General features: G+C 41.9%; 3 protein-coding genes and 1 long non-coding RNA gene across 5 annotated transcripts in view; 1 reads left to right on the forward strand and 3 right to left on the reverse strand.

Moving 5' to 3' along the window:
* Positions 1-6,522, reverse strand: part of LOC137665378 (uncharacterized) — a 9,742-nt gene extending 3,220 nt beyond the window's left edge. The window contains exons 1-2 of the long non-coding RNA XR_011048494.1: positions 6,412-6,522; positions 4,544-4,749 (exon numbers count right to left, since the gene is read on the reverse strand). This is a non-coding gene — a long non-coding RNA (uncharacterized lncRNA). The remainder of the gene's footprint in view (positions 1-4,543; positions 4,750-6,411) is intronic.
* Positions 6,523-16,948: 10,426 nt separating this feature from the next.
* Positions 16,949-46,110, forward strand: KLF3 (KLF transcription factor 3). Of its 2 annotated transcripts, XM_068404114.1 has the most exons (8): positions 16,949-17,177; positions 21,267-21,305; positions 27,641-27,825; positions 28,086-28,182; positions 35,022-35,517; positions 35,970-36,120; positions 40,755-40,915; positions 42,082-46,110. In XM_068404114.1, exons 4-8 carry the CDS (start codon positions 28,126-28,128, stop codon positions 42,261-42,263), a joined length of 1,047 nt encoding a protein of 348 aa, XP_068260215.1. In that variant the 5' UTR covers positions 16,949-17,177; positions 21,267-21,305; positions 27,641-27,825; positions 28,086-28,125; the 3' UTR covers positions 42,264-46,110. The 2 variants fall into 2 exon arrangements, with proteins under 2 accessions (XP_068260215.1, XP_068260214.1); XM_068404113.1 differs by lacking the exon at positions 27,641-27,825.
* Positions 46,111-51,641: 5,531 nt separating this feature from the next.
* Positions 51,642-54,112, reverse strand: LOC137664907 (toll-like receptor 1). The gene is given in 2 exon segments (XM_068403542.1): positions 51,642-51,679; positions 51,682-54,112. Coding segments are annotated over 2 exon segments (2,454 nt in total). The 5' UTR covers positions 54,098-54,112.
* Positions 54,113-62,101: 7,989 nt separating this feature from the next.
* On the reverse strand, positions 62,102-64,063 carry LOC137664914 (toll-like receptor 6). The gene has a single exon (XM_068403555.1). The coding sequence runs from the start codon at positions 64,061-64,063 to the stop codon at positions 62,102-62,104; it is 1,962 nt and encodes a 653-aa protein (XP_068259656.1).
* Between the last annotated feature and the right edge of the window lie 8,026 nt (positions 64,064-72,089).

Below are 72,089 nucleotides of genomic sequence, written 5' to 3' on the forward strand. Positions count from 1 at the left end.
AGAGAGCTCTCAGGCAATGTCTACTCATGTTTACTTTTTTCCTGAAAACACTCTGGGTTGGTGCAGCCACAGATGCACAGCCAGTGGTAGTCACTGCCGAAAGCACCTGCAAGTTCATAGGTCATCCAAGCCCATGCTGTGTGGGGTCCCTGCCCAGGCTTCTCGGCCGAGCACTGCCTGGTGACACATTCCTGCTGCAAACTGCCACGTGTTGAGCACAAGCACTCAGAGAAACGTGCAGTGAACCCAGAGGACTGCGTCAGGGACTAGCAGCGTTCAAGAAGCCAGGATTCAGAAATTTTTGCTCTCAGCAAGAGGACAGTTTGTTAACATGAGCTGTGGATCCTGGAGCTTTCCAAGCCCAGCTCTTTGACCTCAGCCTGTTTTCATCCAAGCCCATCTTTTCAGATGCAAGGAGTGGTCCCACCCAGGGGTTGCTTTCTGGTCCAGCTGCAACCTTGTGACCGCACATGGAAAACTGTGGCTACTGCGTACTGTAAAGAAGCCTTGCCCGCTTAGGGCCATCGCCTGCCATTCCTCCTGCAATCTCATTAAGCCTTGCTTTGCTTTGCTGACACCAACACTGCCAAACAGATCAGCTGGCAAAGGAGACTGTGTTAGTAAAGTGGCTGGCATTTTGCCTCCTGCAGCTGAGATCACTTCTGAGCACTGACTCTCTCCTGGTCCACTTGGACAGATGGCCTAAAACTCTCTCTATTCAGCTCCCCAATAATACAGTGTGCTTGCCATTGGGCTATTGCACTGGCCTTGCTCCATAGCAATGATAATATCTATAATTACTATTTTTCTTGACTTGTATCTTCTCTTTCCTAGCCAGCCACCTGAGTTGTTGAAATGCTTGGTGAGCCTGTGTTCCTGTTCCATTCCTAAAGCTCCAAGCAGCCCTGTAGCCCATTCATCTTAACTCACGGCAACAACTCGACTTTGCTGCAAGATTTTATTTAAACCATTTCTAATTCGGGTTAGAATCTTTCTTTTCCAGGCATTCCCTCGCGAAACACTCATGCCTCTCATTTGCGCAGATCTTTTCGTTTCAGAGATCAGAGATGTGAAGTGCAAACTCTGTCTTCTTTGCACAGTGTATAAAGAACCCTAAACGTAGCGTCCAGGATGGGGTTCACTTCTCTTTACCTTAGCCATCTAAAAGTCAGCCTTGCTCAATCATCTAGATTCCCTCTATAGCAGCTGGAAAGGGGGAATTTCTTTAAGAAGGAAAACAACTCCCACGCTGACACATGGGGAGGTCTCACCCTCTGGGGACGTCTCTCTCCACCAAATGCAGAGCGTGTCTAGAACACCTAATACTCAGAAAACTAAAGGTAGATGAGACTGATGATTGATGTTTTATGTCTTGACGGTATTTTGTAAACAGAAACTAATTTTTCCTGGCTCTTAAAAGCTGATTAAAACTTTCTAGCCCATTTCAGAGAAGGTAAATAGAAGCACACAGAGAATCTATGATCGGTCAAAAGACAGACTGGCAATCACTGTCAAAGTCACAGGAAGAACACAGGAGATCCTCAATCACAGTCCTGGGCTAAGACCATTAAACCATGCCTCTTTCAACAAACATCTTTCTACTTGTTGCCAGCAAACATCTCAATAGCAGTTTTACACAGGTTATTAATTGCTTGTAGTGCCTTGCCTTTGAATAGCAATAAAAAGCGGTCACGCCCAAAGGATTCTCTGGAACTGGGTGGCCAGTTCATGCCCCCTAACCCCTTCGAGCCGGCTTGAAGAAAGGAGCCAAGTGCAGCATTTGGAGCAGTTCCAAGTGATCCTTTGCTGCTCTGGATTCAGCAAATTCCAGTGGAGACACAGCTGTACCAGAAAAGGGTTTTTTCCCCAGAAAACAAGAGACATAAACAAAAGCAATCTTTTCTCTGATCATAACTGTGGAAGGCTCACCAGCTCCAAACATATTTTCTAGTGTAGAGCAGACCTCCAGCCTTCACAGGTACTCTATCAACTCCCATCCATAAAAGTCAGGCCAAGGAACCTTCAAGTTCATAGGTTATCCAAGCCACTATAAATATAGATATCTATGTGTGTATCTGTATTAATGTATGTACATATGCATATTTGGGTGTACCCAGGAGTGTTTGCATGTGCATGCACACTATTTTATAATTTTTAGGAACTATTTCTTGATATTTAAATATTTGGTCTTACTAATAGTGTATACAGCTCACCAGAAATTTGTGTGCACCTATAGGGGATCCCTAGAGGGATTTTTTTCACTTTATCAAGCCTGACCCAGCCTTCAGAGCACTGAAGAGACCCACAAGACCAGGAAGGAAGAGGCATAGCTATAAAGCCAGGGTGAATAATTAGTTGTGCAACATAGTTGTAAAATCACTGGGCAAACACCCGCTGTGTCTTTAGTCCATTGAGCTGCTGAGCTCCCCACTGGCTGGGAGGGCTCGCCGTGGAGCAGCTCAGCTGTGTCGTACAAGAGGCTGCACTGGAGTCTTGAATTCCTACTGCCAGCTTATCAGAAGCAGTCGTAAGACAAAGAGAAGGATTTGCTCTTTTTCAAACAGTTCAGCAACTGAGAGCAGAAAATAGTGGGTTTGTTTGTGGTAAAGGTGTCAGTGTATACTGCATTCACTTTGCTATTGTGCAGAAAGAGAAAACGTAAGAATGCAAAGCAATAGCATTGTAATGTCAGGTTATAAATGCTATACCCTGCTCTTCATGCCCTGTGCTTCATGCCGAGGAAAAGCTGCAGCATGCCAGAAAGGAGCTCTTTTCAATGGGCTGAAACAAAACTGAGGAAACTGGAAACCTATATTATTTACTGTATCTAAACCTCTTTCTTATGGTAAGCAACAGCCCTGGCCAGCAAGCCACAAACCAAAAGACACCTTAGTGGTCCAGGAAGTTCAGAGATCTTTGAGTTAAATATGGAGCAATGCAGGTGCAGGCTGCAGATGGGAGGTTTGGGTGTGAAAGCATGCCAAGTGCATAACAAAACTCGATTGAAGGAAGCCAATTTTAAGATCTCAGTCTGAATTCGTTGCACATAGATGGCAGGAATTCCACAGATACCCTGTCTGAGAAACAAGAGTTTTCAAGGTTCCTCAGTGTGTGAGCCACTGGCATAAAAAGGGACCTGCTTTGCTTTGCTTTGCTTTCTCACAATTACAGTTATCACTAGGCATGCCCAAGGATATCGTCTTTTAAATATGCGGGGGCAAATAACTTCTTGGTGCAACTCAGCTGAAGTGAGCAGGGAATTTAGTCTGTATTCATGGAATCAATGTTTTTTCAAGATTTGTGTCTAATTATTTTAGAATTAAGAACTGAAGATTTTGCTGAAAGCAAGGAGGCAGACCATCCGTATTTGAATTATTTTCACCTTGCTTCTTCCACTCATCTTTTGTGCATTTTGTGTTCCCCTATCCAGTGGGATATGCAAACCAATTTTAAGATTGAAAGAAATCCTGTTTTGGTGTGTTCTTATCTATCTATACAGAAACAGCAGCTCTAGTCTGTAAAATTGACAGAAGTTCAAGCAATAAATGAAATTATAAAGAAAAAAGAAACGAAAGAAATGTTGGGAGGGGGGGTATTTGAAAGAAATCAGCTTGGCCTGGAAAGACTGGGTGCTGATGGGCAGACAGAATTTACCATGCTTTCAAACCTTGAATTCTCCCCATTTCTGCAAAACAGCCCAATTAATAGCCCACCATTTGAGGGGAAGAAGATGTCACAAAGAGAATACAAAACTGATATAGCATCTTCTTAAAGCAAATGATCCTTGCTTGGCTACACAGCAACGTTCAAGCAATGCCTACCGCAAGTCTTAAACAGTGGCAATCACCCAAGAGAAATCCACCTTGCATAACACGTTCCACTGAAGGCTCAATAGTCTTTTGGTGAACCTGCTGGCTTAGAGTTTCCTTAAACAGGATCTTTAAAGACAAAAAAATCTGGACATTTTTGTCTTCATTATCTCTATTTAACATGAATTTTAAAGGGAGAAATCTATAACACCAGCTTGGTTGGATACATGGCTACATAATAATGACTTGTTTGATTCCTTAAGGTGTTTTCTCTTAGCTTTGTTGAGATCTTTACTAATATAAAAAATAAGTAAATATCTGTTTCTTACTCTATCATGCTATTTCATCTGTAAACTACGTTATAGTAACATAGGTGACTCTGCTGCATGTAAAGCTTAGAGAAAAGCAACCCTACCAAAGTAGCCCCTTGCATTTCTTTGAAACCACTGACATGAATATTGGCATTTTGGATCTGGACCATTGTTCATATAGTGCTTTTGATATATAAAGCTCTAAGGGTATGCTAACTACTCTATTACTGTTGACACATACTTAAAAGATAGATTTTATGATTTATTCTCCATGTCTTACATTTCTTTGCTTAGGTCCCAATTCTACCTAACCTTTACAGCCAGCATTTTAAATTTACACATTATTAGTTATTATACCAGAAATATTTGCAGTATATTAGGTTAGGCACATACGTAAGCCTTTGCAGATTCCAGGATACTTACTCATTCACAAAGACTGAAATTCTGTCTTCTCAAGTATGCTTTTGAAATTACTTCTAAACATTCACTCCAACTTAAGGATGTAAATGGGATTTATGCGGGAAATGGGCTGTTGCTTGCTGTTTACATCGGGGTGAATTTTGTTCAGTGGGTGTGTATGTTGATTCTGCACTCTAGAATTTCTGATCCTCCCAATTCTTCATTACTACCTGCCAAAATCATTGTTGTTAGTTTTGGGGTTTTGTACACTTGAAGTCACATTTATGACCTTTGTGGTCAAAATATTCCACATCTGATCCTTTTTCCATTCACCTTTAACTCTCTTTCCCAGCCCTGATCATAACTGCCTCAAAAAGTTTAAATGGATCGGTGATCTTTTTATTAATTGCTCATGTAACTAAAAGCTAGTTTGTTAACAGAGTAAGGCTTAGTTTATGGAGTAATGTGAAAAAAGTGTATCACTGAGGAATTCTCTAAGTCGATGGCACCTGTATAAGAAGCTCTAACTTTCTCAAGTGCTTATTTCTGAGAACTTCCAGCCCCAAAGGACCGATGTTTATCTTTGCAACAATTTTCTTTGGGAAGATTTCAGAGTTTAAAGGCTTCAGACTTAGTGGCAAATTTTGCAGGAGGTACATAGCCCTTTTTCAGAGAAACATTCATTTGCATTTTTAATTATGTAATTATTTTCCCCAAAGCAATAAAATTCAACTGCTTTTGAATATGAATGTTACTTTATCTGTCATGATTTTTAAAATATTTCCTTAAAGCTTGACCCTTAAGTTTAAGCATCTTTTCTATTTTCACTTTACATCTTAAATAACTGACACATTTTATTATCATCTCTGAAACCCAAGAAGTAAAAAATCTGATTTAAGATTTCTGTATTCTGAATTTATACTTCTTACCTACCACAAGCACACTCCAAAAAAAGATGTCATTTTGTGACAGAATATAATCCTACAAAGATATCACATTTCCTTTTCAAAAGTCAAGCATTCAAACATGGTAGAACAAAAAAAAAATGTTGTAAATTGCATCAGAACCGAGAGCCATTAGGGTTATTCAAGAAAAATACATAGTTTCTGTACAAAACTGGAGGCTCTACAAGCCCCAAACTCTAAATTTCCACCTATTCATGGAACACATGGCTGACCAGTAGCAGTTTGTCCAGGCCTTTTATTAGAAGTTTGCACAATATATTGTCCTCTCCTGATGCTCTCTGCAAAGTCTTCATAAAGAGGAGAGATGGCAACAGGCACATTGGGAACAGGCCAAAGCAAGATTTTGGATATTGTATGCCCCAAAGAGACGACAGAGCAGATTGGATGCCTGCAGAAATAAATACAGCACAAGTGCCCCTCGAAAGTCTGTTCACAGAATAAGCACAAAGAAATGTGAATGGACACCTCTTTGTGCCCAAGAATGAATACTGAGCATTCACAATTATTTTAAATAAAGCTTCAGAATTGCTACAGTAGATTTTTATGATGGTATCTCTAAATAGCTGTTCACCAAAGGTGGAATTTCTCTACTGATGTGAACCTGCTTTGGCCATGCCTCACCAGAAGGTTTTGCTGAGAGAGTTCTTTTGAGAGGTGATCACCATAGGAGTAGCTTTGCTGTTCATAAGGGATCCAAAGACCCCTGAAAAGAAGGTGCCTTCAGTGCAGACAGAGAGTAAACCTGACTGAAAAGCCATCTTCATGTTCTCCTAACCTTGGTCTTCTCAGTTCCATGTAATTCAAACATCCCAGACAGACTCTTCAGCTGGCACGGGAGCAGCGATGCTCTCCCAGCACTTTGAAGTGCAGCCATTATTAATGTCCCCATGGCTCTTGCCACACCCATCCCTAGTAAAATTCTCTTACCAAGTTTCTGAAAGCATCTTTGGAAAGTGGCCACATGGCTGTCCTCCCCCGTTCCCATTCCAGGTCAATTGTCTCCTCTCTGAAGACCTCTTCCTCTCTTCCATCTCCCTTGTATACTGTGAAAGGAGACAACACGGATAAGGATCTCATCTATGGTTTATATAGATCCAGCAACCCACGTTTTGCTGCCTGTGAGACCCAGGAGAGGTAAGATCTCATTTCTGGATAGTTTTCAGTAACTTTTTCCTGTTTTGGGAACTGTTTTATTTCTGTTTAAATGTTACTATAGATACTGGAATTCAGCCTCGCAAAGTTACATAGCCAGACTCTGCAGAGGCGAGGGCAAGGATGTCAGGAGGGACATAACATCCTCCCGTGTGAACCCGATGCAGAGGAGAATGTTTGGTGTGAGAGCACCAGGAGGGAAAGGTACCCTTCACACGTCTCTCCAGGTCTGGGAGGCTGTGTGCCTGCCCTCAGGCCCATAAGAGGCTGAATGCTGCTGAAGCATCTGGGAATGATTGGGTGAAATTAGTCATAGGACAGTCATTAAAAATATTGAAAGGGTAATAGCAGATTTTGTTCAGACGTCAAGAGACAGCAACCCGTACAAGCAAACATTCCACAGCTTGGAAACAGGAATGAAGGTACGTTGCGTTTGCCTGGACTATTCAGGACAGGCATGTGCACAGAAACCAACTCACCTTGGAAGAAGCTAACTCCAGGCCCAGAGTGCCAGAGTGGCCACGCACCCCAGCTAACTAGCCCAAAAAGCAGAGCTGGTCAGTTGTCGTGACAGTGCTGTCTCCATGCCCGAGAGCTGCGGTGGTGGCTGGCTAAGCACAGTTCAAAAGTCACCAGCTTGCTCAGAGAAAACTCTGAGCAAAGTTACCTAACCACGGCGGTATGCTCATGGCCTCAGGCATTTTTCTATTACTCACTAATATTTCTTTATCATATGGTAGGGAAAAAGAAGTTTCTAAAACAGCTTGTAAATGCTTAAAGGGATTTGGCTTCTTCACCATCATGTTCATAATTTTGGAAATTACTTAGAAAAAGTCCCCTATCCTCAAAGCCTATCAATTCTCTATTGCTCCACCAAACACAACTGAATTCCAAGTGGACACCTGCACATAAGAAGGGGAAGGATGGTTCACTGATTTCCTAATGTTTTCAAGAAAGCCAGGTTCAGCTCTTGACCCCTTAAAACATCAAAGTCTAAGTCCATATTTCCAAACCAAGACAGGCATTTGAACATTTCACACAGAATCCACTGATTCAGATACCGTAATTTTCACCCTTCCCTGCTAATACTACCTGTTTTCCATGAGTGAAATGATGATCATGCTATTTCACAGAAGTGCGGCGAAGAGAAATTCCCTTAGCAAGGATATGATGCTTATCGTCAAAGTTTGAAGAAAAAGCCAGCTGAAATGGAGATTCCCTGCATTGCAGGCATGTAAAATGCCCAACTGGTTTTTATTTAAACTAGTGTCAGTTGTCATCTCGCCTTTCTTGACAATTACTACAAATGCTGCTTTTACAACCAGTACAGATGCTGATGCTGCTGCTTCAGTGAAACAAGGAGAGAGCTCAACAAGACAGACACATCAGGCACAGTCATTTAGGACCAGAAGTAAGAATTAATTAACATCACACGGCAATATAGGTACGCAGATTTTGTGCACAGAAGCCCTGTTTCACCTTCCCTTGTTTTTTGCATATACTTGCCACCCCAGTTTTATATCTCACAACTCCTCAAATGCCCATTATACTGACACTGGAGTTTTTAACCCATGTGCAGTTTTCAATTAAACAAAGGCCATTTAGATGCTCTTCTGCGACCCAAATATTTGCAAGCTACACATGCAGTACTGTACTTGAAACAGTCTCTGACACCATTCTAAACAAGTGTACAGTTAGTCCACTTAAGTTAGCTGAGTTTTCCCAAATCATATAAAACAGGTCAGACACAGGTCCATCGCATTTCCACATTTAAAAGACAGGGTTTATGTAAACATAAAGAGGGACATTAAATGATCCAGCGCTGAGAAGGCAAGTAGGTGGTCATGACTCCAGTGCTTGTAGTGCATAGATATATATACAGACATTTCAATTTTATTTCCTCCTTCAGTCACCAGCAAGAAAATTTAAAAAAACAAACAAACAAACAAACAAAAAGCCCAGCTTGCCTTGAGAAATGCCAACAATTGGTAGGATGTACTGGCTCCCCCACTTTTTGACAATCTGGTTCCTTCAAAAGTGTCTCAAGATGCACATTGAAAAGCTGAGGATTTAAAAAGGACCTGGTCCTTTTTGAAAATATAATACTAACATGAAGTCTTGTAGATTAAGGAACAGAAATGGTGAGTCTTCCCTTAAAGCTTAGACTGGAAAATGTTTTTCTGGTGATAGTTTTATCTGATTCATGAAAAATTACGAAGGTGTTTGGCGAAACACACTGTACAAATGCTTTTCCTATTGTATTGAAAAACTATGAGCACAACTGGAAGATTTGCACATACTGTGAAATAGTTTCTTTGCTTTCACGTCATTTTAATGTCACTCAATATTTCTTAACAAAACCCTGAACAATAAACTGAGCTCTAGGCAGGATACCTATGTAGTACCCCCCCATGCCTTTGGGTGTTCTGAATGCCACATCCCCTTCTATCCCAGTACCTTTTCTTTTACAATCCCACAGACTTTGCTTGAATTCTAACGACTATCAGAGTATTTCAAAGAAATTCAGGCCACTTTAACCGATCAGTTCAGTGTGGTTCTTTGCTCAGAAATGCCAGTGTGACCTTACCATTTGCTGAATCTGTAAATAAGTAATTATTTGGCTTACTTATTAAGGTAACACACCCTAGCTAGGATGAAAAACCAGACCTACAAGATAATCCTCATCTCAAATTTCTGCTGGCTGTACCGTCTCAAAGTATTTGCCCATATTGTATTAGTGAAATCTCATCTACGCTTCATACTGTATTTGGAAGCGTGAGACACGGGTGGTCAAAGCAATAGTCATCTACCAGGTGTTTCCTCTCATTAATTTATGAGCTTAGAATCTTGTTCTGCAGATAGAAAGATGTATTTTCCTTACTACAGAACCTGTATTGCTAAGTATGTAATTAAAAGTTTCTGTCAAAGCACTTTTCATTAAAATAGGTGGATCAATAATGATATTACTAGGCATCTGTGTAGAAGACAAAGAATTACATTTCATATAAGGGTACTATATTTCACACCATAGCTGATATCACCCAGAACATTAATCTTTTTGTTTATACATTGCAATTCTAAACAACATCACTTTACAAAAGTAATTTGGAAGTATCATGAAAACAGCAGTTATGTTAAAAAAATAGACATGTTGATATAAGAAAAAAAATATATTTTTGAAAGGATGTGCAGCTGTACTTTCCCAAACACATTTTTGCTTTTAATACTTAGAATATATAGTAAAGGAAAAAATAATAAAAATTTATGGTATTGCTGGTAAAAATAGAGAACAGCACTCTGTTTTTAACCAACAGATACCATTCTTGCTGGAGTCTATAGTACTACATACAGGTATGGAAGATGGTAGCCACTGGCTATTCCTTTATTTTGTTGTTAATGTCAGCATTTTGGTAATTTTAACTTGCAATTTGTTTTCATTCAGGTTTTCTATTTAACAAGTACAACATTTTATAGTTAGTGGCTGCCATGAGCAGCCTGATTTTAAAGCACATAATGGTCCTTATCTTCCCCTAACAGTGGTACTTAATGCAGGATCACAGGGTCGGTCAGTTTGGAAGGGACCTCAGGAGGTCATTTAGTCCAATCTCCTGTTCAGAGTAGGTTCAGCTCTGAATTCAGAAGAGATTTGTCTAGGCTTGTCCAGTCAGATCCCAAAAATCTTTTGAAAAGATTTAAGAGCCTCTCTGGGCAACCTGTTCCAAAACTTCATGGCAAAAGACCGTTTTTTTCTTGTTTTGGCTGGAAGTCCCCCCTCCATTCCCTCATTTTTATGACCAGTCTCCCATTCTCACACTGTGCTCCTCAGCTTCAGCTTCACCTTCTCAGTAACCTCCCCATAGATGCTAGGGGGGCTGTTGATAGCTCCCCTCAAAGTCATTTCTTCTCCAGGCTGTCACAGCCTTTACTGAAACACTTTTTTAATATACTGATATTTTTAATATACTGATACATATTTTTAATATACAAAACATTACCTAAAGATGGCAGCTAGTCCAAAGTGGTCAGATTCTGCAAAGTTTTTTCAAACAGCAAGGGAAGGAACCAGTATCATTCCAACTTCAGTACACCTCTTCAGACAAAGGAATTAAATTCTACGCTTTGATAAGTCATTGCAGGATCTCACAAATCAGCAAAGGAACATGCTAACTTTTCAGTAAGTATTTAATGACACCAGAGTAAAAGAGATACAGCATTTTTCAGTCCTACATTAACTTTTCAAATTCTGCTAGCATACATTTTTCATGCAATATCAGCTTTGCAAGAAAAAAACAAAAAAAAAACAAAAAACCCCCAAAAAATTGTTTCCCAAAATTGCATGCTTTTGGAAGCTGTTTTTGAATATTGAGCATTATGAGTCATTTGTGAGTGTGGGAATTCCAGTAAGGCAATGGAGTTATGTCAGACCTGAATTGGACTAATTTCTGACAGTACATCCTAAACTACACAAGCAAACAAACTCCACGAACGTGAAAGGAGGAAAAAAAAAACCAAAAATGGGTGTTAGTGTCTTCTATATTTTAAGACACCACTCAATCGCCCAAATTAGACCCAAAGTTGTTCATCCATTCTAGCAGGACACCTAAAAACCTGTGATCTCTGGATATATGAGACTTCCAAATGTCAATGGGTGTCCTACTCAAGTTATATAAAGCTGAAGCCATACATAATAAAACATGACAAAATGGGGAAAGAAATGCTTTAATTAAACTAAAAAAAAAGTAACAAAGTATCTTAAGTTTTATCTATTTTCCTATCAGTCAAGCAAATAAATAATAACTGGAGGTACAGCAGCCTTAACTATAGGCTACTATAGTTAGATAGCCTTAACTATCTCCTGGAAGATCCAAGATCTATTTTTCTCCTAGGAGGAATCTGGCATTACATCCATTGAGTTGCCTGACTGAGCCAAGTCAAAGTGACTTTTACGTGATATAGACTCTATACATCTAAAACTACTTTTTGCACAGCAAAGCGAACTTTCATCTGTTAACAAGATTTTTTGAGAACAGCAAAGAGCAGAATTAGTTCTCTGGACTTCTCATTGCTTCAAGACTTTCACAGTGTATTTCGGAATGCAGAGCCAATCTTGACACAGTGACAGGAAAGTCAACAGCTACGTAAGCAGACTGGTTTACATTTTATATCCAGTGAACTGAGGTGAGCAGAGTAACTCACTTCTTATTCACGTGTTTCCCGTTGCTTTCTGTTGGGAATTCTGTTGTACTTAATACAACAATCTTTCTACGATTCAGATAATGAAATTCAAGCCCAGCAGCCTTCAGCAGCAGTTACACCTGCAACAAAAACATGCTTGCTCTCAAACATACCAACATGTAAAAAGAAAATCCACACACACACCCCCAGTCCCCAAATGTTGTCTCTGTAATTTTGACTGTTGCAGTAGACTTGCAGGCTGACCCTCGGAGGTCTGTTTTTTTATTAAAAGCAGTCATGCACGACTTCATAGTTTTAACTAGAAAGAGCAGCCATCCATCCTTTCCTTCTGTGAGGCGGCAAACACAAAAGAGCCCTGTGTTGTGGTGTTTGAAATTTGTTTCTGCACAAAATGAGAATTCGTTTCAGGGGTGAGCAACTATGGCAATTGTCTTGGTCCTCGGGCCATGGGAAGGGGCAGGTGGGGAGGAGGACCTGGGCCAGGTCAGGCAGCAGGACTCGTCACCCAGCGTGTGGGCAGGAGGAGGGAGGTCGGGCGGGGTTCACGTGTTTGCCTCTGCCCTAGGCCCCGTGCACCTCAACACCAGCTCTGCCCAAGCTCCACCAGTGGTTTCCTCTTGCCCTCACCTGCGCGACAGAGCCAGGGAGACTGGCTGCTCACCGCAGCCCTGCCCTTCCTCCAAGCAAACAATAAGGTCCCAATTATGCAAACACGCGGCTTGACTCAGGGGTTGCTCACGTGCCCAGGTGGCTACAAGATGAGAGCCCACCGTTTCAATATGGAAAGTTTCAACGCAATAAAAGCACGTCTTACCTTGTACTGAGAGGTTTTTAATACCTGCAAAAGCCTTTCCCGAGGACCAGTGAGCTGATGCTACCCACACAGCTCCCAGAACGGCACAGGAATCGTCTGCCAAAAGACGGGGCTGAGTCACAGAATTCAGAGCAGGGTATGTCTATGCCACAGTCACAACCGATGTGACTGCAATACAGTGTAAACATAGCCGGGCAAGCTTTAAATTAGCTGGCTTGGGCACCGGTAGCAGTCTAGCCATTGAGTTCAGGCCAGCCTAACCACTCAAGTATTTACCCAGCTTTTTGGGCATGTTTTCCAGCCACTCTGAGTTCCACGCTGCCACAGCTGGATTGCTACCAGCTCCTCATTTGACTCGTTTAAAACCAGCTCAGGTATGTCTCTTACTGCAACGCAGACATACCTAAGCTTCTCAAGCATTTAAACTCCTATTGAAACTCTTACTGTCTCAACTTCCACATTTGTAAAAACTTGGAATTACAACACCAGCCTGTATCGTCACTGTACTGCCGAGATTAAACATTTGGGGTGCAATAAATAAATACAATTTTAAGTGTGAAATCTATGGTTCTTCCAAGATGTGAACTGCGTTTAACAAAAATAATGACTACTGCTGGCTATGTGACGACCTCTCTGTCATTCATTCCAGAAGCAGTTCAGTGAGTACCATACGTACAAGGTGACCATCTGACCTGAAACTCTGCAGAACACAGTGAGTTTATACACAGATATCCAAATACCTCAAACATGTCTAGGCCTTACCCTGTATCTGTGGACTAAGGGAAAAGTCCACTGATCTCAGTGGGCATTTTCCCTGCATAAATACTACTCACTGACTATATAATACATTTTGTAACACAGAGCAACTTGGAGGAAATGCCAGCTTAACACTTGCATTGCTTGGGACCAGCAAACCACTCCAACTTCACTCCATAACTTGAAGTTGAATTAAGGATTGAAAAAGTACACAACATTCTTAACTACTTCTTTTATTTTTAACTGATTTTTGGGGAAGCAGAATATGGATTTTACCTTTCAAATTTATAAATTTGTGTACATTTTAAGTCACATTCATCACAGTGGTAATTTAGCTCATTGTAGCAAGGATTGATTTCACCATGGCTAGATTCGGTCCTTTAACAGACATCTGAATATATTATACCTTTTCATTTAACATTTTAATACCGATTTGTTCACACCAAAGATCTAAACATTCCCCTCCACCCACTCTATGCACCACCTCCTGTCTGCTTATACCAGAAATCTGCATATTATTTCTCCCTAACGCTTGGGAGTATGGATCCTCAAGGCCCCGTCATGTCAAATCCTCCATCTCATGGCAAGGGTTCATGCCATGTGCTATGAACCAAAGGACACCCAAGCAATATTCTTTATTCTTTCAATACCAAGGACTTGCATACCACTGCGCTCCCTTCTGTTTTGAGAGAGAAGTCATTCAGCACATCGGCATTTGAAATGCCGCAGGGATGATGGGCAGAGGAGGGATGGAGGAGGTGTTGTGCTGGAAGATGTTAAGGGCTGCCATCAGCCAGTCCTTTGATCTAGAAACACTTCTAGACCTGGTTAAAACTGCTGGGTCTGCTAACCAGATGGCAAGGAGTCTGTGTGTTCCCAGCTTCTCCCTCCTGGTTTTTCAATTTCTATTAAAATCAATGACATTCTGCTCCCTTCAGAATTTGAACATCCCTTCAAATTTTTGAATGGTTAAAGTATGAAAACGAAATACAGGAGGCAAAGAAATGCTGACAGGTGTACAAACTTGCTTGGAACTGCAAAAGCATCATTCACAACCCTCCCTCTCCTCTCGTCTGCCAATATAAATCCAAGTGACTTCATGAGAAGACAGTAAAATTACACCAGATTAAAACAGGTTCATCTGAGGCCAGAACTGGGTAATAGTTAGCAGGAAAACCCAGCGACTTTACAAGGAGCAGCATGCTTGCTACTACTAAATATTTTGGCATTTCTCACAATTTGACATCAAAACAGCCCTGCCCCTGATCTAAGGGTTCTAGTCAGCTGTGTAACCTCTGCTAGTTCCCAGAATAAAAGAATGCAAAACTGGGACATTAACTACTTTATCTTGAGCATGTTCATGCAAGAAAACTACAGCAGCTCCTTTTCACAGCCCTAATGAAACATTTTGTGTCCGCGTGTAAGTTCTAACACAACAATTCTGTTATAGGCTTATAATAAAAAAAAAGACACTTTATGAGCTACATGATAGTATTTCAACAATACCTTGTTGTAACATGATACAGTGTAATTACTTAGCAGGAGATACTACAATTTATTGTTATGTCATTGAGTCATACCCCTCAGGGTTTCAGACTGGTGTCTTTGCTTTTTAAAGCCATACAGCCTAGCAAGCTAAGTCAAGGGATGCATTAAAACATCCTGGAAATAAAGACATAGACTGAGCACGCACCTGCACAAAGCAGCGTGTTTGAAAACACTTCCCCAATCATTTCCCCTAGCCTCTTTGTTTTGCTTTTACAGCATTACTGTCTGGGCTAATATCAAAGAGAACAGAAATAACAACCCAAACATACAAAAACGGTGTGTTATGTTAGGGTCCTATTCAGGCAATTAAATATACAGACTGATCCTAGGGAGCCGGAGATGGTCAGCATCTACCACTGATTTCACCCACAAGACCAAGCATGTAATCAGGGTCCTGCAGGGTGGCCTCTCCATCCCCAAGAAGCATCACTGGCTTTTCATCCAGCCACAGTTTGCACTGCAGGATAGGGCCTTTCCGAGTGCAGCGTTTGCCTCTTGCTTGGCAACATTTTCAGGTACCGTATATCAACCAGGAGAGGACATGATTTTATATGGCATACTGTAACAACTGTAAGCACAGTACAGTGAATCAGTGGCAGCGCCTTTCCCTAACCAATGGAGTTGAGACAGTAGGACAGGACATAGTTTTTTCAAAGAGCATTGCTCTGAGTGAAGTCCCTCGTCTGGCCGGGGGTACGGAGATAAGCGGCTCTCGATCCACGGGCGGTACGTGCGGCGCACCCCGCTGAAAACTCTTTGTCTCAAGCATCAAGCACACCCGTGGGGCCAATTCAGCCTCCCCGCTGCCCCTGCGCCTCGGCAGCGCGGGGAGCCGCACGGCGCCGCGGGGCCGGGTCGCGCCGCGCCGCCTAAGCCCAGCAGCCCCCCGGGCAGGGCGGCAGCCGCCGCCGCTCCCCGCTCCTGCCCCTCCAGCTGCGAGAGGAGCCCGGATAGAGGGAGGACTGGGACACACATACAGACAGCTGCCTCGGGCCGGCGTCAGCCGGGGGGCTGAGCAGGGGCTGCGCGGGGGGCGGCTCGCCTCGGGGCCGCCGAGCCGAGCGGAGCTGGCAGCGCCTCTCCCCGTCTGCCCCTTTCCCTCCCGCGCGGAGCCTCTCCCCGGCGGGAGCGCACCCGGGCACTACGGGCTGATCGCAGCCATAAAGAAACACCCCGGCACGGGCCTCAGGCAGCCGGCAGTCCCGGCGGCCGGGGCGGGCGAGCCGCCAAGCCGGGGCGGAGGCGGGCCGACACCTCTGCCCCACGCCCGCCGGCCCGCACCGCGGCCAGCGCCGCCGGGCCTCGCCTCGGCCCGCCTCGCCCGGCCGCGGCCCGGCCCCGCCACCTCCTCGGCGCGACGGGGCGCGGCGAGGGCAGCCCTGCGGCGGCAGGGCCGGGGAAACCGCCGCCCGGCTCCGCGCTGCTCCGCTCCCTTTCCCAGCCCCCGCTGGCCAAGCCAGCTCGGCGGCAGCGCCCCAGAGCGAGCACCTCCCTTCCTTCCCCCCGGGCGCTGGGTGTTGCTGTTGTTTTGCTGCTGCCGCCGCCGCAGGTCGGCCGGGGTGGGCGCGGAGGGAGGGAGGGGAAGGGGTGCGCGCCGAGGCCGGGTGCCAGGCGCACGCCTCTGCCTGACACACGGGCGGGGAGGAGGAGGTGGACGGGCAGGTTTGTCAGCGGGGCGGCGGCGGCAGCCCCGCTCCCCTCCCCTCCCCTTCCCGGGCTGCTGGGGATAATTAGTGTCTATGCGAGTCTGTCTGCCCCCGGGAGGCAGGGCGGGCGGCGCGGAGTCAGAGCGTGCCCGCCTGTTTGTGCGCGGTGACTCGCCCCGGCCCCTCGGCGGAGCCTCCACCCCGCGGGCGGGGAACCGCCCGGCCCGCCCGGCCGCGCTCCCCTCCGTGACCCTCCCACCGCCACTCACCCCGCCGGCCCGGGGAGCCTGGCAGGGCGAGCGGCGCCGGCGTCATGTGACAGCGCGGCCCGGTGCCAGGAGCCCGGGGGGAAGGCGAGCGAGCGGGCGGGCGGAGGGCGGGAGGCAGGGCGGCGGGCGGGCAGCTCCTTCTCGCACACAGACCCGGAGCCACCGCCGAGGCGCCTCAGCCGCGGGGACGGGGGACACACCGGCCTCACGCCTCGGTGCTTCCGGAGCGCCCCCAGCCCCCGCCACCTAGCGCGACCCCCAGCACTGCGGGAGCCGACGGAGGCCCGGCGCCCTCCGCACCGCCCGCCGAGCGTAAGTGGGAGGGCGGCGGGGGGCCGGGCCGGGCCGGGCTGTGCCGGCTGCGGGATGGAGGTGCCGGAGGAGGAAAGTTTCCAGGCGCTGCGAGCGGCGCGGAGCGGCTGGGGGTGGGACGCCGCCAGCAGCCCGGGGAGCGGGAGCCGCAGCCGGGCCGGGGGCCGGCGGGGACAGGGTGTCCGGCCGGCCGCCGCTGCGGGGAGGGGGGAGCAGGGCTCCCTCCGCGGGCCTGTGAAACTTGCTGCGTGGCCGCCGGCGCGGGGAGGCGGCGGGAGCAAGGAGGGGCCGCCGCTGGCTGTCGCGCCCGCCCGGGCGGGCAGCGCACCTGTGTGGCCGGCGGCGCCGCTCGCGGCCGGGGCCGCCTCCCCCGCGGCTCCCTCCCCCGCCGGCCGCGCTCCCTGGCGGGGGGGCCTGGGGCCTCCAGCCCGCCCGCCCCTGGTGGGGGGGCCTGCGGGCCGCCCGCCCCTCGGGGCCGCCCTCTCGCGCAGCGGGGCCGCTGTCCCCGGCCTCCCGCCGCGGAGTGACAGGCGGGTCTTGGGTTAGAGACTGAAGTGTCACCGGATCGCGCACGGGATATCGTGCCGGACGACAGAGGTGAAGAATGTAGCGGGTCCCCTCGGGTCCGAGGGCGGTGGGGGAAGTACCCGGGCGGGAGCTCGGCTCTTGGCGGTCTCCCACCAGCAGCGCGGAGCTGATGGGCAGCGCCGTGTCCCCGCTTTAACTCCTTGTGAAGTCAAGGATGAGACCGGCTCTCAAAAATGTATCCCTGGTATTGTCATCTGACCTTACCACCCCTTAGCCATGATGCAGGCGAAGTTAAAACGCGTAGCGCCTGGGACAGCACCGCAGTTAAGTGTGGAGTTAGAAATAACGACCGTAATTAGCTTCCCTTTTCTGGACGCCGTATTTTTTTTTTAAAGCCGAAATGGGAATAGGCGTTATTTGCTGTGGGCCTTTGTCAGGTGAGCACCTGGCACAGCTAGGGGAGCCTTGGCAAAGGGAAGGTTCAGCAACAGGAGCCCGCACTGGGAGATCACAGCACCTAACCAGAGCTTGGGAGAAAGACCTACTTCAGAATAGCTCAAGTGGTCATTCAAGAGTTATATGAAAAAAGTATATACATTAAAGTTGCATTGTGTACTCCCCGGATGATTCGGGTACTGTACCTGCACTGTCTGCTGTGTTTTATTTGCTTCCTTGCCTTTGAGAATTCAAAGTGTCACTGTTTGTGGGGCTGAACTCTGAAAGTTTCATTGTTGGGAAAAGCTGAATTTGAGTGGCTGATAGGAGAGCTTTGAAGAGTCCACTATGTTTAAACGAATATCCATAAATGTTCATTACCTGTATTGAAAACAAAGGATTACACGGCTGACCACTAACAATTTTTCCATAGAATACTTTTAAGATACACTGTCTTGATAATCACATGAGGAGCTGCTTCTTGTGTGAGAGGAATTACATCTGAATTTGATAATCCTGCCTGACACAGAAGAGATTTGTTTCAAACTAACTTTCCTTTTGTATTTTTAAGAATATTTTGTCTAGTATAAAAATACAAAAAAACCTGAATCTGAATTGAGTGGCCTTTTTTATTTTTTCCCAAGCAGCCAAATACTTCTTTTTCCTCCTGCACACCCTGAGCCTGGAGGTAAGGGCAAGGAGAAAACAAAAAGATACTAAGTGATCTCTCCTGTCCCCGAGGAACCAAGCTCAATTTCCGCTAAGTAGCAGAGCTGCAAGGGAGCCCTTAGGTACTGTGAGGATCTGACCTAGGCAACACCTGTTCAGCCAAAAGCAAAAGCCTTCAGATAAATAACGATGTTAAATGTGAGATTAGTTGAAGGCTCAGAGATAATAGAGATGGGAGTTATACAACCACCAAATTACTTATATTTCCAGATATTCAGTATGAAGAAAGTAAGGAACTGATACCATCAGCATAAAGCCTACAACCTACACGTTGCCATGTAGATGCTGTAGTAGCCGGTTGTCACCTCATGTGCATTGTTAAATTTCAGCCATGAAACCTCACAGCAATTATTAGTGTTACTGTGGTACTTGTCCACATAATTTGCCGTAACACATTCTCACATGGGATAATATCATATGTCCCACCCATGGTATATAAATAACCGATGCAAAGTATGCAAGAGAAGAGAGAGTGTTTCAAAACACGGCTTTGAAGGAAAACAAATGTTGTTGTTTTTCTATTACATGACATCTAGGCAAGATGTGCCTCATGTCGTCAGCTTATTTCATTTATTCAGCTGTATGTTTGTGTGCTTCAAAAATAAAAGTGTTATATTCATGGAAAATCAGGTCGTGGGATGCGGTCTGAGTGCATATGAAACAGGGATGTAGAAGGCTAAGCGTGTGACGGCTTAGAAAAATACTCTTGGGTGCACTGAGTGATGTTGGTCCTCAGCTATTGAGCAGTACTGAACAAAAGTGAGACCCTGTCCAGGAGGAGACCCTGGCTTTACAAATCACTCCTGCAATGGCCTGATCCCCCTGGCTCTGTCTACAAAGAAGGTGCTTACTGTCAGGCTGGGCGCTGCCCGTTTGGTGTCATGAAGCTGTAGCTCTGTTTAGCTACTGGCATTCTGTAAATTCAGTAATAAACCAGCTGGTCATAGGGAAGGTTTCAGCGAGTCGACATGACCTGTGGTGCCTAAAAATCTCCTGCTCCCTGATGTTAAGGGAGCCTGTTTGTAAATAGGGCAGGTCCCCTGCATAAGGACAGTGTTTTTATTCACACCCAATGAACAAACACCTCCACCCACTGTTGTTGTTTTAAAAGACTCCAGCTGCTCATGAATATAGGGTCAGGGAGGGCCGCCTAAATGTTTCTCTGTGCTTTCTCCCCAGCGCAGCCAGCAGAGCTGTTTCCTGTTCTTTGTTTCAAGGCTGGGGTTTGCGTCACACATTCCAAGTGGCATATGTGGTGCTCTTTCCTGTTTCGGGCTGTTTTCTGGCAGATCGGTAGCCTCGTCCAGGCCCCTTGTCACTGCCCCTCAACTCCCAATCCCCACCCAATGAGTTATCATGTCTCTACACACTCACGATTGCTTAAGATGCCTGTGTTATGTCATAACGAGGTTTTCAAGTTAACCTTTAACGCACGCCCTCGACTCCAGTGTATTTATGGGGGTGAACTGGAGAGCTTCGCTCCCTTTGCTGAAAACTTGTACTCGACTCTCCAGAAAGTTGTGAGCCAGTTTTGTGCTCTCGCTTGCTCATCAGCAGATCTGGAAAAGCTCCATTAAAGTCACAGAGTTACACTGGTGTAAAAGAGAATTTGAGAAGAGAATCCACAGCTGTAGGCTCATACTTGTAAGAGGGTTTTGGCTTCTGACCTTACCCAACCTGAATGGCCCACTGTAAGCACTTTGTATTCCCAGATCTCAAAAGGAGTAGATACTTTCTCCTTACACTAACTGGAAGATTCCCTGTCTTCCAGATGTAATACAGAAAATGACGCACTACTAGCTAACTTTTCTTTGGAATAAATAGGTATGGCGCTCCCACATTTTGCATTTTTGAAGGCATAACAATAATTTTTTTACTCCTGCTTTTATATTTGTCCTCTCCCACCACCCTGTTGCAGGCAGGCATAGATAAACATCGAGAGGAAATTCAGAAAGAGAATATAAATCTGTTGCTTTGGATCTGACAGAAGAAGAGCTAAAGGACCCAAGCCAAAGCTCACTGAAATCAAGAGAAAGACTTGCATTAACTTCAGTGGGCTTTGAATCAGGCCGTGGATGAAAATGCAAGATTGAGTGTTTATTCTTCTCTGTCACTTATGGGCTGGAATATGCATGGTTTCTGTACATGCAGAAATACTTCAACCCTTTTGTTTTACCCCTTTTTTATTTCACTCATTTTTTAAGTAATGTTTTAGTTCCTGCTGTTGCTCTTTTGGATGCTGAAAGTTAGCTGTTTGTGATCATTGCAGGTATCTTTTAAGAAGTATCTGAAATACATGCTTTAAACTTCCTCTTTCAGGGCTTATTGTATGTGAAAAATAATTTTTACTGAATTATGTGCACATCCTTACATCAACTTGTTTTTTTGTCTGTTCAGAAGTCCGGATAACAAGAAGTATTTGGCCACACAGTTTTGGTAAGTTGTTTATTGGTTATTTTCATTTGTTACTGTCAGTTGTTTTTACTTAGTTGTTTTTCTGTTGATTTTAGAATACCGTGGATGAGTGTCTCCATTAGAACCTGATTAAATCACTTAATTCTGGTAGTGTTAGTTTGCACAGGATTGCAAACATGCTTAATCTTTTTTCCCATGACAGGGAGAAAGTGTTGCATTTAACTGCATTTAATATTGGAAACTAGTGTATAGTAAATGCAGTAAATTTTGTGGTGCGCACCTTTTTGTAGCCAGAAGTTCTACAAAATCGGGGACTGAGATTAAAATTATAATAGTTTTGTAAACCAACTTTTTAATATTAATTAACACCGCTAACAGGAGGTCTTTTAGGGTTCTTTTATGCTGTCAGCATTGAAGTTTTGTGTTTTCATTCCGAGGCTAGTTGCTTCCAATCCAGAATATGAAGTTTGGCAGAGCTGGTTTTAGGAGAGACTTAACCCTTCCTTGTTAAGCATTCACTTGATGCTGAGGCTTCCTTTGAGGGTTTTGTAGCCGTAGTGGATATCTCCCAAGGGAAGGAAGTGTAAGTGTAGATCAGCCAAATGGAAGGATAAAGCTCTAACAGGTTTTTAATAGTAAACTAAGTCAGAATGGAAAAAAAAACCCCAAACGCGTGGTCTCAGTGTGTGTTACCAACAAACTTGATCCATGAAGGCATGACAGACTTTCCATTACAGAGTCTAAGCTGCTTTGATCACTGTCTCATTTGTATCCACCACACTATCCAGCTCTTCTCCCTGTTTTTTTTTTCCCACTTCCGTAGGTACACAGAAGTTCATCGACATTTGCCCTGTATTCAAATACTCATTCAAATTAACCATTTAGGCTATTATTCATAAATGTACACTTCCTTTCTTTAGGATTAGATTTTTTTCTTCTCCTCCATACTATCACAAATGTTTAATCTCTCTGTCATATGTTTCATGAAATAGCAGAACCCTTTACGTGAGAGAACAGTATTTTCTCTCATTCTTCCCTTGTAATAAAAAGATAGGATTTATATTTCTCCTTTTAAATTATCTTCAAAATTAACCTCTTAAGAAAAAAGCAACAAAAAAACAAGTTCTGTTTGGAAGGGAAAGATTATCATACCATTCCACATACTTCACTTGTTTTCAAAAGTCTGATCTTTTATCCTTACTAGACTGTTTCTCCTTCTAAGAAGTAGCTTGAGACAGGAAGCCAGACAGCAGTCTGCCCTGATAAGGGAGAATATTGTCTAATGGAGGTGCCTCAAGAGCTTTTCTTTCTCTCTGCGTTAGGTTCAGTAAATGTAGAACTGAAGGTTGAACAGGGTTTACATGGGCTCCATTTTTTCTTGGTAGAGAAGATACTTTCTTAATGAGCACTGCAAGAACTTTTTTGCCCAAAATTTTTACAGGCAAGCCATTTCAAGGCTTGTGGCTTCAAAGACCCTGCACCAGCATTATTGTAAATTTAATGGAAATATTGATTAGTCTGCTACACAGCTGATAAATTATGATGTCAAAGCAGTTCTAGGTCAAGCAAAGTGACGTCAGCAAAGCTAGGACATACAAGCTGTTCAAAAAAACAGATTTTTTACCCTGCTTGCAGTTCTGAAAGGAGGTAGGTAAAAGATCTTCAAGTCAACAAAAAGCAAAAATAGTCTGAAATACTAAATAACAGAATCCTAGAGAAATACTCTCTTTCATCATGCCTATCGAGTAAAGCTTTCAGCAGAAAATGTTTGCCCAGGTACCATTTTCTTTTTACATGACATCCTAACTTTTTCAACAGTTATTACCATTTCCCAGTGGCAATCCAGTGAATAAACAAACACAGAAGGCTGCCGATCAGTAAAACATTTTCTTGGTGTACTAGTTCTTCGTGATTTTCCCCCTGCTGTTCTTCCTGGTCTGGCACTCCGGTCCCTTCCCCCAGCACCGTGCCTGGGCCTTTGCTCTTCCCCTGCTCTTGCTTGGTTTGACTGACTCTGACGGCTGTGCTGAGCTGGAGAGTTTCTTTGCCTGCTGCTGTTTTGGGGCCCAGTGCAGTTAGACGCTTGCTTACTTCCCATTAAAGTTAATGGAACTTCAGAAACACTTTTTTGCTGACTCAGGTCTTGATGAGCGACAGGTACAGTAAGTGCAAACGCATCTTGTTAGTAACCCTGGAAGACACTTTTTCTACCTTTTCCAGGGAATCCTGCTCTCAGAAACTTTTTTCTCTGTGAAACTCTTTCAGGGTTCCCCTGAAGAAGACTTCTCACCCAGGTTCAGAAAACCTCCCCACCCTTTGGATTTCATCAGTGGAGAGTCTTCTGATATTATGACTTCTCCTTAGTCTCAGGGAAGTTTGACTCGAGGCTCACATAAGAAGTATTATTTTCAGAGCAACAGCGTAAGTCCCAAAGGGCTTGGACTGAAGAGCTTTGGCCACATGACTTACACTGGCTGCTAGATACCAACAGTGCTGCAAGAGCTGCAGTGTCTTTGTGGAGGGCATTCATGCAGTGCGAATTTAGCAGATATCATTACATTATTCTGTAATTATACCAACAATAACAATCATACCTTGAAGCTTCTAGACAAAGCCTCACTGTACCACAGGGCAGCATTCCTTGCTTCCCCCAGGCACAAAGATTGAGAAAGCAAACCCCATGCATGCTTTCATGCAGGGTGAAGACAGGCAGAACTTATGGTCACCACGCCACTGTCTGCAACAAGAGTCAGGTCACTCGCTGCTCTTCCAGGTATTTAATGAGAGCAAAGGCTCTATGTTAGAGGGAGGCTTTGTAGTTGTTGGATGTGCACAGTCAAAACTGGCCCTGCACCCCACCCTTTCCTTTCATAACAGGTCTGCAGAGTTGGTGGACCTTGAAGGTAGATGTACAGAACTGCTGGGAGTAGCTGCAATGCGGTTGCTCTTCTCCAGCTGCTCTGCAGTGCAGATGTGTGGTCTGGGTGCATTCTTTAACCACTTTGCTCGTTTCATCCGGGGTAAATAATCCTTACGAGTCCTTATTGTCAGAATACACATTAAGTACCTTTAAGCTTTCATTTACTCTTAATTATGTCTCTGAAACAGTAAACCAGACCTGTCAGGAAGTTAATATTGATAAGTCTTCAATCCTGACAAGGCGATGAGCTCTACCGATGATGAACTTCCCTTCTGGAAGGGATACTTTGCTGCATATTGGATCATAAGGGCAGAGTTTGGGTTTTTCCTGGCTTGCTGTATTCACTGGACTTCAGATAGGAAAATACTGAGGGACCTTGCCTGGACTTTACCTTGCACCTGTCCTTATTTGCATACAAAACCCAATTGCTTCATTTGTCTTTCTGAAGTACAGGGCGTGAGCAAAATCTTATCAAAAGCCATGTCCTGTTTGGACAAGTTGGACTGACTTGGCAGAGCTCCACAGGGTGGAGTGAATGGGAGGAGGCAAGAAAGTAAAACTGGGTGGCTTGTTAGCAGAAAAAGAGAGGGAGAGCAAAAAAAAAGAGAGGGTGGAATGTTTGCCTACCGGATTGTAGTTAATTATTTAGTTTCAGATTACATGCATTTTAAATTCTTTCGACCCACATGAAAAAAAACCTTCAATGCAAAATAGTTTATCTAATAACATGAAAGACAAAGGCCCTTATTTTTTAATAGGCTTAATATGAATATATTGTTGTCTCCTCACTGTTTTTTCCAGCGTACCTCAGGAATGAGAGACAGTGTTTTGATTTTCCAGAAATTAGTTGTATTTACTAAACAATTTGTGGGCTTTCAAACAAGTACATTTTGAAATCAGTGTGTAAAGTAGAACCCATCTGGTTTTCCATTCCTCTGTAACAGAAACAGATAAGGCTGTTTACCTTCCCTATTGCCCCCTTCTCCAGTGTTTAGGAGAGATTGGGAGGTTTTGAGTTAGTAGGCATCGTTTTACAAATAGACCAGGAAAAACTACTGACTTCTTACTATAGGTAGCATGCTTTTTATGTGTGTGTGTGTGCATGCATGTATTTTGTTTGTGAATGTGGTCCAAGCAATCAATTTGGAGCATTATTTTTAAATAAAAAGAGAATTGTTTTGTGAGTTTGTTTGCAGCGTTAGGAAAGTGTCCTTCTGAGCTAATTTTAAATGCCAGGCCCAAAGCTGGTTTATATAGACTCTATAGCAGCTCTATCAGGTTCCAACAGATAAGAATCTGACCCTCCGATCTGGACCGACAGGACCAAGAGTTATATATTAATTCATTTTCCTTTCTTGAAAATTGGTTACCAGTCACTGTCAAATGGGGAAAGGAAACCTACCGCTTAAGAGTAACGTGATAAAGAAGCGCTCAATTTCTGTACTATGTTGCAGCAATATAAGTAACGTTTTCTTCTGCTGTTCTTAGATGACGGCACCTGAGAAAGATTGAGAATTACTTTTCACTTTCATTCAGGGCATTACACTTTCTGTTGTCTATGTCAGTCTAATTCCTGCACAGTAATTTAGAGCCGTCTCAGGAAACACTCAAATGTATAGCGTGACATGTGAAATGTGTATCAAGTGTCTTTCACACACTTTCTTGAAGTAAAAGGTGAAAAGAAGTAACTCTTAAACTGAAGAAAATCCAATTTTGAAACAACAAAAATGACAAAAAGAGTAGCCTCGGAGCATGACTGCTTGCTTAGAACAAACTCTTCCCTTCTCTCTGTCTCCCCCCCTCGAGACTCCTTTCTTTCTTCTCTTTTCTGTCTTTCTTTTTTCTTTCTCTCTTTCTCTCTCTTTCTTCTCTTTCCTTCCTTCCTTCACTGAAGTACAGATTGATGTGTCACTTTATCTATGCACATATAAACTAAAAATTGAAAGTTTCTGAAAACCTGAAAGCAAGTAGTTCCGAATTCTTATATATGAGGTCTGAGATGCTACATTTTTACTGTAAACATTTTTTATGTCTAGAAGTATAACTTTTTTCCTGTTTTCACAATGCATATGTATGTGTGGGAATGTGTGCGAGTGATGCATAGGTACATATATGTATTTAATGCCCAGATATGTGGATATATTTCTGGGAAGAGAGTCTTCTGAAATGATGGTTCTAGTTATGTGAAATGTTAAAAACCTGAAAAAGACAACCGTTCAAAGAAGAATAGTATAGTTAGTAACCTCCTCACAGACATACTTAAAGTATTTACAAAATTATCACAACTTTTAGCAAATAGTGCCATCTTGCACAACTTCTAAAATAAAACTACATGTTAAGTTTAAACTGGAAATTGCATTGAGCTGCTCTATTTGTTTCACTTTTTTTTGGCAATTTGGTTTTGTCAGGCCTTTGACTTTTGTAAGAAGAATTATGAAAAGACTTTAATTTACTTTTGATACTTGTTTGTTTCCATTATTCAAAATGTACACGGTTGTAATGTGTTTCCGTAAGTCTTTAAACTTTATTCATATACCTGAATAATTAATGATGGACTTGTAACAACTCATGCCATCTTTGTCTGGAAGCTCTTAACAAGTTTTTATCTGTAAACACACGTGATAGTTAATTGCAATATTGTTCATTAGTGTAGGTTTATTAGAATTATTTTAATTTGAGCAGGTACATCTTAAAATTTTCATGTAAATTTCTGGGGGAGTTTTCCAGCCACAACTACAAATCTGTTGTTGAGCCCTTAGCCTACTTCCGCAGGGTGAAGTTGTCTGCATGGTGTGGTCGGGCTGGATTCGTTTCCTTCCAGTGCCATCTACTGGTCAACATTGAATTTGTGTCATTTTTTTTGTTCTCGCATCTTAATAGAGGTCATACCAGTTCCAGGCAGGGCTGTGCACTGTAGAGTGTATGGTGAGAGCATGCTGCTTTAGCATCAGTCATATAGTGTATAACCTCAAGTGATTTATAACAGCTTGCCAATATCTGAACATCATTGCGAACAACTTCCCTTCGCTTCTCCTGGTTTTTACTCTGTGCCCTTCTGGCTTAGCCCTGAAGAGGTATCTCCTCCTTTCCTTCACAGCATCTTTCCAAGTTGATCACGGCAAATGTGTAGTATGATAGTTAAGTTATGATGTGCTTTATGCTAAATACTTTTATTTCAGGCAGTTGGAGATAAGCTAAAATTGGACAAGTGAGATTGAACACTGTAGAAAAAATAACTGAAACTGCACAGAATACAACCAGATTTTTTGAAGTGCTTTTCCTTCGCACAGTTAGTACAAATTATTGTTGAATTGACAGTAAATCTATTATCTCAGGGAAATAACTGATGAATTTTTTATGTTAAGTCATTGCAGCATGTTGAATGTACCTCTCCAAATTAGTCCTGGTTTTAATCTTTCTTTTGCATTGATTTCAGTGCCACTGTATGTGAAAGTTTCAACTTTTCTATCAGGACTCTTAGAAGAGAGATATCCTCTCCAGAATCAGTTCACTGCTAAACAAGATTATTCTGAAGTTATAACACCGATGAGAAATGCATGGTCTAAACTGTGATGTGGTTACACACTGACAGCTAATGAAAGTGACAGTTCTGTGATCTTGGTATGCTAACATGCACAATAAAAATTCAAATAAACTTTCATTAAAGTGAGCAGATGTCCCTTTATTTCAATAGCAATTGGGAAAGAATAAACTTAAAATAACTGAAATATTTAAATGAAGCCCAGTTATATATTTAAGAAGCTATGTTAGAGATGGATATATATTCACATTAGTGGGACAAAATAGTAAGTCCTTTACAGTTCAGAAAGCTGATTAGGGGGTTTCCTATGGCTTTCTAACACCTTGTTTTTCCCCTGCAGGCCAGGACATCAAAGGCATCAGAACAGGTGAATAAAAAAGATGCTAATGTTTGACCCAGTCCCTATCAAGCAAGAAGCCATGGAGCCTGTTTCAGTGGTAAGACTTGTAAAATATATTAGCCTTTGTGATGACTACAGTTTTTCCATCTGTAAATTCATACCAAGATTTCTCTAACCTTTGGACTAGCCTAGGAAAGGCTTTGAAGCTATATTTTGCTTTGAGGGCAATCAAATTCACATTCTAGGAAAACTGTTTCTGTAGTTTATTAATTTATTGAACTTAAATGACTTGCCCCATTACCTCTGCTGGTGCTCCAATCCCCAGAGCAAGAGAGAGAGAACATCCAAGTACCCCTCAGCCACCGCAGTGCAAATATGATCTCTGTAGCTCATGCTGCTGATGGAGGTGCATTGAAATTAAGTTGCCAGACTTCACAGTGAAGTGGCAAGAGCCTGTGGTTTCAATGTTACACCTTTGAACTAAATGAACAGCTTCTCACAGTCCACTTTTCTGTTTCTCTCTTGGTCTTGACAACATGTGCCTGGGGCTAACTCTGTGCTCTAAGCAGCAGAAAACTAATCCTGACAAAGAAAGTAATGGCTTTTTGCTGGGTAGGGCGGGTACATTACCTTACCATGTGAACAGATGAGAACCAGGGCAGTGGAGGAGGACTGGGGGGAAAGAGGGAAGGGGAGACTTTTCATTTCGATTGGGTTAATTTTCTGTCAACTTGGTGTATAGGGTCAGCTCAGAGAAGAGTCTGATAAGCAAGAGGAGCAGGAACATGTAGCTGGGAGGGGGATAATGGGAATTGTGATGATTTAGGCTGTCAGGGAAATACAGCCTTAGGAAGCAGTTTCATGTATACTTCACCTACTCAACTGCAGGCTGCTGCTGAATGGGAAGGTTCAAGCTTTTCTCCCTGCTTTCCAGCTTTGTCTCTCCTTTGTATGACATGAAGCAATCATGTGGCCACAGAATGACTTGGATCCTTTGGATCAGCTCACTGAATGGTCAGAATTGCTAACCCACCAAAAATACCCTTATTTTTTGGTCAGATCAGGAGGCAGATCTGACTCATTCTGTGCAGCTGCTCAATGCTAGAGGAAGGGGAGGAGGGAGGACAGAGGACGAAGGACGAGGGAGTGGGACCTCCCCTTTCAGCAGTAGCCTGCAATAAGATCAGATTAAGTGTAACATGAAACCACACCCTTAGAAAGGCTGATCAATTAAAAGGGTGAAGTCAGTGTGCATAAATTAGAGTGCATTAAATTCATGATCTGAATGGCCCTTCAGTGAAAAGTTTGCTTCCTGTTTTATTTAAAATGTAGAATAATTGGCATCAATTTAAATGCATTTGTAAGCAGTCTGATTTCTTCAGTGCTATTAATAACACTTTCTGAGAGTTAAGTTGGTATGCATTTTAAAATTACAGTTTGACTCTCATGGGGTTTATTTAGTTGAGAGCAATGATAGAAAAATAATTGATCTATCAGTGAGGGTGTAAGTATGACAAACTGCAATATTTGGGTCAACAAAGAACCTCAGTATTGGCCAGTCTGTCACCTCAATCACAATTATTGCATAACCTTATTAAGATCAGTGGTGATTATCTACGATTATCTAAGGATATCTAATGGTGTCCATCAAAGGCGTAAAATGGGCCACTCTTATAATAAAAGTCTGATTACATGAATAACAGAAAATCACTATAGGGACCCTGTGGGCTGTCTGTTGTACGCATCTGCCTTCATCTCCCAAAGAGGGTTCTGCAGGGGCTTGGGATGATGCACAAGAGACACAAGATCTTGCCCCAGACAACTGTGTGCTTCTGCAAAACGGACAGGCTGACCAGGAGAGGAGTGAGCAGTCTTCCCTGGACTGGCAGATAAAGGAAAAACTGCAGTGAGAAGAACAAGGGAACATTTCTGAGCCAAGTCCTTTCAAGACTGTAGTTCCAAATGTTTATTCTGTACCATGTGCTCCTTGCAGAGGTGTGGTACCTTCCGTGCGTTGGACCTCTGGAGTCATCTTGGGTGTTCTTATAACTCAGTGTCATCACTCTGACCAGCTGTTAGAGACTACTCAGAGCATTTTACCAAATCTGTATGCTTTCCTTTTTGTTATTTTTTGAGCGAGGTTCCCCTCATGGAGATTACTCTGGTTTCCCTCCGGCTGAGGAGTGTGTGTGTTTCAGCTTCTGTACATACACAGACTGTTTAGCCCCAAGCCCTGGAGGTCCTGCCTTCCCTAGCACTTCTTGGTCTTGCTTCAGCTCCCCAGCAAAAACTGCTTTGGAAACACCTCTAAGGGAGGAATTGTGGTATGAAGAGGACATAGGAAAAGATAGCAGCCACTGGGTGTGTTAGTTTTCTTGACCTTCTTTTGAGAAGGTGGAAGGAAAGAGGAACTGTTAGTGTGATGTTCTGGAGGTCCTGAGCATAGCATTCAGTTCACTGTGGGCTGACATAACTCAGGATTCTTAAATCAGGATTTATTTGTATTGTACCTCTCATTCTGATAGTATCATTAGAGACCAAACTAAATGAAGCCCCTTAGGAATTACTCATTGTTTTACCTGAACATACACTGTCCATGGGTATAAAGTCTGTCTTTAAAAAATCCCATTAGTTGGGATGGGAGAAGGAAACAAATTATGGTTTTGACACCACTGTATTTCAGGGTGTGTGGCTGAAAGGATTAACTATACTTCTCAGATGACTGAAGCTTGCACCCACAGTATTTCATCACTCTACCAACATCTCATGCTATTTATTGAATTGAATTATTGAACACATTTAATGGTAGTTCTTAATGAACTGGTGACAAACTCATCTGAGTCCTACCTAAATATTTGCTGCGAGGACTTTTTAAACATTAGGACAAATACCAGTTACTGTTTAGTGAAAGAAGTTGCTTTTTTATGTGTTACCATCTTTCTTTGAATTGAAATAAACAATTTTTCTTTGCCCTTCCATCAGTCCCAAAACAACTTGTTTCACCCCTTTTTAAAGATAGCTGTGTGCTACATGAGGGGTTGAGTAAGCAGTGTACTGGAGTACAAATTTCATGTGGTGAGAATGCTTTTTCGTGTATTAGCCACTATTTGGATTAAATACTGTTCATCCTCTTAACATGATACTGATTTGTCAAATCGTGTAAGTAGGTAAGCAGGTTCTTTACCTGTTTCTGTTTTTCCAAGAGGGCCAAATTCATATGGTTATGTAGTGTATAAAAGATTTGGTGAATTGCTTCAAAATCTGTTCGCCTGTACAACAAAGATGATGTTTCACTGTGGCAGTGTAACGGAATTTAGCAATCAGACTAGTGCTTGATAATGTCACCTTGTGGAAGCAGCAGTCTTCTGGGTGGTGATAGGGTGTGCTTGTGACATATTTGGCCAGTCTTTATTCTTCATAGCTTGTCAAGAAAAAAAGCATGGTGATTCTTTCTCCTTTTGGATTTATTGATTTAATTGTATGAGCCACATGGATATGACTGAAAAATGTTAGAATTTCCTTTGATTTATTTTCCAGTTTCTTTGTGGTTTCAGTGCTCTGGGTTTTATTATGGACAAGCAGCAAGGAAAGGTAAATGAATTGCTTTGTAAGGCCCAAAGAGGGAAGGTGATGATATAAAACGTAAAAAAGCTAGATAGAGACTGTAAAAGAATATGCATTGAAATACAACCGTGCATCTTTATGGTGATAGTGACATACCATTCTGCACAGGGCTGTTTAAGAATGCAGAATTTACAGGAAATGGGAATTTGTTGGGTTTTTTTCAATCCAAGTCAGACCGAACTCCTACATACACTGTTAATTCCCACAGTAGAAATCCAAGGAAAATGTATCAGCTTAAACACTTTAGGCAAACAGAGCAATGATATCTAATTTTCTGTTGTTTCACCAGAATACTTCACATAAGTTCTAGGACAGGCGAGAAAAGACTGCTCTTGCAGGCTATGCAGTACACTCCTGCTTCTGCAGTTGGAGGCATTTAGAAAACCAAACAGGGGTAGTTGGGCTTTTTTTTTGTTTGCTATTGTTAATGCTCCCTATTCACAGAAAGGGACTTCGAAGTCTTCCTTACTCTCCCATCCCATATCCCCCAAGGGGTACTGTCTGCTTCCCTGGCAAAGAAAGGGACAGTGACTTCCAAATTTGCAAGCAGTGGTTCATATCAACCTAATGGCAATGGCTGTGTCCCAGCCAGCTAGAAACCGAAGCTTTGCTATGCTAAAAGTTACAGGAGGCTTAACTTTAGGACTAGGAGATAGGCCTGAGTGTGACTTGCTGCAAACTAACAGGCTTTCAACTACACTTCAATGATAGTGAAGCAAAACTGTTTTCCACCAAATCAGTGTCTGATTGGCAGCAGATATTCTCCTTTTGATTGTTCTAGCATCCCCCTTCTCATCTTTTCCACCCTTTTTGTTCCCAACACAGATAATTTGTTGCACCACATTTTTCTATCACAACTTTGTCTGCAGTTCAGATAGAAACATAGCAATTAAAAGCTCAGAAAGAAGAAGAGTTTAGAAAACTGATTCCACTTCCCCAAACTGCCAGAAAAAATAGCTGATGTTAAATCTGTGCCAGCCTAATTACAAAAATGAAAACCTTCTATGCAAAATAATGCAAGGCGTATGGGGTAAAATACCAAGTCCCTAAAATAATCACTTTTTAAAAACATAATTCTTTTTTTCCTGATTCTTGAAAAGTATTTCTTGCTGTGTCTAAATATATTTTATTTAACTATTCCAGTTTACAGTTCTCTGCACAACATTTTAATAGTTTGATATTTTTTTCAACACAGACACCTGGTGTTACTTGAAGAGTTGAAAGAGGATAACTGTTTATATTGTAAGGTTACAGCTTGGAGGTGCTTCGTTCTTTAATAGACTCATTGACAGAAAACATTCCCTAAGATTTAAATTGCATATGTTTTTTCCTTTCTAGTATTCTTTCAATGAAAGAAATGCTTGTAGGTAGTGACCTTGTAACCATCCTTGACAAACCTGCAGCGCACTGTAAATGCTCTGATGCTTAGTGGTGGAAGGTTTCCAGTTGAAGCTGAGTAGACTTTGTGTGATAAACCAATAACAGCAATTTTAACAGAAGTACTTAATATCTCCTATGCATTTAAATTTTGTATTTTTGCCTATGACCATAACTTGATCAGATTTAGTAGGTATTAAATACTGTTAAGTATTAAACTCTATCAATATTCAGTGGCCTTCATCACTTAGAATGCTAATAATTTTGTCGTTGGGCTCTGCAGTGGTGGCAAATCTGTAGAACCTGTTTTAGCCAGCATTGCTTGCAGTAATGGCATTTTAATAGAATTCTGAGAAACCCATTACCATCAAAGATGAAAGTTTTTATAGATTGAATTTGTAACAATAGTCATAAAGAGAATAAATAAAGTTTCAGAGGTTTTAATGCAATATTTAGTGTTTGAAGATTAATCGCCATTTTTGTATGCTGGTTTATTTGAGTATTTTATGGAATAGGTGACTCAGCTTCGTTGTTTCTCATCACAGTGCTATGAATGCAGCAGGAAAATTCAATATTGTCTAAACTCACTGTTTCAAACAATAACTGAAAAGAAGAAAAATACATTTGTGTCATTTTGCAAAAATACTTTTAGTTAACGTTGACATTTAAAATCAACTAACTGTCCCTCACAGGAAAGACAGAGGTAAGAAATCAGGAAGACGTATTGATAGAAGTTCACCCCAAGAAAAAGATAATTTAAATGTCATGGAAATGATTGCATAAAAATCCAGTAGTTTTGTATTTCTGATCTGTTTCACTTTCTACCATTTTGAACATTTTTTAAATCTCACTCATCAAAGTCTTTTTGATGCCAAAGAATTCATTTTTTTAATATTAGTGGGAAACTGCTTAGCCTTAATATGAAGCTTTGCTTACCTAGAATCCAAAGATAGTATTTTATCTCAAAAAATGGACAACATCTGAGGGCTAAACAACTGTGTGGATTGCATTCTCTATGTCTATCTGCTATGTGAGAACATCACATCAGTTTCCATTTAACTTACCTGTTAGTAAACCACCTCAGTTTTCAACACTTTTTAAATGAAAAATTGATCTGGATAGTTGTTTAATAATACTATACTCTGCAATGAATGTTAATACTTGGTTTACAAAAATTATTTCACTAAAATGTGGAGATTGTCACATAGGTCAAGATTAGCTTTGGGGTTTACATGATCTTATCATGAGAACTGCTAGCTACCATTAACAGGAATAGTCTTCCAACATGCCAAATGTTTATCCTTGTACTAGTTTTCCAAAATCAGACTGGCTAGTTAGCAGCTTTATTTCTCAAAAAAAAAAAAAAAAAGTTTAGAATTTACCTTTTGCACTCTTGAGTTTCTCACCCATTACTTAAATAGTTCAGCTGTGTATTTTTTATTGCTTGTAGGGTTCAGCTACATACTGTCTTGCTTTAGTGGTGATTGTTTTCCAATTACTTAAGCAGCTGATGGGGGCCCATTACTTGCAATTCTAAGTCCAATTTAACTCCCCACTTGCTTGTCTTCATGTTCCTCAGTATACACTTATATGCTGAGCATAGCACCATGTATCTCCCAAGTCAGTTAAGTCATGTGCAGTTTAGTACATGAAAAGCAGTTTTTGAGGGAGAGTTGAGTAAATCTTGAGGATTTGTTTTCATCATCTGTTTTACATTGCTTCTGAAACAGTGAATCAGTACTTGAATAACTTCCTTTGTGTTGAAATCTTAAGCTTTATTTAATTCACTTTTATTTAGAAAGTACATTAAAGTGCTTTCTTGAAACTTTTTCATTTTGCCACAGTTTTATTAGCCGCCTTTCCTTTTCAGCAGTAATTGTGTGTGTTATGATTTATTATTTGATTTTCTTTATTTTTTTCCACTCCTTCTGACAGACATACCCGTCCAATTACATGGACCAAATGAAGCCAAACAAATACAGCGTCATTTATTCTACACCGAGTATGTTGCACAATAAATTCTACTCAAACCCCGAAGGACTATCAAATGGAATCCAGATGGAGCCAGTAGACCTTACGGTGAACAAACGGAGCTCACCACCTTCAAGTGGAAGTTCTCCTTCCCCCCTAAAATTTCAGACTGTGCATAGGAGAACTTCACCTGGATTGACTCTGTCCTCACCCAGCTCACCTCTCAGTAAATTCACACCATCACCCCCAGGAGTACAGCCTATTTCCATGCCAATAACAATCCCACCTGTAATGGCTGCTGCTCTTTCACGCCATGGACTGAGAAGCCCTGGAATACTCCCAGTTATCCAGCCTGTTGTGGTCCAGCCAGTTCCTTTTATGTATGCTCCCCATCTTCAGCAGCCCATCATGGTGTCCACCGTTCTTGCAGATGAGATGGAAACTCCAAGTAGCATGCAAGGTTGGTGTTGTCAGAGTTTCTTTTCTATGCCCTCTCATCCTGGGAAAATAACTGTATATCTAGGCACCTCTTCATGTGTTTTTCACATTTTAGGAAATGGAACATAATCCCTATTCTTCTAAAATATGCGGGCATAGAATTTACTGTGTAAACACTTTACCAAGGTCATATTCTGTTCTGATTTATACCTGCATAAAGCTGTTTATCTGCTGAGATTTGGACTGATAAAAATGTTGGACTGATGAAAATTAATAGAATTGTTTTGAATCATAGTTCATCAAGAGATAGACTAAAACTGGAAGATTTTGTATTTTAGCATAAATTGGTGCACTAAATATAGAGCTGGGGGATTTCTTTTGTTTTAACTATAGATTTTTACGTATATTTTTTATTTCCATAACTCTCCATATTTTTGATACGTTGCCTTCCCTCTTCTACCCTCCCCCATACAGTGCCTGTCATTGAGTCCTATGAGAAGCCTACACTGAAGAAAGCGATCAAAGTGGAGCCAGGAAGTGAACCATCGAAGACTGATTTCTATCCTGAACAAATGTCACCTCCAGTGATGACCTCATTGTCTCCCCAGCAAGTAATGTTGCAAGAGTAAGTGGCTAACAGCGGTCCCAACATCAGCAGAAGAATAAAATGCTGTTCATTGCAGCAGTTACTAATTTTGAGGAGGGGGAGGGAGAGTCACTGTGCTTTAGAGCACGTGCTAAAATACAGAAGAACATCCTCCCTGCCACTGCCAGTGTGAGATGTGATTTCAACTTTTTTCCCTCGTTTTAGCAATACAGGAGTTGATACGTATTTCTACATCACAACCACATAGATCTGCTATTTGTATAATGCATTTCTAAAGTAATGCTAGTCCCAATCTTACAATTAAAGTAGAACTCCCAGTAAGCCAGTGATACCTCTTTATCTAAAACCAGCAGCAAACTGGAAAAATACTGTAAAGACATTTCATCCTGATCTCTGTATTTATATTAACCTAAAATACCTTTCTTTAAACATATTCTTGTGGCTTTCTTTTGTTGGAGGACTTTTTTGTCTTTTAAGAAATTTTGGCTACTCAGTGGAAAGAAACTCCTCAGACCTACAAGTTCTGTATATATCCAGTGAAATTCCATGTTTACCTGGCACCATTGTTCCATGGGTGGGTTTTTTTGGCAGCTCAAGTAGTTCCTGAAGCTCGTTCTCCTCCCTAGCCGCTTGTTTCCACCCCAGTACCAACTCATTGTGCTGGTACAACTGTTGCTGGGGCCACTGGATCACAGTACTAATGGGGTTTAAAACAGTCATGTTTGCAGAAGGCAGAGCAAGGGCTAGAAGTAGTGAAGTCTGAGGCAGAAGCTTTTTATTGGAAAATATTAAATATTTTGGAAATATTTAATATTGGAAATATTTTAAAAATGCTCAGGAAGTACTTGAGGAGCCATGGGCACCCTTCCATTTCCCCTTTTCCTAGGAAAAATTCTGTCAACTTACCAAAATCATGGAATTGCCTAGAGCCCAGCTCAGCCTTCAGATAGCAGTGCTCTGGGCAGGCATGCAGGCTGCCGGTGTGGCTCTGGCAGGAGCTGAAGTTGGCAGCTGAGCTGGGCTCATGGTATATGACCTCAGAATCCATTTCTGGCCTTTCTTCCTGCTCGCCGTCGCCCTCCGAGCAGTTGTACAAGACCTCACCTCCTAGAGCCAAGAAAAAGGGCTCCCAGCCAGACCCCCCAGACCAGTGTTTACATGCAGGGTGATTCAGAAAGAGAGAGAAAGCATGGGACGGGCCATTTTCTGCGTTTCCTTCAGAAGGCAGCCTCTTCCTCCTGCTCATGACTGTGCCCAGGTTAGAAGGCAGAACACGGCTCCAGGGCTAACTGTGTTCTGCACAGCCTTCTTGTGGGCACCCCTCCTCATTTTCGAGTTTCTAACCAGCTTAGATGCGGGTTCCAGACTGCAGGCTCTTTGCAATTAACTGTGATTGACATTTAATTCAGTACTTCCACCATTTCTGCCTTTCTGGGCACAATGACAGTTGACTAGTTGCCAGCTAGCTTTCATAAACAGTATGCTGTTTATGTAAAAATAACCTTACATGTTTTATTATAATAAACATAATAAAATAGTAAGCTTCCATGTTTACTAGATGGTTACTTATCTCCATAATGGACCTGCCACATACGGGAGTCAGGTCTGTATGTACTTGGAACTAACTTCTGCTAGGTCAGGACTATCAAATGGTGCAGTTTACTTTTGTTTTTTGTTATGCCTCTTTAACAAGAGGAAACCAGGAGGTGCTGGTCCTGGCTGATACCACACCCTTCCTCCAGGGATGGGACTTCTGCAGACATGTCACCTGCATTAGTGATTTGCATTAATTATTTCCCAATGAGGCCAGTTTCCACAGGAAACCCATCCGCTGAGCAAAGAACATAAAATTTCATATAACCTGTAGGTAGCATTGTTACAAAACCATTTGAATAGTCCACATTTGCAAAGCATCTCCTCTGCTTGCCCATGCAGAGCATTATGTTTATGGAGACCCTGTCCTCACATTGCAGTGGCTTAAATTGCTTCCTAGCTATCCTGCAGAGCTTCAGATCTTGCTCGTTCCTAAAGCCAGCCCATTCAAGTTCACATTCTGCTGTATCTGCAACAAGAAGTTTGTAAACGTTAGTTTTTATCTTTTTATCACTTGAAAAAAACACATAGACAAATCACACAAGTTACAAGATGGGAGACCTAGACCTTCATAAAATTTCCCATTGTCACAGCTTCATCAGCCTCTCTCTCTGCATTATAAGCTACAGCTATGCAATGATTTTTAAATCATTTTTCATAGATTCCAACTGCCCAAAGTGTGCTAATCAGACACATAAACTACATTAATGGGGCATAGAAAACCCTCAGTCTCACTTTTAAGTGAGTGATTTTGCTTTAGTGTTAGTTTTTGGCATATGCATTACATATATAATGCTGCTGGCATTTCCATAGGGATTGCTGGACTTTCTAGCAGGTCTGATAATTTACATAACTATGCAGTTATTTCTAAAATCAAACTTGAGGCAATAATCTCTGACCAAATATAAGAAGCCTTATTAACGTTGTGTTCTTGTGAGTGCAAGCATCAGAGTCTAACTCATGCTGCCAACATTGTGTGGTCTGTTGGTAAAGAAGGAGGAAAAGCTGTTGATACTGTAACATTTTTGGAAGATGCTCTTATCTGTTAAAGAGTGACTCTTACATGGTTACACTTACATGAATTTGTGTCGGGTTGTGTAATAGGGAATGAAAGAATTAGGGCTCTGCTTTCATTATTGGCACTTAATATTTACCTCTGATTTTTGACACCACCTTAATCATTTTTTAAAACTGCCACACCCTAATCTGATTATTGATAACATTCTGTAGTCTTCCCAGCCTCCTTTCCTCTAAAGTGAAAACGAGACAGAGACAAATTCTCAGCGCGTTATGTACACGATCTTAGATTGAAAACCATCACAAACAGTGCACAGCCAGTATCCTTTTTCTCTCTTTTTCCAGATGTTACCATGTCCAGGACTAGCCTCTGCACATGAAGATTTAAACCGAGTTTACTTGGTGTCCTAAGCCAGAGCTTCTCCAAAAAGAGTAGTATGCAACAGCATTGCTTTAGAGAAGGATTTCTTTTGAAGCTAAAAGCCTGCCTTTCTTATTTAAGAGTTTGTACATCTGTGTCTAACATCACATCTGGAGTTTCCTGCCATTACAATATTTTTAGCTAGACTTAATGTATAGTTAAAGAGTACATCACTCAACAGTCACAGAAACACCCAAAGAGAAAGAGAATTTGGCTCCCAATTTCAAGCTTGTAACTCGAATAACAGAATGAATAACAGAATGAAACTTTTCCCACATCGGTAATTTCCATCCTGCTGCTGTGGAGAGTAATAGAAATTTTTTTTTCTTGTTAAACCACACACAAGATTTTCTTTGCTGTGCTTGATAAGTCTTTTTTTTTTTTTGTTTTAACCAAAGAATCTTTAGCACGTGCCCTTTATTTTGCCGAGAGAAGTAGCCATTCAGCATTTCTGAAAATTAGGCCCCTAAAGGAACTTGGTTTAAGTAACTAATACAACCTAGTGTTATAAAATGTAATTTGATCAGTAAAGAAATGTGAAATACAGTAACTGAGAAAAGATGGGAGTTCTAGAAACCTTATTTCTATCAATCACATGGAGGAGCTGGTTTTGCAACAAGGACTGCTAATAAGTGCACATTATATTTTAAGTTTCAGTTCAAAGCTAAAAAATATATTAAAAGTGCCGATACAGATCTGCTAACGGGTTGAAAAATGCAACTTTGTGAGGGGGCAAGATTTGTAATGCCGCTTACCTTTTTGAAGAACATATTTATTTCCTTTTCTAATACTGACATGGGAGAAAGAATCAAGATTGTCCCCAGTTCTACAGTAGGGGTGTTGTTCAAACCTACATACCCACAGTCAGTGATACCTTTCAAGAAGCTCGATGTATTTTCACAGGCGTGAGTGTTTAGGTTTTTATTTGTCATAGAAGTCCATATGTAGTTAGTACGTGTCTTACCTGCACTGTACCTGTGGGCTTCAAAAGTGAAAAATGATGTTTATGAAGGTGGAGGGACAACTTCAGACATCCTGTGGGTGTGCCACACAGGCTAAACTCTACTTTTAGGAATTGACGTCAGTGGTATAGGGAGGCCGCACCCTCCTGCCAGCACCAAACAGGAAATTCTTAAGTACTCTCTAAAGGAGTGGCTGGAACAATAAAGATTGAGTTCTGCTTTGAAACCCTAAAGATATAATTTCTTCAATAATATGGAATAGCTGTTCCCAATTACAAGCAAATTAGTTACATTTGAAGGAAGAAGAAAAACTGTGAACAAATACAAGAAAAGTTCACTATGAACTGAGAGTTTGAGAAATCTGGGTTTGACTGAAAAACAGAGCTTTGAAGAGAATTTTTCCTTTGTAAGTTTAAAAAAAAGCTAGAGTAGTAAAAATGGCTAAATCATGCCGCAAAGTGAGTAAACATTTAAAAATATTACTGCTAGAATACACGAAATTTGCTAAACCCTCTTGAATTTTTCGACATGCATGTAATGTTGTTCTTTCTGCCAAGAGACAGAATGGTAGTGAATAAAGGGCTCTGTCATGAATCATATTAGCTGAGGTTTGCTGTGCTAAATGTTTTTCATTTTTAACATTCAATTCGACTTTGCAGGAATCACCCTTCAGTTATAGTTCAGCCAGGAAAGAGACCTTTACCTGTGGAATCTCCGGACACGCAAAGAAAACGCAGAATACATCGATGTGATTATGAAGGCTGCAACAAAGTCTACACTAAAAGCTCCCATCTGAAAGCTCACAGAAGAACCCATACAGGTTTGAGCATTGCTATGCTTTTCTTTCATCAAGTCTATGGTAAAACAGAAGACTAAGCTTTTAGTTTGTGCTAATGGCCAGGTGACCACAGGTATAAATAACAAAATGATAGAAGTTAGATCTGGCATTGTTCTGAGTATCATTATAGGCTGAGCAAAAGACAGAGGATGTAGCAGGAAAAACCCACAAGAAGAGACTGTAAGCCAAAGCCGGGTCATGGTGTCTGCTGGTATGCTTTACAGTCACTGGCTCTTTGCTCATTTTCTGTCCAGTTGCTTGCAGATTACTCATTCTGCACACCCTGTAAACACCAGTTGAAATTGCACTACCTCACATCTTACATCACTGTTAAATTTGACTGGGACTTCCATGGGAGTAGCCCATTTGCAAAAGTCTGGATCGTGTGCCAAATACAAACACATCTGGCTCATGTGGACATGCTAACCACTGATCTAATCGTGCTCTTTTCTGAGTGAGTGTTCCAGTAAACATATCCCCATCTCTCTTCTCCACAGAAATGTTCATCTTGGCATGTTGAATGTATGTATGTACATCCCAGGTTTTTACAAAGATATGTGACACTTTTAGGTAAAATGAAGCCCGGTTCATGTGTCTTGCATCTCTACACAAGCCAGCCCTTTACTTGTTGGGCAGCACAATGGTGTTAAGGAGGAGGAGGATGACATATTAGAAAGTAATGATTGAGAGAGATTTAAAGTTGAGCTACTTGTGACAGTGGTGCCAGTTATTTATACTACAGTAACTTTAAGAGGTCACAACAAGATTTCTACCTGCTGTGCTGAATGGTAGCACCAGTCTTTTTCCCCAGCTAATCTAGAATATGAGGTCCTGGTTTTGAAAATACTTGAACAGATCCTTAAACCTTCATACTTCTGGGCTTGATGAGACAAAACAAGTGCTAATATGGCAGAGGGAGGAGCAGAGAAACAAAAAATAAGTTGTGGCAGGAAACAATTTTTTCACCTGTTAACTTCGCCTACACAGTTTGTAGCACAGAGTACTCTGCGGCCCAGTGCTGTTTGGAGGCTTTTTGTGTACGCATTAAAGTACGTGCTGAAATTTGACAAGGCAAGAGGATAAATCTGTCAGATATTTAACTGATGTGTTTGTGTCTGAAATCCCCACTTCTGTGTTTCTTTTTCCAGGTGAAAAACCGTACAAATGCACTTGGGAGGGATGCACATGGAAGTTTGCTCGTTCTGATGAACTAACGCGGCATTTCCGCAAGCACACAGGAATCAAACCTTTTCAGTGCCCAGACTGTGACCGTAGCTTTTCACGTTCGGACCATCTTGCTCTTCACAGAAAACGCCACATGCTAGTCTGAATGTCTTCAGTCCCTGACTCCTGTCACACTTTTTCTTTTTTTCACACGTGCATTTTAATTTGGATTCAGCTGGTCTGAATCTCTCAGTTTATACCATTAAAAGCTTACGTATGGTCAGTAACAGATGTTATCTAACCCTTCTATGTCCTTGCCACGGGTCAGACCTAAAGAATGTGAACACTTTTTTTTTTTCTCCTAGGGATGCTAAGCAAACCCTTTTCTGCAGACAGTATGTTTAATGTATTCCATTGTGAATAAGGGAATTTGTAAACTAACAGCTTTTGTTAGTTTCTTCATATAATCAGCCCAACATATACTGATAAAGTAGTAAATGTTATGGAATATCCAAAATGCTAGTCCTTGCCAGAGACTTTTATTTATGTGCCCTGTAAGGGATACACTCTCATTTTATGCTCAACAATGCAATGAATGGACTCTCCCAACCATGTTGATTTCTGCAATGTGGTTATTACAACAGTTTTAGAAAGGCACCTGATTCAGAAATCCCCCCTGCCCAAAGAATGATTAACACTGTAGAAATAAACCTAAGCAATATAATTACTTCACAGAAAGATTGAGTCACAGTTATCATTTACCCCAGTCAAGAAGAAAAATTGGCAGGAATTGGTCTATACGTAATATTGTGCATCTAAACCAATGTCATCTGTCCTCTGTATTATAGTGTAGTATATATCCTTGTTTTTATTGCATAATGCCCTGGTGGATTTGTTAAATGAAGACCTTGTGTGACACTGTATGTATGGTTTCTGTGCAAGTGTATGGATGGAACACACATGGTACTCTCCTGTGACATGGCATTAAATGATATTCATAGAAACCTGCCGCACCTCATTTTAGGGATATAGAGTATCCCTCTACAATCACTCCCCTACATTTCCTCTACTCAAAATATTTTTTCTTTTTGCTGTACCTCAGAAAATAGCAATTGTTATGTTAAAAATGCTTTGAACTGTATTGTTGCCAGTGCCACTTTAATACACTACAGTATTTAAAATTATTAATCCACAATATTTTTATGAGAAGATGGCATCAGGTATGAAGCTCTTCTGACGATAAATTGAGTCATGTATCTGTTTTAGATAAAAACGTATACCAAATCATGCATTTGATAACTGATTTGTGGCTTTGGTAGTCTCCCAGCGCTAGGTAGACTAAGCATTCCTGTGGATGTGTCTGTTGCATTAAAATATCACATCAGCAAGACTTAACTGCCATGTCAGTTAGCAAACACAACTCAATAGAGAAAATAAACTGAATTCAAGCAACCTGCAGTTGACCCTAGAAATGTTGCTGTCTCTGGAAGTCCACTGAAAGGCAGGTTTCTGTCTTTATTAGCTGGCAGACTTGTGGCACTGCAGGGGAACGGGTTGTACTCCTCTAGGCTCTCACGCACCAGTGCATTTTCCTGCTTTCCCCTCCATAAGGTAAACACCATTCCCTGCAGTTTAAAGATACTGGAGTCATATTTCCATTTCTCTTGGAAAAACCCACTGGAAAATGGAGGGGTGAGGGGAGGAGAAGTTTCATAAAACTCTCCAGGAGGAGGCAGGTGGAGTGTCCATCTGCAGGTGGGTATATTTGAGCTTATGGAGCAGGTAGGGTGTGCTACATCCTGTGGAGTCCAACGGCAAACTGAAACAATTTTGCAGATGCAGGAGTTTACGTGCAAAGAGCCCTCCCTTGGATAAGAGCTTACCAGCTGTTCTGCTGACATCCATATACCCATAGAACGAGAGAAGGAGAGGATCTGTACTTCTTGGAGAAAAACGTTCCTACAGCGATTGCTGTGAAATGCAAAGTATTGTTCCAGTTGTGTAACAAATCTTACATGTGGGAACATGGAACCGGCAATTTTATTTAAGGAGTAGAGCCCTGGACGTGTGGTCTACAAAGGGGACAACGGGGATTTGCAAAGGGAGGCTGTGAGTGTTGCTGCAAAGCTCTTGTGAGGAAGATCTATATGCTCTGTTAGACCACCATACATCCTCGCCACTTCACTAGGACTGAGGGAAGTTACAGCAGATCTGCCTTCTTGTAACTCACCCTCATCTGCTTATCTATGGAGCTGAAAAACCTGGGAGACGAATCGGTCATTTTTTGGTAGCCTGGGTTGTTACTAACATTGAGGAACTTGCAGGGAAGAGAACGATATTAATGAGCAGCTGTTGTAGAATGGGGATTTTCATTGGATATTGTCAGCGATAGCAGAACTGGCCTCCTTCATTAGGCTCTAGGTTTTAATGGCAGTTCCATAAATGCAGACACATCACTGACTGAGAGGCTGTGTGGAGCCCCTGTTGCATCAGTCAAGTCTACAGGCATTGAGTATCCTGGGATGAAAACAATTCTCTGTTATATTCTAGGGAAGAAAGCAGATGGGATCCTATGAAAATAAGCTTAATGGCAACTGGTCCAAATGCAAATGTATAAAATGTGGGATGTTTAAGGAACATTTCTTTCCAATGCTCTTACTTCTCTTGTAAGCCTTTCACAAAATATTTTATTTTTTTTTTTTAAATTAGAAACCTAAAATGAGGTACCCTAAAAGCAGAACTTCTTTGTAACTAAGAGTTGCTTTGCAGAATTTAATCTAGGTTATTTACCACGTTCATTCATTAGCCTATGTACCTCTTTCCTGAAAATATTTATGCCAATGGTGGGGACAAATACAGTGGAGATTCAATAGAACTTTACAATATCTTTATCTGTGTGCCTTGTGCTTTAGGACAACAGAAATTTAAATATTAAATATAAATATTTGAGATTATTTCTCGTAAATGCCTTGCTTATAGGATCTTTCACTTGTGTCTGTGGTGTCTTTTCGTGGGATGTCAAAAAAGTCACAAACAAATACGCTTTCATCTTTTAGCCAAAAATGTGAATTTACATCTTAACTGGCTCATTGATTCATTTTAGCAAACTTTGATTTGAGTGGTATCTTGTAATTTTTAAATAGACAAAACTAAATACTTTTTAAAGCCAGTCCTTCCATCTTTCCCCCAAGGAGAAGCCAGTTTAGACAGAAAGAAAACCCTAATCCTGCAGAACACGTATATTTTAAAAACCCACCTCCTCCCTTAGCAGTATTGCACTGTGCAACAGGTAATACTGTTTTACTAAAAAGTGCCTGTTTAAGCCATTTGATTATAATAAATCACTAGTTTCTAAGACAATTGCAAAAAGCTAAGCAGGTATTACTCTGTGTGGTTTTATTTAAATATACACCACCATTCTGCAAGGATCTTTGTAATGCCACATCATGTCCAAATACATTGTTGTCTTTGTCAAGGTTAGCAACATGTAGATGAACACAAATCCTTTCTATAAAAAATTACAAAGCATTTTACATATCTTAAGAGGGCTACACCAGTTTTCATTATATTTTACAGATACAGATACTAGCACTTTTTTTTAATGGACGTTAAATATTAGATGGTCAAAATAATCTTTCTGCTTAGCATCTCTCACCTGCAAATATAGCAGGGATGTTATATTTACTTTAATACTTGTATAAACTATGCAGAAATTTTTTAATAAAATGTAATATATTCTATAAGCTAATAAGACTGAATGGGTAATTAAAGGTTTCTAGCGTGCATTACTATAACTTGCAAATATATGGAGACATTTTGGTAATCTTTTCTTACTAAGGATGTGAATGTTTAATGTACTTTCACTGTTTCTACTTTGGTAGTCCAATGGGAATTCAGTAATGACATTTTGTCATATCAAGCTGTGAATATACATTTGTACTGTACAGTCCCCGTACTATATTTAGTATACAATGCATATGTATTATACTTGTTAATAAAACCCTCAGAATATTGTTTGTCGTCATGTCATCATACGCTGTACAACAAAGAGCAACAACACAGGTACAAGGGTCAGGGGTATGCGCAGGGATCCCTGTGGCTCCAGGTAGCATGTGGGAGCCCCTGGGTTTTTGGATGGCCCTTCCTGCTCAAGTGGCCAAGAAGGCCAACAGCATCCTGGCTTGTATCAGAAATAGTGTGGCCAGCAGGGCAAGGGAAGTGATCATCCCTCCGTACTCGGCACTGGTGAGGCCGCACCTCAAATCCTGTGTTCAGTTTTGGGCCCCTCACTACAAGAAAGACATTGAGGTGCTAGAGTGAGTCCAAAGAAGGGCAACAAAGCTGGTGAAGGGTCTGGAGGACAAGTATTATCAAAAGCAGTTGAGGGAACTGGGTTGTTTAGTCTAGAGAAAAGGAGGCTCAGAGACCTTTTTGCTGTCTACAAGTACCTCAAAGGAGGCTGTAGTGAGGAGGGTGTAGTCTCTTCTCCCAAATAACAAGCGATAGGATGAGAGGAAACGGCCTCAAGTTGCGCCAGGGGAGGTTTGGATTGGATATCAGGAAAAATTTCTTCACTGAAAGGGTTATCAAGCATTGGCACAGGCTGCCCAGGGAAGTGGTGGAGTCCCCATCCCTGGAGGTATTTAAAAGACGTGTAGATGTGGTGCTTAGGGACATGGTTTAGTGGTGGACTTGGCAGTGCTAGGTTAATGGTTGGACTCGATGATCTTAAAGGTCCTTTCCAACCAAAACAATTCTATGATTCTGCAGCGCCCGTGCACGCCTCCCATGTGTACCTGCCCCACACACGGCTGAGGGGAGGAGCAGGCAGGGCAGGAGCACGAGGCATTGCAACCGCTGTCTGTAAGCACCTGCACTTCTAGCTCCTGTGCTGTGGAGTGGCCATGCCCAGCAGTGCACTTAGTGGCAAACACAAAAATAGTGTACCCGCTCCTCATCTGGGCAGTACACAGTCTATTGGCGGGTCTGGAGCATCAAACATGCAAGTTTTCATATTTTTATCACTCTCAAAACCACTGTCTGCGCCTTTCCCAGGCCAGGGCGCCAGCGCAGATGCAGACTGCCAACACACCGATGCGCACAAACCCTGCCCACCTCGGGGCACACCCACAGGCATGCTGAGACATGATGCCATGTAGAGCCGACTGAAGAGTGGGGTTTATTTCTTCACACCTTTTCAGGTGCCTAAAAACAGTGATTCCAGTTGAATTCACCATGCATCTCTTAACACTTTCCACTCCTGCTGAGGCAACTGCATCGGGATGTTGGTGTGCTGCTGCCTGGGACCCAGCAGATCAGCCTCGGGAGCACCCACGCTATGGTGTGGTGATCTACAGAAGGGAAAGCAGGTACAGCAGAAATGAGGCATAAAAATAAAACCCTGCAAACAGCAAACAGAATGTGAGAAAACGACCGGCTTGCATATCTTGGCTTCCCACTTGAAAATAAGGATTGCTCATTGTAAAGCAAGAGCCAGTGCTCACATCATGCTGTTGATTTATAAGGTTTGTTCGTTAGCGAACCAGCCAGTATCTGCACTCTACAGCCCACTCAGCAGGAGGGACGATGGCGCAGGGGACCGAGTCACAGCCACGGGCCCAGGAGCAAGGGCTTATCCGGACCTGTCCTCTAGACCACGCACACCCGCAAGAGGCTCCTGCACTTGCTGGGCTGGTGGGATTCTTTATTTCAGTTTTCCTAAGAGGCAAAACGCCTTGTATGTATTCTAGCATGAGCGATGGTTTTCAGGAAATATTCAGTGATAATTAATCGGCCACTGGGTGTCACCCTCGGTCTGAGAAAATGGCAAAATTTAAATTGATGAGATTGTAATTTAAGAACATCCTACTTTTCTCACAGTTAAGAGAGGAAGCTGTTCCCTCTGTCTTACCTTCTGTCACTGACTCAGATCCTGTCATGCACAGAAATCTGCTCAAGAATTCAAGGCTGATCTTTGTATCTCTACTGCAAGTTTTAGCCGTAAAAACACGTTTAACACATCCTTTATGATTAAAACACTGGTCTGGCCGAACACTAACAAAGTCGATACACTATGCTGTTTTCATGTACAATGAGCTCAGTGAGAGCAGCACCTGACATCATTTTTATAAATATGGACATTAGCATGACAGTATTTCAAGAGTTCAGCCAGATACTCGTGTCCTCTAAGTCTTGAAAACTTCTTGAAAAACACCTCTATGAATACATTTTTAAAAAAAATCTTCAATAGCACAGTGCCTCATAAAAACCTGTGAAGAAAAGAATTTGCTAGATTAGGCCAAAACAAAAAATAATCAATACTTTAAGTACCCTCTGAACAGAAACAGAGTTTCAGGGAAGAAGAAAATGGAAGTTCCAACAGAGAAGTGATGAGAAACACTGTCAAATGCTAACTCAAAAAAAACAAAACCAAAACAACACCAAAAAGAATCTGCTTTATCAAAGGAACTCAGAAGTGTATTTTAAGCAGCTATAGGGTTATAGGGTATGGTACAGAATGTAAATAACTGAAATATTTGGCATGTGCATGAAAGATCTGTGAGGTAGGAAGGACAGAGTATAAAGGTTAATATCCAAAAACAGCATACTTCGGAGACTTCAGAAACAAAATTAGTTCTTTCACACCTACATACAACTTAGGTTTCAGAACAGTCTTAAAGGTGAGGGACTCTTCCATGGCCCAGACCCTGGACATTATTTAGGACATAAAACCCAGTTTGCTGATGCATTACAGAGACCGGAAAGCCTGAATTGAGAAATTTTACTTCCTCTTTTCTTGTCTAGTAAACAGAACAGAATATGTGCCTATTAAAACGTTAGCAGTAAGTGTGAATGCTAAACATATGCTCAGACTGTAAGGCTCGGGAGGGGGAGAAGTTTTTCGGGAAGGAGGGGCACAGGTTTTCTGGTTGCATTCTCCGCTGTAAAGCACAGGGGAGCCCTGGAGAGGTAAAGGCTACAAAACTCCCAACCAGCTTAATGTGCACTGGCCTCTGCAACTGTAAGAGTTCCTTAAGTACCTGAGAGCTGTATAGCACACAAGCCTTAAATTACAGACAGATATAACTCTGGCTGTAGCTGAAATGAAGAAGTCACTAAAGGCTCAGCCAGGTAACCGCCTAAGAGCAGGCAGCGATGTTCCGGAGGAAGTGAAGAACCTGCACCCAGAGGGATGCTGTACAGTGGGAAAAACCTGTGAAGAAGGAAACATCACAGCTGCAGCAGTGCATTCAGGCTGCAGCCCCAGGTTTAACATCAATACTTCTGTGGAAAGCGCCTCACAGCCTGCATAACTGGCTGGCTGGCACACGAGGTTTCTGATGCACTTTCACTGTGCCCGATGCCCCTGGCTGCCGCGTTGGGTTGCCATGAAGCATGAGTGAGTCAGGGTAGGGTAAAGCCTTCCTGACTCGAACTCCTGCAGAGCACTAAGCTCCTCTGTGTCTTTGGACATCTCCCTCATCATAAATAACCTACTTTTCAAGCATGCCACATCCACCAGCTCCCACTGAAGTACTGACAGTTTAGCAGCCCTTTCTAAGGTACACAAAGAAAACTTGGTCCTGGGTTTGGGAAGGGGGAGATCAAACAAGTCAGTAGCCAGCTTCCCTTCACCTGAAATTAAGACTTAATAGACATGTCAAGGCCATGTTGGATGAGGCTTTGAGCAACCTGGTCTAGTGGAAGGTGTCCCTGCCCATGGCAGGGGGGGTTGGAACTAGATGATCTTTAAGGTCCCTTCCAACCCAAACCATTCTGACTCTATGATTCTATGTTTAGCCCTTCTTGCCAAAGGTCTACATTTAGAGCCAGGCACCCAGCATCCTACTGCGATACCCAGCTAACTTGAGCTGGCAGGTGGGTGCACAGAGGCATCTCAGCACCTCTGGATGCGGGGAAGCTCCCCTGTCGCTGCCCATCCACTGCTTCATCTGGATACCACCGCACACGCCTGGCAGGCGCTGGGTCAGCCGCCTCGGCAAGTGTCAAGGATCACATCCTCTTACGTGTGCCTCTCATGCCTGTGATCAGAGGGCTTTGCGTTTCCATTAAGCAGCAAGTATAATTACACAACTCCTCATCACCAGTGAAATGACACCAGGAAATTTAATAACAGATAAAAAATGAGAGGTTTATTAGATTGTCAAATTAAACCCAAGCACAGCAAATGATTAGATGTCTCCTATCAGCAAATACCATTAGTTTAATCAGTTTGATTTTAGCAGAGAAGTTAATTCCCAATGAAAATTATTCCTTTTTCACCTGTGCGTTGACCCTCAGCACCTGCTAATAAAAGGGCAAGGAAACAGAGTTCAGTGAAAGTCTGGAGATAAAAGGGGATTTACCTCCAAACATCAAGCTTCTGAATTTAAATGTTTAATAAACGATCTAAGTCAGTGACAGTTCTGGTAATATCACTCTTTCTCATTGGTTGTGCAAGTTCTGTTTCCTACTGTACATTTGCAGTATTGCCAATTTTCTATAAATATGAGGGGTTTTCCCATTATTAACACATAAAAAGTATTCTAAATACCTATAAAACTACATTATAATGTAGGTTACTTATTAGCTGCTGCAGAGAGATAGCAATAAAATATATTTTATAATTTAACAGAACAAGTGCAGTGGCACAATTGAGGGAAATTTTTGTAATGAAATGGTAATAGATTGAGGCATCTCATTTTTCTTTGTCCTCTTACAGTTGAAAGCATTCATAATAAAAATATTTTATTGAAATATATAACTACGTTTTAGAAAACAGGAAAAACAAGCAAACCACTATAGCTTGATATGGCCATAGCAGAAAGCAGCAATATGATAATATTATAAAAAATTTCATAAGTTCAGTTATTAACTATTATTTTGAATATCACAAATAGCAAATTCTATGAAATCATGACTTGGTAGGTAAATCTAGGCAAGTGGGAATGTTTAGTACAGCAAAGGAAGTAGAATATTAAACAGAGATTAATGGCTCCAACTTTCAGATCTTACCCAGAAAAACTCTCTGTGATGAAGTGAAAGACTTCTAGGAAGGGAAAACAGACTTGTAACAAGGCCCAGTGAGGTCTGAAGGTGTAGGGATACTGTACCCTTGACATCTACTATACCAATGTACAGGAAAGGATTTAAACAAGAGTTTTCTTCTTCTTTGTATTATTTAATTAAACCCAAGGAAGCAGATCCCTTCCACCTTAACCACACAACATCCATGTCAGAACAAGATTAAATGCATGCCTTGACAGTCCTGATGACATTGAACCAACCACTACTTTTGTTACTTTTGAATATGCCTAGAATCAATGGGCAAAGTCCAAAATAAAGGCAAGCCAAGTCTACAAAAATCAGTGTATTCACTATGAAAATGTCTCTCTCCTTCTCTTTGTTGATGATGGGCAAATACAGAAGACTTCTGACTACTTTCATGACTAGAATAAGCAATAGCAATTTCTGTATGTATCACAAGTACATTTTGCTGTAAAAAAATATAAAAATTAACACAATTTAATGCAAGACACTTAAGTCAGTTATTCACATACTGACTTATACTACTAGTAGAGCAACATCACTCTGCTCCTCATTTGCTTCAAAGGATATTGGCAGGTTGATGCTAATAGCTGCCCTCAGGTTAGCCCAGAAAAGGGCACGCTTGCTTTTCTCCTTCGGCCACTCCAGGTAGGTTCGCTTTGCCATCAGAGCCTTCAGCTTGTGATACCTGGCAGGGATAACATACGGAGGGATCGGCTCCAGTAAAATGAGGATTAAGCTGTTGGAATTCTCACTGAATAATTTGTGATGGGCAAAGTACAGCTCATAGTGACACCACTCGCTCTGCACAAAGTTGGGAGACAACACAAAGATCGATTTGTAGCTCTTCTCAATGCAGTTAATGATGTTCTCCACAATGCTCTTGCCGGGGATAAAGTTTCTCTCGTGCTGGCACAGTTGTACACAGCCTTCCCCCTTCTCCAGGTTCGGGATCAGCTCGTTCTTCACCCACAACGAATCGCGCTCGCTGTAGGAAATGAACGCATGAAACTGCAGAACGGTCTCCTGCTCTTCGGGGTGGTCATGCCAGGCTCTCCGCTTCGTCTGCGTCCACTGCCACGTCATCCGCACGTACCATGGCACATCCAGGTAGATGCACAGAAAGGCCACGACAGCCACCAGCACCAGTGTCAGCAGCAGAGCTGTCACAAGCAAGAGCACCGTGTTGCAAGCCAGTTCCATCAGGTGGAAGTCCTTCAGCTGCGTTCCTCGCAAGTCTTCCGGGTACTCGCACACATACGCCGCCGGCCAGCCAAACAGCTTCCCCCCAGACCGCCTCTCCAGACGGATAAAGGCTTGCAGTTCGCAGGAACACTTGAATGGGTTGTGCCCGGCTTGTAGCTCCCTGACCCTTGGGCAGCTCTGGAAGAAGTCGGCAGATGGGGTGAGGATCGAATTCATCTCTATGTTCAGGAACTCCAAGGACGTAAAGCCACTGCACCCCGGCAGGTCAGCCAGCCTGTTCGATGCCAGATTCAGCTCTTTCAAGGATTTCAGCTCAGCCATCCCCTTGGGGACGCTGGAGATCTGGTTGTTTCGTAGGTCGAGTTTTTTGATGTTGACTGGCAAGCACTCAAACACAGAGTCCATCAACTGATTTGAGGACAGGTCCAACTCTGTCAGAGACTCAGCCCACTGGCATTGCACATCAGCTCCATCGTGACGCAGCAAGTTGCTGCTGATGTCCAGATATTTCAGTGATTTCATATGGCTGGTCATGAAGCTTACCTTCGGAAGGCTTTCAAATTTATTCCTCTGCAAAATAAGTAATTTCAGATCTGTCAGAGTGCCACAATTCTGGAACAATTCATCTGTAAGGGCATTGTGAGAAAAATTTAAATACTGAAATGAGCTTGTTCTATTGGGGCAAAGCATGTGCGGCATACATGCATCATATATTGTCAAACTGGCAATATTCATCTCTGAAAACTGCTTGTATAGAATCTCCTGGTTGAAATAATAAACCTTATTACGAACGTGCTCCAACGTTAGCGCTTTCATGGAGCCACTCAAACAAATTAATTGTTCCAGAGAGTTTAATAACGGTAGAAATTCATATTCATTCAGCACCTCCAGTGGTCCCCGAAAAGTCAAATTTCTCACAGTCAAATGCTCCACAGGTGAATACCAAATAAGCAGGAAAATTTGCAAAATGATAGCCCATTGTAAGTCCACAGTGTCAAGCATCAGAGTTGTTGTCTTGATTTTCTTCAGAAGCGTTAAAGAAGGAGAGGGGAAATCTTTGTTGCTCAACGTATATCTTAAGTTAACTATTTTTAAGTTTTCTGAAGTGCTCATTCCATCATACAAGAGGGAAAAACTGAAGTTTTGTGTTGCTGCAAAAACAATATGGAGGCTCCTTGTATTCAAGGCTGTCAGACTCTGAGGCTCATAAAGAGAAAAATCTTCTAAGGTTAGGAAGACAGTGTGCAGCTGCAAATGCGTGATATACCTGAAGTCTGACCTTCGTATCATCGTGGCACTTAATCCTAGGTACTCCAAACAAAACATGTTCCTGAATTCCTGACAGATGGGCAGGGCAGTAAACTTATTGAAAGAAAGGTCTAAATGTCTAAGATATGCAAGAGTTTGACAGTAAACTTTCAAAATATTATTATGAGATAAATCTAAGTATTCTAAATCCTCATTAAAAATGAAGATGCTAAAGTCAAACTCTGTAATTAGATTATGAGAAAGATTTAATACTTGAAGGTCAGAAAGAGAAATAAATTCTGAGATACTAAGTCCAGAGATCCTATTATGTGATAAATCTAATACATGAATATGGACTGGAATGTTTTTTGGAACATTAGTTAGCAAACTACTTGAATAATTTGCAATAAATTCATTTTCCACAGTTGGCTGGATATTATTCCATAGCATGAATGTAAAGACAGAAGCAAAGACATAGATATTTGTAAGGGGTCTCATTATGCTTTCCAGTTTATCTTGTTTTTTTACACAAACACAGAAGTATATCTTTGTTTTCTGTTCAATATGTCTCAGTGATGAGTCCAGCCCTATGAAAAGAAAACACATGGAATTCGGTGAAATTGTTGAACTGTTGAATTTGCTTTTTATTGCTAAAATAAAATTCAATACAAAATTTATGTAGTAAAAATTTTATTTTTACATACTCCTGTTATAAGTTCTTATCAATCTTCCTCAACCCCATTCTTTAATTGCAATTATTGATTTTCTCAGTTAAGTAGAAATTAATTCCTTTACAATGTGAGGAATACAATCAGTGGTATGTTAAAAAAACACAGAGATGTTAAGAAATACAAATTTCTCAACAATCTTGAAAAATACAAAACTGGTACAAACAGACATCAATGCATTTAGGAGGGAAGAAGAACACAACAAGCCTCCCATTTGCTTTTCCCTACACCCCATGTCCACACACAGTTGGGGACAGAACTCCAAAAGCCCCATGGACCCTCAGGAACTGGTGCAAAAGCAACCTCTTTGCTCAGAAGAGCCAAAGGATATTCCTCTTCACACCCCAAAGACCCAGGACACAGCTACGCACCCTTCTCAGGGTCAGCTGATCAGAGAAGCTGATCAGCTTTGTCTTTGCTATAGCACAAAGACATAGGGGGTCCATTTTTTCAGTAAGCCAAGAAGCTTGAGGAGGAATTTTACTGTCTCATGAATATTGTAATGCCAGTCTGTCCAAAAGCATACTAACAGGAAAATCACAGCACAACCGGACACTATGTATGAAGCAGTGGTACCCAAAATCTGAAAGAAAACACTTGACACTTCCAAAGAATCCAGGATTTCCTAGGTGTCCTAGGAAATTTCCTACATTTTCCAAATTACCCCACAGTTGCAACTTGACGAAGAACCTCTCTGGAAATTGTGAGGGACAATGAGTCTAGTTCTAAGGATCAAAAAGCCCAGGGAGGGAAAGATTTTGTGGATATGGAAAATGGTCCAGTAGAATTAATCCATGGTCATGTCTACCAATAGCCTACATAGCTTTGGAGAGGCATCACTCCCATCATGAAAAAGCATGACCTGCACATTACTTTCTTATCATCAAGCATTTAATACAACCTGAAGTATGAGCAACTCATAAACTATTTCAGGAGATAAACAGCCCCAATTTTTTTTCCTGTGCTGATTTTGTTTGAAAAAAAAACCCAAAGTTTTAAAATTCTGCCCCTATGTAATATTTTGTTAAATAAAAACCAAAAGGCTATTTTTTAGTTCTAGGTTATAACATGTGTTAGTCCCCAGTAATTTGACTGACTGATATCAAAACTCATCCCTCCCCCTCCAAGTCTCCTACCAAGCTTAATCAAGTTTTCTTTCAAATAAGTAAGGCAAAAATATGTGTAATAATATCACCAAAAGCAATAAAAGAATAAATCAGTAAAGTTTAAATTTCTACCTCACTAGAATCCAATTGAGAGGTCAAATTCTGTCTTCAGAAAGTTGTACTAGGGTATCTGAGTACAGAATAGAACTGAAGCTGGGATGGTTGGTCACAGTACAATATCACTCACAAGATGAACCAAGACAAGGAAATTTGACCCAGCTTCCTTCAAAGAGCAGCTGATGCTGTTCTTCAGGGTCCAGGCTGGGAAAGAACCTCTTCATTCAAATAAACTTCGATCTGGAACTATCTGGAGGAACTTCCCCCCGGGCAAAAGGGCTGTCAGCAACAAAGCAAGAAATTTTCTGAAGGGAGAAAAAAACAATGGTCCATGCTCCATCGCCAGATGTGTTTTAATTTACTGTTCATGCTATCCCATACACTGCAAGAAGGGATGATCCACACTGTATAGCACTGAAGAGTGCCACATTCAAAGAATAAAGCAGATATGTCTAGCAAAGCAATATTAAGGATCAACTGTTACCCCTCCAACACTATTTTATGATTATATTAAATTAGAGTTGGCTGAGAATGAAAATTGCCATACCAAACATTTTTTTCCTTTCTTCTTTGTTGAAATCCAACATACAGATGAGCATTTTCACTGAAATTTCAAAATGCAAGAATATCTTCCATCAGTGAAGAAACACCAGCACCTGAGATCTGATGGAGTCCAAAGTACATATAACCAAAAGAAAAAAATATAAATAATGGAGCAAATATAGCCCACCTTTTGTGCGTGGAATTCATCTCCAATCAAAGAACCAGCAAAAGACATCTGCATACTCTGTTAACATCCTCAAAATAGAATTTCAAACATATGTAATCTTCAAGCTGTGGAATCTCACAGGAGATGCTAATTCCTTAATAATTGCTACCTCAGGAAGTAGAAAGAACAGGGGTTTTTTTATATAGGCTCTATAAGTCTAAGAATTAATCAAGTTTCCGTACAAAACAGGTATTAAGAGCACAATGAAAGTAAACTTTTAACAGTCCAGACTTGAAATACATTTACTTCTGCAATATTTACGTAACTGTACAGTTTAGGAGGAAATAAACCTATCGGGAGTACAGAACATTCACCAAGGCAAGCTTGTTTAAATAATTCTGCATTTCGAATTTCACGTCTGCTTCTGATGGTTACACAGATGTTCTAGAAATTTGTCAACTGCATCTCCTTTTTTGCATATACAGAAAAGAGGAAGCAGAACCCTCACCGCCAACTTCTCTTCAGGTCCAAGTCTCTTGCAGAGTTCTACCCCGCTGAGTTATTTTCCTCAGCAAGCAGGCTAATCAATGTAGCACATTGACAGATGGCAAAAGCTTAGATTTCAAAAGCTAGTAACAGGGGCAAACTGGCACAGCTCAAAACCTTTACAGGTCAGTCATCTTTACACTAGAGATACTTCGGATGGTTATCAAGGATACAGCACATTGCAGCTTCCTTCAAAAAAATGATAAAAACTGAACTATAGAGAATGCTCGCTGTGATATGAAAGCTGTAGAGAAGCAATGAAGAACACAGCAATATAGGGCAATCCGGGAGTGGAGGAATCCAATAAAGCAGCCATTCAATTAACGTCTTGAACAGGGACATGAGCCTAGTGAGCAAATCAACAGAGCAGAGAGGGAGTGCATTGCAAAGGCAGATGTAAATAACTCAAACCAACACCTCACTCCCATGAGCCTCCAAACTAATACAACATGCTTCAGTAACATTAATTAGCACGGAAGAAAGAAGCCGAGATGAATAAATGAATGAAGATTTATTTAATCTTAATGAATTTTAAGATTAAATTCATGAAGTATGTAATGAATTCTTCAGGTATGAGCAAACTAGGGGGAGAGGGGGCACCTGGGCCCATTCTGGACTCAGTCTAGAGTTTACCCCATAAAACAGCGCCTTGGAGGACAGTTGAAGGCAAGAAGGGATTCAGCTAAAGAAGCTGAGAAGTATGAAAATTTATTCTAGATAGCAGTGCCAGTTATATTTCAAGCTTACATTAGATTCCTTTGAAACTTTTCTCTTGTAATTTTTCAATTTTGTAAAGAAGAATTTAGCCCTTTGCTTTGCTGAAAGAAAATGTCTGGTTTTCATTTTGAGATTGACGAGTAAGTCTGAACTGAAACTGAACTGAAACCATTCTGCTTTCCTTGGTGCAGCGAATCTGAGTAATACATTACAGAAAACTCTGAGACATCTGTGACCCAGGACAAGACTGGGGATCATGAATGTTTCTCAATAAGCAGCAAGAGTCTGCTTGTCAGCTGATACTGTCTTGTCTTCAAGTTAAAGGAGAAGTTCCTGTTGCTGGACATTAATCCTTGAAAATGAATAGACTAAGGCACTTGTTGACAAAACAATAATATCACAATCAAATTGAGAACTAAATTATGCAAACCAGCAGCAGTTTTACTTCCAATATAATCCACAAAAAAGCTTTGTTGTATGGACAAAATCAAATACACCATCAGCTTTTGTTAGAACTGACTCCAGTGCACACACAACTGTAAAAAGCAAACGTATCTACACCTTTAGTTGTATGTTTAATTTCCTTACTACCCTTCTTAACGAAACTTTAAAATACATTCAAATAAACAGTTTGCCATAAAAAAATAATTTGCAACTAGTTAAAATAAAATTGATACGCCTGAATACCTCTGTTAAATCATTAGGAACATTGCATAATGTTATTTTTACCAACAAATTCAGCAAAGCCTTGCTTGGGGCTGGTTTCAGTTTACTAAATAAGTAATTTTGCATGATAGGCAAAAACGAAAAAGCAGTGTATTTCTGTTCATGCACCCTGAATGTACCAGCTAAATGCCATCCTTTCCATAGTCAGCATGTGTACACTCATGCAGATACCTTGTTCCATTTCTGAAGTTTATACTGCTGGGGTTTTTTTAGCAGCTGATTCTATCAATGAGCACCCATCTTCACAAACAGCCTTTCCTCAAGGTACATTTCACACTTCTGCCTGTGTGTTGCGATTACTTACCCAGAGAGGAACTGCAGCTACACTTGGCTAGGTATCTGAAACTATTCAGGACCAGCACTATGCCCAAAGGTGTGAAGAACCTCTCCAACTGGAACTGCAGAAGGGAACTTACATGTGCAAAACACCGAGTGAAAATGTAGCCAGAACAGATGGACTCATCCAAGCACTCATGAAAAGCTAATACAATTATTAAAGGTTGTAAAGCCAGTGTTTGGTTACACCGAGGACCTTATCTTCAACTTCAACTCTCATTGTCACAACTTAACCCTGTGTGTCAAGCAGGCAAAACGAATGCTGAACACCACCCCAAGTCAAAGTGAGCAGAGATTGTACTGCATTTATGCTCAAGCCTATTTTGCTTGGGCATAAATAAACACAAGGATCAAAGCTGTGGAAATCCAACTGGTAACACAGAGCCACCTTGCAGAATGCAGAACTTTCTCATTTACTCGTTTACCAATACTGCTTCCTCTTGACCGAACAGTGACTACAAATGAGCATCACGGTCAACCTTGGTAAACGTTTCTGAAAGAAAAAACAGACAAACTGAAGCCCTGAGTAAAAACACAGGTTTCACAGAGGTTTTGAACCTTTCCCTCAGCAGAATGCCTCACTTTCCACAGAGTCCCATTCTTTTCCTTCAAGCGCCTGTCCCTGCTGTAATCCTCTGCAGTTGAGCTTCAGTACCGGAGCTTTGTAACACTTCTAAAGCTGAAAAAGAACCAAGCTCTCAGCGGGGTAACCCACATTGCATCAGTCTGTCACAGTTCAGTTTCCTTTATACTACACACTACTTAAATATACATAAAAACATTTATACTTCCACTTCATTCTGCACATTTTCTAGGTTTTGGAGGGTGTTTAACTGCCATGTTATCAGTTTTGTGTGTTGACGTTATTATGTATGTAAAAATAGCATTCCTGATAGTCACCGAGATGACTAGTGAAATGCCAGGAACCTGCTCTGATACGGTATCTGACATCACAATATATACACACACTCCCTTTTCCCGATACCTGGAGTGCATTAGCAGTTACAGATTTCAGTGCAGAACCAGTTGCACACACATCACAGGGTGCAGAGAAAAGGGTAGCTACTTTCCAAAATGTTACGATAAAGTGGCTGACATAGGCTGTGAGACTAGCACATGGCCCCACAGATGGGAAAAATTTCTTCTTGGACTACAACTGGTTTTACAGAAATTGTTCAGAGTATGGCAAAGGCTAAAATATTTGTTTGAAATATTCTGATATGTATCACTTGAGAAACTCATTCTCTCCTGTGGAATCAGGGAAACTAGATGCAGTAATTCACTGCATGTATAGCTGTTTTGTCAACTATCTGGCACACAGCATGGACAAAAATCTAATAGTATGTGGGCTTCTGGTTCCAAAGTACAAGTTTTAATTGCTCCCCATGCCATTACAAGCCTCTCTTTCCAACATTATTCACTCAAGGATTTTGGGCATACACCAGAAACCTGTGATTATATATTTCTGCTTATGATCGCATCATCAGCTACATTGCCAGAGGTCACGTAGTTCCCAAGTTCTTTCCAAAGCAGCAAGCAAACCCCTGCTAAAAAATTCCACTCCTGAAAGAAATAATTTCTGGCAACAGCTGTGTGCTGCCACCCGAGTAACAGGAAGGATTCCTGGTGCACTATCTGACTTTCAGAGGGTTTCTCTGTCCTTTGGCCAACAGGAGAAACCATAAGAGTTCTTCAAGCTTCACACACAACAGGGGACGTTAACTGTATTACAGAAGTTTCAAGGACTGCTGACCTAAAACTCTATGGCTTTCAAAGAAAATTTTCAAGCAAGCCAGCTGTCCCTGGTTGTGTGAAAGGGACAGGCAAACCAAGTTAAGACTGTTCATCTTCAGTTTTCTAAGGGTTAAATGAGTCATGCACTGAAGCATTACTTGGAGGGGAAGGAGGAAGCACAGAAAACATTTCTTACCACAGTTCTGAATGAAATGCCTGCAATTTGGTAATAGGTGTGTTATATTTATGTTGAGGCTAAGTGGGATGAGAGAGCTAAAGGTGCTAAATTTGACCTTTCCCCTACAAATCATTAAACAGTCGCTCACAGTTTAAGACTTCAGGTCAAGAGACCTCAGCCTACTTAGACCTCAGGCAATAAAAATCAAAATTAAAATCTTTTGTTAATAATAATGGAAGACAAGAATGAGATAAAGCGCAAACATTCCATACTAAATAAGGATTTCATCTTAACATCCCTTCTTCTCTCATCTTCATGATGAAACACATTTTTGAAAGGAAAACTTCCTGCTTGCTGGTCATCTAAGTCTGGTATTCCAGAGAGCAAACACCTTCCCTTCTGGGGGCAGAGGAAGTTTGCTGTGATCATCTTTAGCAGTTGTGAATGTTTGTTGGAGCCCAGCCATTTTATCTTGAAGGCAAAACTGTACAAGTTCAGGTAGAGGGGCCTGCTTTATTTCTATAAAGAGCAAATATTGTAAATTTAGCTTGTCTTTCTGACTCCATGAATAGAGGGTCTTACCTGCTGTCCCAAGACCTGGCAAATTTTTTCAGCCTCTGACTGGTTATTGCCTTTCTGATCAGAACCCATAGCTGTGCTGTAAAATATACTGCTTCGGACAGATTCTTTTAATAATAAGCATAAAGTAAGATATATGGGTGAGAAGAAAAAAGTAGAAAGCTAAAAAAAAAGCATGATGTAGAGAAGTCAAGGGTTTCTCAAGATATAGCCAATGATGATGAAGGCAGTTCTGTTGCTGCAGATACCCTCTCAGTCCCCTTGGTCAGGGTATCTCTTAGGATCAAAATGGTACCAGGACTCTATCAGAGGATGGAAACTAGAGCTCTGACTGTCAATTCACTGCTTCTCCCTCACAGCAGTGCCAAACTATGAGCCCCAAAAGATGAAGTAGCTGCTCTTTCCTTTTTTTTTTTTTAAAAAAAAAAGCAAAAAACCCCAAACCTTTCTTCCTCACTCAGTCCTCTTTTGTGGCATGGCCATTTTTGTCCACCTGTGTGGGACGTTCACAGAGTCCTGTATCTGGTCCTGTATTTTAAGCTTCACTGAATCTGATAAAACACTACCCAGGAACCATCTCAAGCTCCGGACTTCTAGACGTCTTCTCAGGATGTGTAACTGTCTTTCTTGCAAACTAATTTTGGCAGAAGAGGTCCTGTGACCAAGCTGCCTAAGCCTTGTGATTAATGCAGCTCTGCAAACTCTCTAGCAACTCAAGCACTCTTCCACATGACTGTACCAACTGCTCCAGATTTTATTCTGCTGAGAAAAATTCACTACAGTATTTCAAGCTCTATTTCAAAATCCACATCTGAACTCATTTGTGATTTGCTATATCTGTATCAATCTCAAGAGGCTTCCAGTAAGGTGGGTTGAATTTTGCCTACAGTTAGTAGGCAGCATAGACAACGATGTAGAAACAAGGTTCTGTAACAAAAAGTTAAATACATTGACAACCAATAGAAATCATAAAGTATTTATTGCTTCACCAAGAAAAAAAGAGAAGAAACTCCATTAGAAAGATTCTTAATCTGTTTTCCCACACCTCTTTTCATCAGCTGTTGGCAAGTTGATGCTAATAGCTGCCCTCAGGTTAGCCCAGAAAAGGGCACGCTTGCTTTTCTCCTTCGGCCACTCCAGGTAGGTTCGCTTTGCCATCAGAGCCTTCAGCTTGTGATACCTGGCAGGGATAACATACGGAGGGATCGGCTCCAGTAAAATGAGGATTAAGCTGTTGGAATTCTCACTGAATAATTTGTGATGGGCAAAGTACAGCTCATAGTGACACCACTCGCTCTGCACAAAGTTGGGAGACAACACAAAGATCGATTTGTAGCTCTTCTCAATGCAGTTAATGATGTTCTCCACAATGCTCTTGCCGGGGATAAAGTTTCTCTCGTGCTGGCACAGTTGTACACAGCCTTCCCCCTTCTCCAGGTTCGGGATCAGCTCGTTCTTCACCCACAACGAATCGCGCTCGCTGTAGGAAATGAACGCATGAAACTGCAGAACGGTCTCCTGCTCTTCGGGGTGGTCATGCCAGGCTCTCCGCTTCGTCTGCGTCCACTGCCACGTCATCCGCACGTACCATGGCACATCCAGGTAGATGCACAGAAAGGCCACGACAGCCACCAGCACCAGTGTCAGCAGCAGAGCTGTCACAAGCAAGAGCACCGTGTTGCAAGCCAGTTCCGTCAGGTGGAAGTCCTTCAGCTGCGTTCCTCGCAAGTCTTCCGGGTACTCGCACACATACGCCGCCGGCCAGCCAAACAGCTTCCCCCCAGACCGCCTCTCCAGACGGATAAAGGCTTGCAGTTCGCAGGAACACTTGAATGGGTTGTGCCCGGCTTGTAGCTCCCTGACCCTTGGGCAGCTCTGGAAGAAGTCGGCAGATGGGGTGAGGATCGAATTCATCTCTATGTTCAGGAACTCCAAGGACGTAAAGCCACTGCACCCCGGCAGGTCAGCCAGCCTGTTCGATGCCAGATTCAGCTCTTTCAAGGATTTCAGCTCAGCCATCCCCTTGGGGACGCTGGAGATCTGGTTGTTTCGTAGGTCGAGTTTTTTGATGTTGACTGGCAAGCACTCAAACACAGAGTCCATCAACTGATTTGAGGACAGGTCCAACTCTGTCAGAGACTCAGCCCACTGGCATTGCACATCAGCTCCATCGTGACGCAGCAAGTTGCTGCTGATGTCCAGATATTTCAGTGATTTCATATGGCTGGTCATGAAGCTTACCTTCGGAAGGCTTTCAAATTTATTCTTCTGCAAGATTAACGTCTCCAGTTGAACTAATTTGTCACAGTTTTGAAAAAGAAGATCTGTTAAATCATTCTTTAAAAAATTCAAGTATCTAAAGGGACTGTCAGATGAAGGACATAGCATGTGTATCATCTCTGATTCAGCTATTGTCAAGGCTGCAATATTCATGTCTGCAAATATTTTGTATAGGTCATCCTGTGAGAAGTACAGATCTGTGATTAAAACTTTCTTCATTGTCAGTGCTTTCATAGAGGTACCTGAATAGTCAAAGTCATATCTTTTGATGTCCGACAGTTGTGTTACACTGTCAATATTGAAGTATTCAATGGATGAGCGCCATACAGTCTGAAAAACTTCCATAAGAGCATTCCAGTCCACTGACACAGTTGTCAGTGTCAGATTTTGTAACCTGGAGCCTTGTCTGAAATTAGATAATAAAGTTACTAATTTTTTTACATTGTAATTTGTGATTTCTGACAATGACAGGCTTTCTGTAGTATTTTCTATCACAAGCCAGTCATAATTAACTTTGGACTGATGACTATTTGTATACAGGAGTGGCAAGCTCTTGACTTTTTTGTCAGAACCATCTTCCAGAAAATCGTTAGAAACAGAAGTAAACAGTTCATTTTCCACAGACAGGCTGACATGGTTCCAAAAAGTTAATGCAAACAGACAGTTGTAAAGAAAACAGTTTCTGAGAGATCTCATATTTTCTGTCATATTGGTTTCTGGTTCCTTGAAGATGCTCAATACTTTTCTCATCTGTCCATCTTTGTACTAATCCTGTAGCAAAACAAACAAAAACAAAAACCAGACTGTATCATTAAGCAGCTATGCAGGAACCATCATAGAGATTGATTTTTTTGGGTTCCGATTTCTCAGCTCTTCCTTTGACTCAAAAAGCAATGAAGGCACTTATTATCACTCAGCAGAGGCATTCTTCATTAAGGGAACACCACTGAAATTTCTATTTGGCAAATACTGAGTCTGTTTCTTCCAAAACATGTCTGATTTCATAGGTAACTAAAACTTGCTGCTTATTTACAGAATTACTACTGTGATTCAATGTATTATGAAGGCTTCCCACAATGGTATAATACACGTTGATCAGAAAGTACAGTATTTGAGGTCAGTATGGTCATCCTCTCCTCAGATTCTCTCTTGAAGGATATGAACTAGACTCGGGGACTTTTTTTTAAATGGACTTGTGACTATACAACCTGGACTGAAACACAGGACGGAAGTTCAAGAGAGTGAATCAAAATCTGAATGTCTTTAGGTAGCTGAGATTAGTCATTAGTGCTTATTTTAACTGGGGAGACCGGGTCGGGGGTAGGATGTTCTATATTTATGCTATGGGAAAGTCCACAGAAGAAGACTTCAGTTCTTGGCTGGGTTTGAGCATCTCCTGAATTTAGACTCTGAAAGTGGGGCATCCCCATGCCTGATTTGTTAGGTGTACTCAGAAGACACCAAACACACGCTGAAAATATCTGCATGCTACACAAAAAAATACCAGTTGTAGGACCTCTGTACACAAAATCTAGCCCTGATCTAAGGACACTGACCTCAAGTGTCTCTGTGGTGAAAGAGAGGGTTATTTAAACACAATTTAGAGAAAAATCGTAACCATGACTTTGCTTTGATTTTACTTGTCCTTTCTGAATGCAGGAGTTTGGGGCAGCCAGCCTCCCTTTGTTTAAGTCAGCCATTGGCGAATACCGCCTTAAATCTCCTTTTAGATATTGCCATAAATCCATTAGACCACCTTTCTGAAAGAGGAACTGGTAAGAACTTAGCTAACCTTTTTATATGTGTAAATCTTGATTTAAAGTTGTTTTCCAGGTTTCTGAAATATTTTTGTTTCCTCAGAACATTCTTCCCCTCTTCCTCCCATTACTTTTAAATCATAGTTGTTGTCTGAAGCTTTCCATAGTGCTTATTTATGACTGCACTGGCTTTCAACTTTCCCTTGATATTGAAATGGTAAAATTGTGAGTTGATATTTCTAGTAACTCTACGATGATTTCTAGTGACTCTACAATGAGACAGTAATAGCTGTTACTTGTGGAACTAAAGCCACAGCCTCGAGGACTACATCCTCTGTACCATCAACCATTCCACAAGCTTTCTTAGAATCACATTACTGGGTCTAAAATGTACATTCTCCTCAATCTAACACAACCTATATTACAAAATCTTGACAGTACAACAAAAAACAGTCCACTGAGTTCTTCTTTTGTAAAGAACGCACGAAAATAGGCTTGGAAATCATCTAGAAATAGTGGGGCAATACAGCAGCAAAACTTTTCCAGCCTTTTTCCAGATTTTCATTTGGAAAAATTATACGTAGTTTTACCATCACAGCCCTCAAAAGGCATTTGGGCACGTGCAGAGAACAAAAAATAATCAGTGCCCTCTATCCTGATCTTCTGATTGTTTGGGTAACACTACTAATGTGTATATAATCAAACAAAATACGTAGCTTCAAGAGAAACCTGAAAAAAAAAATCTACCTTCAAATCATTATTTCTTCTTAGGACAAAATGTCAGCAATATCCAGGGACTAGGAGAAAGAAGGATATGATTCTTCCACATGTGCTTAATTTTCTTCTCATTCCTGTATCCTGGCATTCAGTCAAATTATTTATGAGTACCTTCAAACTTTCTTTAGAATACCCTACAAAGCCACAAAATTAACAACTGTTATAACACATGACCCATGATTTGGGGGCTAACACTGGAGAAATTATCCTTTATAGTCATATCCCTTTTAATTCTGAAGTATCCTCAAGTCTTCAAACTTGACAAAAAGAGCATTATCAAGATATAAGCAGAGAAGCAATCCAGTAGGGTAAGCAAACAAAGATCATAGCGAGAAATTGTTCTGTTGTTTAAAGAGCAAGAGAAGAGACCAAAATTAAGGTTTTAAGAGTTTTTCCAATATAAGCTAGGTATAAACTGGCTAAACTTTCATATAAGAAATTTATAGAGTGCATAACTATGGGTGCAATGAGTACAAAGAGACTGCTATTTGGCCATCGTCTTTGGATAAATTTACTGAACATAAGCAAATTTACTCTCATTTCTTACCTATACACTTGAAAGTATATCATACACTTGCTAATAACTCTCTATGGAAAACATGGCTCATTTTCAAATAAGATGCAGAATATAAAACAGTTTCAGCTAACTAGCAACCACATAAAATTAATAAAATGAAAAGCTTCTCACCAGAAACACCTGCTCTCCGAAAAAGCAGAAAATGTACTCAGGAATAGACAAAAAGAAAACTTCCTGTAACTCTATCCTACTGTGTAATAATACTTAGGAACGCCCAAACTTTTTATATAAATGTTTGTGCCATCTACTGACAGCTTATGAAATGGCATTTGCTTTACTCCAGATGTATTTTCCACATATATTACTGTAATTTCCCCATTATTTAATTATTATTGAACTACATGTTTTCATGTTTTGCAATAGATTAAGCAAGGAAACAAATTAATCTTTTTACCAACTTTCTGTCTTCATCAAATTAACACGAAAATAAGTACTTCTTTTGAGCAAGTTTTATGCTGAAATTAAAACATCTTCCTCTCTGAACTTAATAATGATCTAAGTCTATATTCATTATTCTGGTTATTTTTTTCCATTTATCTATACCAATACAGTTGTCAAGTTCTTATCAAGGCTGGTTTATAAAAGAACTGTTTGTTTTATTTTAATTTCCATTTAATGGGAATGGAAAAATAATCTCTCTCCTCCTCCAGCAGTGTTGTGATTAGGTTAAATAGTGGACATGGAAACGGTAGGTGGAGTCTTTTTTTTTTTTTTTAATTAAAACAGAGCAGTGATTTCAGTACTGAATGCCCAAACACTTGAGTTATTGTCCTGGCAAAGACATAAACCAGTCTCTCTCTATTTCTGTATAATGTTGGTCAGAAATTCAGCTGAGATTTAAATACAGAACTGACACACTACAACCTACCTTTCTGGGTTAGCATACCATAACACATTCATGATTTAACATTCCAGTGATTCAATGTTTCAATGATTCAGGAAGCAGAGGAAATAATCTTTAAAATTACTTTTTCACTTTAAAGCTTATTCTGTACATCATATTTCATTTCTCAGCTTCAAGCGAAAAGAAGTCATCCAAAAAATGGGTGCAAGCTGGAACACAGGAGGTTCCACATAAATATGAGGAAAAACTTCTTTACGGTGAGGGTGACCAAACACTGGAACAGGCTGCCCAGAGAGGTTGTGGAGTCTCCTTCTCTGGAGACATTCAAAACCCGCCTGGACGCGTTCCTGTGTGATATGATCTAGGTAATCCTGCTCCAGCAGGGGGATTGGACTAGAAGATCTTTCGAGGTCCCTTCCAATCCCTAACATTCTGTGATTCTGTGAAAAAAGGAAGGGAAAGATAGGACAGGCAGTAAGGGACAGAATATGGACAATTCATATTCTCTGCTGTTATGCCAATGAGCCTTATGGTGGTACTCTATGATTCCATGATTCTTTCTCCATTTCTGTCAATACAGACAAGAGCATTCACATCTGGTTTCCAAATGCCACCTCATAATGTTGTTATATACAAACCTCACCATTGTCTGCCCTTAGTTGGCAAGATTTTGCTCTCCATCCTTAGAACGAGATAAAATCCTAAGGTAAGACCTTGCTTCTACCAAACATTCATTCCTGTTTTGGAATATGAGAGTTTAACTGCTTCACTATAACCTACCGATCACTCTAACGAATACAGAACCAGATGTACATTTGGTTAACATGTAATAACTGCCATAAATTAGAGACTCCTATTTGAGAGTATCTCTTCAATTAAGCGACAGTATGAGCTGGCCACTGGCATAGTTTGAGTTCTCCAGTTCTGCCTACATACTATAAAGATAGATAGAGCATATGTTAAACAGCAAAATAAACATATTACCATTAATTGCATGCCATTAGCCCTCGTATTTACCACTCAGATTTACCAGTGCAATCACTGGAAGATTAATATATTCCCCAAATGTTATGCATACTTATGTGTTCTGTTAAAAGTAGCCAAATGTAGTTGTTTCCTTCCATCTTTTCTTTATATTTATCTATTTATTAAAAGGCAAGTATCTTTTCTGAAACCCATTAGGAAGATGGTGACACTAAACTTATAGTAATAACAAACTTCAGTGAAATCTGAGATGAGTTGAAGTGTTCAATCTCTATTGCTCATTTATTCAAAAACCATTTGCAATATTACCATAGTGAGAAAATAAAAGTGAAATTAACTATTGAACAGAAATTAATAAAAAGAAAGAAAAAGAAAATTAGAAAATGCAAGTGCTAAATTCAAGAAAATAATTTAAGAACTTTGGAAACTAATACAGCCTGCTATCCCAATAGACAGACATACACATTTATGCACTTATAATGTTAATTTCATCCTGAAGTAATAACTTTATATTACAATAGTGATTAATACTGTCCTGCAGTTCTAAAACATGCATGGTCTGGGACAGAATCTGCAAAACTGACAGCGTAAGATCCACTTTACAGTCAAAATTACCATCCATGATGGGGAAAAACCATCTCCAGCTATTGAGCTTCATCTATTGTGATTCCTCCTAAGACACTGCCCTTACTTTTCCACAAGCTCCACTGAAAAACAGAGGGGAATTCTTAGGGCCACTCTAGATTTCATTTTCAATAAATACATCTAAACATTAATAAATTAACCTAAAGGATGCTAGAACTACCAGCATGCCCTTATACTTAAATTCTCATTGGAACGTCTTCGAAATAAACTTCTTATTTAGTGATACAAGCATTTGTTCTGCTACCACCTACCTTAATGGGAAACTTCAGAGATTTTTGCCTGATAAGCGTGTACATCATGTAGTGTGAGCTGTATTTGTGGAGCACGCTTCTGAGAAATGGGGCTTTATTTCGTGACCTCCTATAGCAGCTCTCCTCAGGGATTCACAACATGTATTATTTTGCTTCCTGTGGCAACAGTATTTCTTTCTTCGGCAAAGGAAGACTAGTGATAGCAAGGATACTATGATGAATCGTGGAACTGCCTTTTATCACAGTAAAAGGGCATGCTTCACCTTAAAATGAAATGGCAAAAAGAGGAAAGGGTATGAGGAATTAGACAGAGACAAGAACCACAGGTTGTTGGGCAAGAGCCTGCAATCCCCTTGTTCAACCAAGTATTTCTGGCGTGGCCGCGGGTGCCCAGTGCTGACACTAACTTACCAGAAACGTGTGTATGCACTTCCCAGTTGCTTTTAGCGGCATTTCCTGTAAACGCAGATGTAACGAAGGCGCAAAGTGGCACCTAAAAAGCTAAATTTCAGTTGTTTAATCCGCAGCCACAGGCTTCAGCAGGTGGTTACCTGCAGCTCGCTTTGAGGAAGGATTAAATCTTCTACCAAAAAAAAATAATTTGACGCCAGCTCGGTAACTAGACTCCTTCATACTTAAAACGCCCCAGTATGAACGTTATCACGTCAGGGTTGTCAGATTCACCCCTTTTTGACTCCCCAGCGAGGACGCGGCGGGCCCGCCCGCGCCTCAGGGGTGGGTGGCCCTGCTCCGCCCGCGCCCGGCTGTCCCGGCCGGCGCTTCCCGCGGGGTCCCCAGCGCGGGGCCCGCCTCCCCCGCCGGGACACCGCCGCGTCCCACGGGCGGCTGTGAGCCCACCTCCCCCGCCGGGACACCGCCGCGTCTCACGGGCGGCTGTGAGCCCGCCTCCCCCGCCGGGACACCGTCGTGTCCCAGAGGCGGCTGTCAGCCCGCGCCCCGCCGCCCCCTGCGCTGAGCGGGGCCGCAGAGAGCTGGGGGCCGTGAGGGGCGATAATGGCGGCCGGGGCGGCTGGTCGTGGCGGGTCAGCGCTGCCGCCCCAGCTCGCAGCCTGGAGCCCGGGGGGCGCTCAGCAGCGGTGCGGGGCAGCCCCTTCGCAACAGGCGGCCGCCTCAGCGAGACGGCGGGAGAGCGAGGGAAGAAGCGCCATCCCTCCCGCCTCCCTGCGGTCCGGCCGGCCCGCGGCTACCCGGCCTGCTCTGCCTCCTCCCCCCGCTGCTGCCGACGTGGCGGGGCGGGGAAGGGGAAGGAGGAGGGGGCGCGACGGCGAGGGGACTGCTGAGCGGTAAGGAGCACAGCGATTTCTTCTTTTTCTCCTGCTTCTGAAACTGGCTGCGGGCTCCTCACTAAGAACTGCACCCCAGAGGGGATTTCGAAAAGAAAAGGAAAAAAAAAGAAAAAGAAGGGGGAAGCTGTGGCCGCTGCGGGTTTGAGGGAGCGGCGCTGCGGCTGCTCCTGCTTTGCCCTGGGCGCGGGCGCAGGTGGCAGCGGGGCAGGGGGAGCTGGCGGCGGCAGCGCGGGGCGCCCGAGTGGACGATCGCCTCAGCTCGCCCTGCCCGCAGCGCCCGGCCGAGGGAGAAGCGACAGCGGGCGCCGAGCGAAAGGGGAGCGCGGTGCCGCCGGCCAAAAAAGTTATCCCTCGCGGAGGCGTTGATCCGCGTCTGCAGGCGCCCGTCGGATACCGGGCTTTGCTTTCGAGGCGCATTAAACTCGTCAGGCGGCGGGTCGGCAGGTGCCACCGAGCCGCCGCGGGAGCTGCCCCCACCTCAGGGCCGGCCGGTCCCGCCGCCCGTTGGCCGCTGCCCGCCTCAAGGCGGCTGGTCGCTGTGGGCAGAGTGCTCGCCTGCCGTCTGGTCCGCAGCTGGCCTTGGCATCTCCGTCATGAGCTATCTGGAGTTGTCCGAGTTGATTTAGATCAGTGTAGTCTCACGGATGACAGCTTGAATGGCGCCTTACCCCGGGGTCAAGCGCGGCTCCTGGTTTCTGACAGGTGTGGTAGTCTGCTGTCACCTGCTTTGCTCCCATGAGGAAGGTTTAGCAGACAACTGGAGGGACCTTGGCCCGAGTGGTCCCCAAAGATGCCCCAGTCCTGCAAAAATTTATGTGCACGTCTATGTGTGATCCTTTACAAATTGCCCTGGTGTTGAGCATCTTCTTACTCAGATCTAATCCCCGTGCGAAATTATGATGCACGTACGTACAGATTTACAGGTTTTGGTAGAGGAGCCTCCCATCTGATGATGGAATTTGATTTACAAATACAAAAATTTTCTTTAAGTGATGCTGCCTATCACACAGTGGGTACTGTTAAAACAATAGCAATATTTGCCTACACTAAAGCATTTTATAGTATTTGCTATATTTGTAACAGAAAACTGCAAATACTTGTGGCAGATGTAAAGATTCTGACTGGTAAATGCATGCTTTCTAAAAATAATTAAGTTATAGTGTAAGCTAAAGTAATATAAGTGGCACCAAGTGCTTATTTTTTTGTTTCTTGTTCACTGATCCCAAATGCATTTCTTGGAACTGTTCAAACAGCTGATCTATATTCAAGTGAGATAAACAGGCTGCTAAAGCCACAAATGTACATGATTCTATAGACTTTAATAAAATATACTAATTTAAATACATGTTTCTTAGGCAAGCTTCCTCTAATCCCAGTTACATTTTGCTTTTTGCCTTTATTTTTCTGTTCTTCAGTCTCTTTTAGAACCTCGATCATTCCTAACAGGTAAAAAGCTTTGAACCGTATTTAATTAATATGGGAGTCAGCAAAAAGACAGCATCTATAGAGAGGACTCTGTGAGTTTATTTTATGCCATGCAACTCTGCATATAGTCAAGAGCTTGTAATTACAACTCTTTGTCAAGCATTTTC

Source organism: Nyctibius grandis, chromosome 6 (assembly GCF_013368605.1).
Source record: "Nyctibius grandis isolate bNycGra1 chromosome 6, bNycGra1.pri, whole genome shotgun sequence".
Lineage (NCBI taxonomy): Eukaryota > Metazoa > Chordata > Aves > Nyctibiiformes > Nyctibiidae > Nyctibius > Nyctibius grandis.

Excerpts from the sequence above, each read along its gene's own strand:
- KLF3 (XM_068404114.1), top strand. The coding sequence starts at position 28,126 with ATGCTAATGTTTGACCCAGTCCCTATCAAGCAAGAAGCCATGGAGCCT. Across the intron at positions 35,518-35,969 it reads AACTCCAAGTAGCATGCAAG|TGCCTGTCATTGAGTCCTAT; the intron begins GTTGGTGTTGTC and ends TCCCCCATACAG. Across the intron at positions 40,916-42,081 it reads TCACAGAAGAACCCATACAG|GTGAAAAACCGTACAAATGC; the intron begins GTTTGAGCATTG and ends TTCTTTTTCCAG.
- LOC137664914 (XM_068403555.1), bottom strand. The coding sequence starts at position 64,063 with ATGACAGAAAATATGAGATCTCTCAGAAACTGTTTTCTTTACAACTGT.